The following is a 72,089-nucleotide window of genomic DNA, read 5'->3' on the forward strand; positions in this document are numbered from 1 at the left end:
GGTTACAGCCATTTTGCCTGCTCTTGCTTACGTCTAGCATGTTACACAATCGCTTCTTCTTGTGTGTGTGTGTGTGTGTGTGTGTGTGTGTGTGTGTGTGTGTGTGTGTTGTGTGTGTGTGTGTGCGTGCGTGTGTGTAGTTACGACGTTTCGTATACGAATACCTCTATGTAAACAATGCGATCGATGATTTTTATAAAACAAGCAATGTGTGTATATGCATATTTCGGGAGTTATTACTTTATCATCAGCACCACATTCCAGCAATTAATATATGTACGTATTACTTGCCAGAAATGCGCTCAATACATACATACATACATACATACATACATGCATACATACATGCATACATACATGTGTATGTCTGTGTGTGTTTGTGTGTAATGATGATCTCTTGATTCCGAGAAAGGCACGGTTCTGCAATTTCTTGCTTAGTGACCTGCACAAATAATTTGTTTATAGCGATTAAATTTTCCTGCAGCACGTTAGCTCATTCCCTCCATCAAATCAACATTCCTCCCACTAGGGCAAGACATTACGGATCTGTGGAGCGTGAAGAATTAGATTTTTCACGACAACAAAATACCTTCACCGAGGTCTCCTCACTCGTGAGTTTCCCACCAAGAACAACATAGTATCGCTTCCACATCCACCCTGTTTGCAAGATTTGGCACTTGCGGACTTCCATCTTTTCCTAAAGATGAAAAGAGAGCTCAAAGGTCATCATTTTAACAACCGTTGTTGAGATCAAGAGCAAATTGCAGGATGTCCTCGACTCGCTTGCGAAAAACAACTTCCAGGACACATTCCAAAAGTAGCAGGAACGCTGGGAGTGGTGTATTGCTGCGCAAGGTGACTAATTCGAAGTGTATGTGTTGTGTAGCCCCTTTTCAACTCCAATGGAGAACACCAGTTAGGTAAACTATCACCATGTTTTATACATTTGTGTTTAAACTAAAAGAGATAAGACCGACATTTGTGCAAAATGTGCCATGGGTTGAATATCTTGAACATGATCGCAACACAATGCACATAGAAGAGGTGTGAACCTTTAACTTTCAGTCACCTCCATCCCGCCGTCTAATACCTAATCAAAAACGCCACTGAAAATCTGGTTTTACCTGTATAGATAGTGATAAACAAATGAAATTAATGTCGCGCTAACCTTTGTCTGTTTGGATTCGGTATTCGTTACTCAGTCATGTTTACCTTTTGTTCTCAGCTCTAGGACTTGTAGCAGCAACATTCAAAGATGATTATCGCCGGGGAAATGTAATAGGCTATGCGTTTAGTGGATTGTCCATTGGAATTATCGGTAAATATTAGCGCTGTTTTGATTCATATTCCTTTACAATATCATTCTTAACTAATTCAATTAGATCAGTGGTTCTCAACCATTTTTCACCAGTGGACCCCTTTAATACCAATTTTATTCGGGTTGTGAACTCTCAGAGCCATTTGATATTTAATAAAATCTTATTGCATTTTTCATAATTAAATATTATTAGGAATTCTTTAAAAGTATTGTTAAAATATTTTGTGTTTGTAGATGTAAACCAGTTTATTGCAGATAAATTTTAGCAGCAAAATCTCTTTATGAACCCCTTCTCTAGCTGAGAACCACTAAGTTAGATGTTTCAAATTATTTATGTTCAGTTTATGAGTTCTTCTTCTATTTACAGCTGGTCCCGTGTATGGAAGTCTTCTGTTTGAATTTGTCAACCCTGCTTTTCCTTTCATTCTTCTATCTGGTATCATGAGCTTCGCTATATGTAAGTATTTCGTTTAACGTCGGAGATCATTATTTCGCTATTACATTCAATTTCTCTGACAAGTGAGAACATTTTTAAAGATTAGAGGCTTGTCGTTAAACCATTAAACTGCTAATGTTAAAACACGAGTGATATTGGTGAAATTAATACAGCATTAAGATGCAGAGATAATGACGGTTACAGATTTAGACACAGAGTTAACAACTTTAAGCGGCGTTAATCAATACCAACGACCGAAGTACTTGACTGCTTCTTTACTTTATCGACATCTGAAAGGATGAAAGACAAAGCTGACCTCGGCAGGATTTGAGCATTAGCATTGGCCGTGAGCTCGTAAAAAAACGAACTGTGAACGAAGACTTTTACTGCAGACTAGTTATTGAACTAGTCTGCAGAAAAGGCACTTTCGTTAAGGCAAAATACCGCAAAGCATTTTCAGGCGCTCTCATGATTCTTCCACTCAACTTCCTAATTGGTTTGTTCTTTAGGCATAAGGTCAGCCATATAAGGAGAAAGGATCATCCTAAACCATCGACTTCTGTACTAAACCATCGTTTTTTTGCTTGTTTGTTCCTTCTCGAGTCACGACTGGCTCATAAGGGCCGGTTTCCCGGTTTCCTTCGCGTATAGGTTCCCCACCTGGACGGGATGCCGGTCCGTCTCAGTTGAGCTGCAAGATGCAGGAGGAAAGAGTGAGAGAAAGTTGTAGCGAAAGTCAACAGAAGTTCGCCATTATCTTCTGCTGGAGCCACGTGGAGCTTAGGAGTTTCGCTCATAAACACACACATCGCCCGGCCTGAGATTCGAACCCGCGATCCCTCGACCGCGAGTCCGCTGCTCTAACCACTGGGCCATGTGCCTCCACACTAAACCATTGATTGGTACTTTATTTTATCGACCTCAACGTGGAGGTGGAGGAAAGGCGTCGCTGACCTCAGTGGGATTTTAAATCAGAGCGTAAACCTCAAAAGAAATACCGCAAGGCATTTTGTGCAAGGCATTTTGTGCAACGCACACACCTTTCTGCCAGCTCACCACCTTTAATTTCTAATTTAAGGACAAGGCTAACAATTTTGAGATGAGTGGAAAAACTGATGTCATCGACCACAGTATATGACTGGTACATCATTTTAGCGAACCGCAAGAATGAAAAGCAAAGTTGGCCTCGGACGAATTTGAACCCAGAACATTGAGTTGGAAGGAAAAATACAGTGAGATATTTGGTCCGATGCCCTAGTGATTCTGCCAAACCATGTTCCTGATTGAGTAGTGGTTTCAAATTCGAGAAACTGGAACAGGAAGAGACATGATGATGATGATGATGATGATGATGATGATGATGATGAGAGTGATGATGAAGATGATGTCTGTGACGAAAGCATAGAAACGGAACAGTTTTGCTAATACAAACCCTCGAAATCGACTCCAAATCTAACCTCTCTTTCTGTTATTACATGTTAAAGCTGTTTTGTTTTTGCTTTTGCTTTTGTTTTTTCTAACAATTTAATGTTTCTGGGTTTTTTTTTTTTTTCAGTTCTTCAGTTATTAACAATGAAGAGAGAATCCTCGGTGAAGGTAAGCAAAAATAAAACATTTCAAGTTTCAAGTAGCAAATGATAAATATGTTATACAGGGTTTTCAAAAAGTGTCTCCGCAGTGAATTTTTTTTTTTTTTTTTTGAGGACACCATCAACACCGAGAGATATTGCTCAAATATTGTCCGTCCATTTGTAGGCCAACTCACAGTAAATGAAATTAATAATGCATACTTTCAGCAAGATGGAGCTACACAGCACACTCCAAGAGTTTTTCGATGAACGGATTATTTCGAAGGGACTTCGGCCACCAAGATCACATGATTTAACACCACTAGACTTTTCTTCTGGGGAGCAAGTAAAGGATCAGTATACAAGAATCGCCCGAAAACCATTAATGAGCTAAAAGACACAATCATAACCTTCACACGGTCCATGGCGCGTCAGACTCTCCAAGATGTTTTTCAAAACATGTGTAGAAGAGTCAATTCATGTATTGAAAATGAAGGACGACACTTTCAACACCGCTTACAAAGTTTTTTAAAGTCTTGTAAAGTCTCATATATTCTTTTGTAGTCTTATACCCGTGAAGGTGCCTGGCTCAGTGGTTAGAGCGTCGAGCTTACGATCGTGAGGTTGTGAGTTCGATTCCTAGACCGGGCTGCGTGTTGTGTTCTTGAGCAAGACACTTTATTTCACGTTGCTCCAGTTCACTCAGCTGTAGAAATGAGTTGCGACGTCACTGGTGCCAAGCTATATCAGCCTTTGCCTTTCCCTTGGATAACATCAGTGGTGTGGAGAGGGGAGGCTGGTATGCATAGGCGACTGCTGGTCTTCCATAAACAACCTTGTCTCGGAGGGTAATTTTCTAGGTGCAATCCCATGGTCATTCATGACCGAAGGGGGTCTCCTCAGTCTTATACCAACTTATAAATATTTATCTTGCAATAAACAACCTATATATTATAAATACATACAGGGCCATCATCGCCAGGCAAAGAAAGGAAAGTAGACGAAAGTTATAGATTCTAAACATGCTACTGCTGTCACAAATTAAAACTAAATTCTATCAGGAATATCTAAAATGCCTAAAAGCTCAATGCTTTCTCTCTAAGAGCAAGTCTTTTAATCTGTGATTCGGGTACGAATTGCGCACACACACACAACAAACACATGCAGAGAATTTGTAACATTCAATTCTTCTTTTATTGTTACTTACACATATACCCTCATGCATACACGTGCGCACACACACATACTATCACGCACTCCTCTTTCACTGTCTTGTTTCACTATCTCTCACACTTCCGGTTAGTCAAAGGTCGATCATGGGAACTTAATACACGTGGGGTTTTTTCCTGACTCTTTTCTTTCTTTTCTTAAATCCTTTCTTCTATTCCTTGTCTCTGCCTGGACTTTCCTTTAGAATCCGACGAAGAACCTAAATCCGAAACGTTTACTTTTACTCTATAATTTTTATTCCTTTTTTGAGCATCAAAATGGCGGTGCCCCAGCATGGCCACAGCTCATGAGCTGAAACTAGAATCAATCAATCAATCAACCTAAACATATCAACTATGAATTTTCATTTGACTTTTGTTGTTCTTTCTTATTTATTTTTTATTTGATTTGCTCTGTGTATGTGTGTATGTGTGTGTCGTTACTAATTCATGCAAATAGTAATGTTTAAGAAATAAACGAAGTTTAAAATGCACAAAGGGTATATATGAAGATTTATTTAAATTTAAATTAATGCACTTAACTGGTTTCAAGGGCACATATGCTGAAAATACAATTAATCGTCAATAACCATATAATTTCTCACTATAAGCACGCGTCTTGAAAGCAAACCGACAGAAATTTCTTTAAAAATTCGTTATTATTGAATCGGTCCCGATTTCTGAGTTAATTCATTTAGAATTTTCTCGTCATCAGCGATAAATACGATAAGAAAATAAATTAGATACTTACTTGTACTCATGGAAGAAATAAACATTAAGTTATGAGTACATTTATATATATATATATATATATATATATATATATAATATATATATATATATATATATATATATATATATATATATATATACGTATGTATTATGTATGTATGTATGTATATATGTATGTATGTATGTATGTATGTATGTATGTATGTATGTATGTATGTATGTATGTATGTATGTATGTATGTATTATGTATGTATGTATATATTATGTATGTATATTCTTTTTTGTATTATGATTTCTTTCCTCTTCATATCTATTTCTACAGCACCTACATGGCTCCCTCTGTACATTACTCAAAGATCCCTACATCATCATTGTCGCATGTAAGTGCTGCTTTTTATATCACTTACTTTTCTTGTCAGTCGTCTTTCCAAATGCTTTTAAGAACTAAAAATTTTCAAACGAATATTCTATGAACGTTAGGCAACATAATTAACGATGGCTGTTTTCTATATTTCAATTCATATCGATTTTACGGATTCTTTTCAATTGGTGGGGAGTAAAAGCACTCAAATTCGTAGATTATATTCTTCATTATCTTATAAATGGTTTAAAATATTTTGGCGTTTATATTCGTTCATAAATATACAGCTAGGACAGGGGGAAATTGAGAGCAATGCTTTGCATGCGATGGACGTACTAAGTAAATAGAGTTTGTTATATTTGTATAGTTTGGTGAAACACGCTAATTTATATTTAATTTTATGAAACAAGCTAATTTATATTTAATTTTATGGTTTTTTTAATGCTTGCATGTAACTGGACAGGTTGGTTTCAGCAAGTGTGTCTGTACAACTCAGCACCATATGACTTTCAGTTTTGTGGGTGTGTAGGACACGTCCATCTCATCAGATGTTAGTGGCAGGTACTTTAAGTCGTGAATCAAACTGTTATTAAAAGAACATATGTAACTCCTATTAAACGTGTTGCGATGAAAGATCAAGAAGTCTGAAATCCCAAATACAAATTATTTATTTATCGATAACAAAATAGGCGCAGGAGTGGCTGTGTGGTAAGTAGCTTGCTTACCAAGCACATGGTTCCGGGTTCATTCCCACTGCGTGGCACCTTGGGCAAGTGTCTTCTACTATAGCCTCGGGCCGACCAAAGCCTTGTGAGTGGATTTGGTAGACGGAAACTGAAAGAAACCCATCGTATATATGTATACATATGTATGTGTGTGTGTATGTTTGTGCGTCTGTGTTTGTCCCCCAACATCGTTTGGCAACCGATGCTGGTGTGTTTATATCCCCGTAACCTAGCGGTTCCGCAAGAGAGACCGATAGAATAAGTACTAGGCTTACAAAGAATAAGTCCTGGGGTCGATTTGCTCGACTAACGGCGGTGCTCCAGCATGGCCGCAGTCAAATGACTGAAACAAGTAAAAGAATAAAAGAATAAAAGATTAAAACAATGTGTCGTTATGACATACGACAGAAAAGATATTTAAACCAAGTGAAGCGGTTCAGCAGTTTGTATGAGATGTGTGTCTGTGTCAGCAACGACAACAGCCATGAGTGGACTGAATTCATCGTCGTCGTTATCATTTGTCGTCGTCGTTCGTCGTCGTTCGTCGCGGCTATATTTTGTAACTGTCGTCAAGTACTGTAAATTCTTGCATTCGTTACTTTGATGTCCACTGGCCAGTTAGTAGAAATACAAGTAGAAATATAACTAATGCATTTCAAAGAAAAGCCACCAAAAACAAACGTTTTAATGACAATCCATATCTTGTTCGACCAAAACAATGCTTGTTTATAACACTGGGATTTAATGAGTTAAGCATCTGTTGGATCCATTGTATTTTTTGCTGGTCAGCTAGCTACTGAGAAAAACAAGTTCATGATGTTTCTTCAAGAGATGTGAGTGGTCAGTTCTTAGCTGATGTCATTAATCCTGTTGTTTAGACATTTTTGACTGAACACAGTGATTTGCATTCGATTCCTCGGCAGTAAGTGTTTGAGACAGCCAAAAAAATTCCTGCTACAATAATATAGTACTATACCAGTAAGTCGGAATAAAAGACAGGGATCATCACAAATAAAACACCTTTGATCATAGTTCCTCTCAAATAGGATAGATCCAAAACTAAACAGACATAACAACATCATCCGTTCGATACAGGAACATTTATTTATTTATTATTATTTATCTGTTTTTTTTTTATTATTTGTTCATTTTCTAATTTCTTACATTTTTCAGTAAATATTTTTTTGCTGAATCTCGATGTCTCAATTGTATTGGCGTTCTTACCGATAAGACTTCTTGAACTGATAAATGCTTCCACTTGGCAACTTGGTAAGTAGGATTAAATATTACCATTTCAGCTTAAACCGTATGTTGTTAAAGAGTTTGCTTTGTAACGACGTAGCTATGGGATCGATTCTCACTGCTTCTCCGCCTTGGGTAATTAATTATAACTCAATAACAGTCTCGGATTAACCAAATATCTTCTGAATGGAACTTGGTAAATGACAACTAAGCAGAAGCACGTAGTATGCAGACAGACAGATGAACTGACAGACGGACAGACAGAGGGATGGATGGCTGACAGATCGGTAAATTTATCAATGGAGATAACAAGTGACGAAGTAAAAAACAAAATTGATTATAAGATAGATAGATAGATAGATAGATAGATAGATAGATAGATAGATAGATAGATAGATAGATAGATAGATAGATAGATACAGACAGACAGACAGACAGAGACAGACAGACAGGCAGACGGGTGGACGAACGGATAACAAGAATGCCCAGGTAAAAACCAAGAGCGTAATGTAGATTTACACGTTGGGAAAGATATGAAAGAAGTGTTCTTGATATTTCGAGCTTTAGCACTTCTTCAAAAAAGACAGAGAGTTGGAAATTATTAAAACAAGAATAAACGGGAATTAGAGAGAAATACGTTTTAGTCTGCGTTAAGCTATGTTAGAAGTACCTTAAGGTGACCACAAATTAGAGAAGGGAAGAGGTTTCATACGTACGAGAGCAAATGAGAGACTGACCGTGAGCGGTCTATGAATATTTTGCGTGTGTGCAAGTGTAAGATTGTATGTTTCTTTCAGTGTTAGTGTATGCGTTGTGATTCTCGTAGGTGTATTTGTATGTTTGTGTGTATATGCGTGTGTCAGTTGTACCAATGTGTACATTATTTGGACGTATGTGTGTGTGTGTGTGTACTGGTTCTTTCTTTGGAGCTGTAAGAGTTTCCCTTTGGCGAATTAGTGTTGGGTATGTATATGAGCCACTTCTTCACTACCTCCACACTCGCCAGATTTAGCGCCTTCAGATTATCATCTCTTCAGCGTCACAAAAGAGTTTGAGAGGCAAACATTATTCCAGTGAGAGGAAGTGAAAACTGTAGTGAAAAAATGGCTCAAAGAACAGTCAACAGAATTTTAGGGGGCAGGGATACATGCTCTCATTTGAAGGTGATACATGCTCTCATTGAGAGAAACGGTGACTATGTTGAAAAGTAGGGATGCGGTCCACAGAGGACCAGCTTCATTTTGATGTATGATACATGTTCCTGTGTTGGTAATTATACTTGTCCTAAACAAAATGGCACTACTTTTTTGACTCACCCTCGTATATATATGTATGTGTATGTATGTAGGCATATATGTGTGCGTGTGTATGCGTGTGTGTGTGTGTGTGTGTGTGTGTGTGTGTGTGTGTGTGTGTGCGCGTGTGTGAAGTATATTTGCCACTTAAATGTGGCTAACCAGTAAGGGTGGATGCTACTGTAGCTTGTAGCCCCTGGAGAACATCTTCTCCAGCTGGCTATTGACACACTTTCTGTGCCCTATCAGTATTTGCAAAGGGAAGCCATCCTTCCCACTTCAGGTCGACGATGGGAAGGATGACTTCCCTTTGCACATACCGATAGGACACAGAAAGTGTGTCAATAGCCAGCTGGAGAAGATGTTCTCCTGGGGCTACAAGCTACAGTAGCATCCACCCTTAGTGGTTAGCCACATTTAAGTGGCAAATATACTTCACATTGTCGTGCAGCTACTGTTCATACCTCGTTCAGAGATTTATTATTGCTTATATATATATTCGTTATTCGTTTTCTTTAGGAATCGTTGTTCTACCGACATCTGTTGGATACTTGGCTGCTGGTTTAATATTTCCTCGTCTCGTCAGATGGTTTCCTAGGTATGTAAATATATACATTTCCAACATCAAACTTTTCTTTCATTCTCTCTCTCTCCCCATACTTCTGAACTTTCTCTTCAACATGTTGTCCCTAGTAAAATTCTGCCTTTGACATTCGGGCGAATTCCGTAATTTTTACTAAGATTTCTGAAACCACAAATCAAAGTTAAAATTTAAGCAGAAACTTAAATGGAGGCTGATTAGTTAACCTCCTCTTCCAGTGAACTTATATTTTCATATTTGAACCTATGGCGGCGTCAAGCTGGTAGAATCTTTAGCACACCGGGCTTAGCGGCACTTCGGTTTGTCTTTATGTTTTGAGTTCAAATTCCGTCGAGGTTCACTTTGCCTTTCATCCTATTGGGGTCGATAAAGAAAGTACCAGTTGAGTACTGGGATCGATGTAATCGACTTACACCTTACCCCGAAACTGATGACTTTGTACCAAAATTATTATTATCATCATCATCATCATCATCATCATCATCATCATCATCATCATCATCATCATTATTATTATTATTATTATTATTATTATTACTATTTAACTCATGTATTGTTGCTTTAATCAAACAAAATCACTCCCCGTGTTTTATTGTAGAATTAATTCGTTAATTAATCCATTATATATTCATAATTTTTAGGTGGATTCAAGGTCTCGTTGGTTTGTTCTTCAGTTCCCTGTGTCTTATGGCGGTAAGTTTTATTCACATTTTTCTTCCTTTTCTGTCTGTCTTTTCCATCAATAATTACTTCACCTATCTATTCACGAATTTGTAAACAGCCGAAGAATTCCTTCGAAATCTTTTGCCCAACGCTCCAACTGTTCTGTCATTTCACTGACTTGTCTATGTTGATAACAATTGTTAACAAATGTATTTGTTTTGTCGCGAGAAATTTGCTGTCGTTTGGTTTGAACTGGTCAATGAAGATATATTTCAATGGCTGTGTGAATAATAACTGAAGCAAACATACGAACATTAACTAATATTTATTGCCAGACATAAAGACATTTTGTGTTGGCGAATTGCAATGAATGATATAAGTAATTGCTGAATGAGAGGAAAGGAAAACTGTTCTGAAAATATATAAGGCTATCTGTGTGACAACATGCGGTAGGTCCATAATTTAAACGGAATCATCTGCGCAATTCTCCGAGGCAATTTGTGGCATCAGCAGTCCGTTGGACATCTACATGACAAGGGTATAGGTACCTGAGTCAGTCAGCTGCCTTCAACACTCTGCAATTGAACACAAAAATATTTTTACAGGGGATATTCGAGAAAACCATATCACGCCACAGCCTCAGGCTGATTGGTCGATTTATAGACCAATCATGTGAAACTACGGTGGCTCACACATGGTGACTGACCGATTAGGTTTCGAATCTTTGCTGCAGTTTATTTGACTTGTTGGATTTATTTTTGTTGTTTTTTATTTCTTTTCTTCTTGTAGTCATTCTATTATTGTTCTTTCAATTCTTCCAGCTAGCCTATTCCATAACGTTTACGATGATGTTGGTGGTAACAGGATTCCTCGGTCTCGCAGTTGGTAAGTTATTGCAAAAACTTTCACCCACGTCCCCTCCTCCTCCTCCTCCTCCTCCCCTTTTAACGATTGCATTTGTAATCCTACCACCACCACCGCTACCACCACTACTATGCCTTATTTAGTTCTCGCCGTCAACGTTAGTTACAAGATGGGCCAAGTATTTGTAATATGACCCCCTATGCTGTTTTATAATATTCGATGGTGATGTTTTCCATATATATAAATGTCTTCTCAAATAGAATTGCAATTCATTTTTTAAGCTCAGACGAAGCTTTAGGGTGATGCACAAACACTCAACTATGAGTGCATAGCATCATATATCAGAAACTGCTGTAACCTAATGAAGTTCATTACATAATGTCTTGGTTCCTTGTCATACTGAGGAGAGCAGTAATATGTAATTAAATAATTTAATTTAATTTATAATTAATCTACCATGTCACTTACATGCTAATATTGCTGTTCGAAACGATCGAATGCATGTACTAAAATTCATCTTTTAAAATTTTAACATCTCTTCTCCATCTTTAATAGTCTGTTGCGTTTCTATGGGATACCTTTCCTTATTTCTTTATTGCCCACAAGGGGCTAAACATGGAGGGGACAAACAAGGACAGACAAACGGATTAAGCCGATTACATCGACCCCAGTGCGTAACTGATACTTATTTAAATGACCCCGAAAGGATGGAAGGCAAAATCGGCCTCGGCGGAATTTGAACTCAGAACGTAGCGGCAGACGAAATACCGCTAAGCATTTCGTCCGGCGTGCTAACGTTTCTGCCAGCTCGCCGCCTCCTTCATCGGATACCTTTCCATAAATTCTCATCTCATACCTTATACATATAATAATTTCATTTTCGCAAAAATCTTACGCCAATAAGCTACCAACGAAGTATGAAGAATCTTTGTTTGAAATCTCCCCTTTGGAACCCTCCAAAATAAAGGATAAATGGAACTTTACCGTTTCACACACACACACACACACACACACACACACACGTTATAACTGCAGTTGTGTTTTATTTCAAATCTTTATAGGTTTGATCAGTACATCCATGCAGCCAATATTTGCGCTTGTGGTTGACAAGCGTCACAGTGAGGTTTATGGTAACGTCTATGCTATATCTGACATGGCCGTGTGTTTATCAATGAGTTTGGGTAAGTACCACTGGAACATTCCTCCCCACGCATTCCTTTGTTTCACTACTTTACTTCTGTTTCTCTTTTCTCTTTCAAACTGATGCTTATAATATTTACATTGAGGATTTTAACAGACAATTCAATCAAAATTTCTTTGTTTATACATATAAGAGTGTGTGTGTATGTGTACAAGTGTGTGTGTTTATATATGTATTTATATATGAATATATATGTATATGTGTTTGAATACATATATTCATTGTATTTGTGTGTTGCGTGTATGTGTGTTTATATATATATATATATATATAATATATATATATATAATATATATATATATATATCTATATATATATATATATATATATATATAGCATACAAATGTATTACTTTCCAGTAAAATAAAGCCCCATAAGGGTAGAATTATTTTTCATTGTAAACTCCTTCACTGTTCTCGGTTCTGTTAACGGTTAGGCGTTCAGGCGAGTATACTGGCACTGATGTGGCAACATTTGAAATATTATCTAGGTAAATGCAACTGATGACGACTGATCAAACTTACGTTGTCAAACGTATTTGAGAGAGTCAGAAACCGGTCCTGCATTATCCGATTCTAGGTTGTCTATTTATCGAATGTTCTTCCGAGAGGTAAGACAAATTTTTCGTGTTTGTTGCACACACACGTCTTTGCTAGTAAATATGCAGTGAAGCTTTACAATAGTGTCGAATTTGTATCGATTGCTATTTTCCAGTAAATATTGGTGTCTTGTTGTACCACTCATCTGTTTTTATATGTGTATATATATATATATATATATATATATATATATGTATGTATGTATTATGTATTCATGTATACACACACACACACACACACACATATATATACATATATATCTTCGAAATGTTTCGCATAAATTTAAATGATGTGTGTATATATAGATAGATACATACATAGATACATACATACATGCACGCATACGTGTGTTTGTGTGTTGCACGCGCATGTGTGTGGATGCATATGTGTGTTTGTGTCTGTGTGTGAGAGAGCAAACGTGTATGTGTGTGTAGTGATAATCAAAGCAGAACCTGGAAACAGTTATGGAAAATGACAAATTAATCATGGAACACCTCTCATCAGCCATGGAGTCCAGAATTCGCGTAGTATCGGTGCAGTTAAATTCCACATCTTTAAATTCCATGGTGTTCCTCCTCTAGTTGCACCAGTAAGGTGATGGACTGACAAAGAAAAGCATTTGGAGTATAGAGAACAGCAACACACAAGCGAGAAATAAGTATACAGATGGACACATTTCATACTATCCTATATGTGTGTTTGTACAGGAGTGTGGGGGGTGATGTGTGTGTAGGAACAGGTATAGGTTCAGTAGCTGAGAAGCTTGCTTCCCACCCATGTGATTTGGGGTTCAGCCTTACTGCATGGTAGCGCGGGCAAGTGTTTTCAACTATGACGTGTTGCCCAAGCCTTATTCGACCTAAAATGTTTGGTCACGCAATCGCTGGCAAGACGACTGTTCAGTGTGCAGTCAAGCAGAAAGGTACCACGACGAGCATGGAAGCTATGAGCACGGACCCGGTCGAAGCTGCCTGTGAGTGCAATACAGATACCCTTTTACTCTTTTACTTGTTTCAGTCATTTGACTGTGGCCATGCTGGAGCACCGCCTTTAGTCGAGCAAATCGCCCCCAGGACTTATCATTTGTAAGCTTAATACTTATTCTATCGGTCGCTTTTGCCGAACCGCTAGATTACGGGTACGTAAACACACCAGCATTGGTTGTCAAGCACTGTTGGTGGGACAAAAACAGACACATACACACGCACACACACACACGCACGCACACACACACACACACACACACACCACACACACATACACACATATATATATATATATTTTTTTTTTTTTTTTAATTTATTATATAGAAGGAGCTTCTACAGGACTAGAACTGTTTCATTCAAGGGAAATCTTCAGGAAGCTAGTTAACAAGAATTGTATTGGCATTTATACATTTAGGCAGGTTTATAGGGGTGGTGGTGGGGGACTTTTTGGGGTAGGCATAGCGCAAAAAATCATACTTGGGGAGTGGTCAAGGAGTCAGTGGTAAATTAGATAGAAGAATAAATAAAAGAATAAAAAAAAGAATAAAAAATAAAAAAATATATAGAAGAATAGAGTTTTAGGTAAATGGAAATTCTCACTTATACCTATACACATATGTATACATATATACACACACACACACACATAATACATACACACATACATACACACACACCCATAATATATATATATATATATATATACAACATACATACATACATATATCTACACAATATATATATTATATATATATATATATATATACATATACATGTCATACATACACACATACATGCATATCCATATAACCACACACATGTATATATACACACACACGACCACACATACACATACACACAAAAATATATACATACCACACAACACATACACACATACACACACACATATCCACATCACACATGCACACACAACCACATATATGTGTGTATGTATTATGAGATATAGGGACTTGTGTTTTGTGTGTGCACGCGCGCATGTGTGTATGTGGATATGTGTGTGTATGTGTGTATGTGTATGTGTGTGTATGTATATATTTTTTGTGTGTATGTGTATGTGTGGTCGTGTGTGTGTATATATACATGTGTGGTGTATATTGTATATGCATGTATGTGTGTATGTATGTACATGTATATGTATTATATATATATATATATATATATATATATATATATATATATATATATATATATATATATTTGTGTGTGATATATGTATGTATATGTATGTGTGTGTATATATATATATATATATATATTATGGGTGTGTGTGTATGTATGTGTGTATGTATATATGTGTGGTGTGTTGTGTGTATATATGTATACCATGTGTATAGTATAAGTGAGAATTTCCTTATTTACCTAAAACTCTATTCTTCTATATATTTTTTTATTTTTTATTCTTTTTTTATTCTTTTATTTATTCTTCTATCTATTTACCACTGACTCCTTGACCACTCCCCCAAGTATGATTTTTTTGCGCTATGCCTACCCCCAAAAAGTCCCCCACCACCACCCCTATAAACCTGCCTAAATGTTAAATGCCAATACAATTCTTGTTAACTAGCTTCCTGAAAATTTCTCTTGAATGACAGTTCTAGTCCTGTAGAAGCTCCTTCTATATAATAAATTAATTTTACTCTGCTATGTATTGAGTACCTTATTTACTGTGGTTAACCCCGAATCAACCGGGACCTACATATATATATATATATATATATATATATATATATATATATATATATATACGACGGGCTTCTTCAGTTCCGTCTACCAAATCCACTCACTTTGGTCGGCCCGAGGCTATAGTAGAAGACACTTGCCCAAGGTGCCACGCAGTGGGACTGAACCCGGAACCATGTGGTTCGTAAGCAAGTTACTTACCACACAGCCACTCTTGCATGGGCAATGGTCAGTAATAGTCTTCCTCGGTCACAAGCGAATAGTTGTCGTGTGTGTGTGTGTAATTACACAAGCACTCACGCAAACTCTCTCATACACGCATGCACCAAATGTTTTACTGAGTATTGTTATCACTTTGGTTTTTTTCCAGGTCCGTTAGTTGGCGGTCCACTTGTTTATGCTTATGGATTCCAGAGGTAAATATATTTACTTTTATACTATTACAATTATTTGAATGGTAGAATTAATCCGTCACAGTTTAACACCAACACCAGGCCCCGTGATGTTCTTAGGAGAGTCCACAGTTTAGCAGAGTCCACTCTATTCTAATCATTTAAACCAGTTCTCTGATTTGAGAATCGATTCCTCCATTCCTTCCACTAATCTTGGTAGCCCTAAACGTAATCATAGAAATTGCCCTTGATCAGAAATTCTTCATCTCCTTCATGCACCATTCCTATGTGCATTTTACAATTATGGGCTGATCTCCATCTCCTCCCGTCTCTCAGACAACTGGGTCAGTCATTATCTATGACCATTGAGTATCTTCTTTATCTGTCTGACTCAGTTTCTTCTTCTTGTCTATTTCACGTTTATCACCAATGATAAAACACACCTTAACATGATCCCTAAATACATTTATATTCCCCTTAATGATTTTATAAGTCAATACAGTGTTCTACTGTGTTAGCAGTGCTATTAAATCACTTGTTGAGGTTATCCCTACAGACAGTGCTGGCTATAATTTCTATAGAACATTAGTAGAGACAACGAGTTATTTTACCATATTCATTGACAGAAAAGATGTATGGACATATAAGATGCACCCTTATTTTGGCAGCACATATTCAGGAAAAATGTTTGTAAAGCCCTAAAGCCTAGAGGAAATTTAACTTTGCATATAGGACCCATGGAGGTTGTTTACGACATTTTTGAGGAGAGAATAAGTACTTCCTATATGCCTTGGAATATGGTACCTACTTTATCTTGACTACTTCAACACATTTAATGCATTTAACTTTGTATTTTTTCTCTCAATCTACTCTTTTACTTTTACTCTTTTGCTTGTTTCAGTCATTTGACTGTGGCCATGCTGGAGCAGCGCCTTTAGTCGAGCAAATTGACCCTTGGAATTATTCTTTGTAAGCCTAGTACTTACTCTATCGGTCTCTTTTGCTGAACCGCTAAGTTACGGGGACGTAAACACTCCAGATCCGGTTGTCAGGCAATGTTGGAGGAACAAATCTGCTAAAGATCTTACAGCCTCTATTGTTCACTCGTCGTTGGCATCAAGGATGTAATATTGAGTTCTTGGCTTTTTGAGATTGTAGTTTTGGCCAATGCCAGTGTCGCATAACTGGCCCTTTAAAATCACCCTTCAGTTGTTGGGCGACATGCTGTGCTTGTGAAGCCCTGTCGAATCGAGTGAAATCGTAGCCAGTAGTATGTAAAAAGCACCATTTGAGAGCGTTGGGCCTCATGAAGGCAAACAGGTGACCAAGACCTTTGGCTATATACTGTGCTTGTGTTGACCTGTCAAGCTAAGTGAGACCATAGTCGTGGTCAATGCCAGTATCAGGTCAATGGCACTCGTGCCAGTGGCACATAAAAGCACCCACTACACTCTCGGAGTGGTTGGCATTAGGAAGGGCACCTAGCTGTAGAAACCTTGCCAAATCAGATTGGAGCCTGGTGCTGCCTCTTAGCTTGCCAGTCTTCAGTCAAACCGGCCAACCCATGCCAGCATGGAAAACGGACGTTAAACGATGATGATGATGGTGGTGGTGGTGTGGTGGTGGTGGTGGTGGTGGTGGTGGTGGTGGTGGAGGCGGTGGTGATAATAATGATGATGATGATGATGGTGGTGGTGGAGCTGGTGGTGCTGGTGGTGCTGGTGCTGGTGCTGGTGATGATGATGAGGATGATGATGATGAGGATGTCGCAGTGCAACTTTACATTCTCACTAATTACACTGAAATGTGTTGTGATCGAGATAATTGCACCAGAAATCCTTGTTTCTTCACCCATCTGTTCAGCACATTTGAGAATGCATGGCCAAGTGGTTCAAGTGTTGCACTCACGATTGCAAGACCATGGTTTCGATTCCTGGACCATGCAGTGCATTGTGTCCTTGAGCAAAACACTTTGTTTCACTTTGCTCTCCATTCACTTCCACATCTGACATGTGGCACACGGTGTACTTGTGCAGACAATGTTGAGATTTGATGGATGGGGGGGGGAGCTAAAAATACCAGATAGGCATTTGATCATTATAAACAGATCATGTGTTCAGGTTGTTCAACCAGGTCACTGACAACAAGAGAATCCATCACATTTGAAATTATAACACAAAGACCAATAGCCATCCATCATGTTTAAATAAAGGAATATTTTTAACCCTTTACCATTCAGATTTCTTTATTAAATGTAATCCATGTTTATTCACCTTGTTTGGAACTAATCGTGAATTATCTTGTAGCTTTGAAACTTCGAAGATATCATTTTTTTATTCAGTTATCCCAAAAGTTTGTGCTAATTTATAGTAGCTTACCTTTCGACTTATTTTAGAACGTAGTTGAGTCCATAAAATAGGATTTGACTACACATCCATTTAGAGCACAGTTTAAGCTATCTTTTCGTGGAAGGTGGTCTATGTTCTTATAATCTGTGTTAATTTTGTAACGCTTTAAAATGGAAGATAAGAAAGTTCATTTTTGGCAGTTGATGCTTTGGGAACCAGACAAAAATTGCTGCAGCTCAGCTGAGATGTGTTACCCCGCCATCCATATTCACCAGATATTGCTCCTTCAGATTTCCACTTATTCAGGTCTCTGCAGAATAGTCTTAATGGTAAAAATTTCGATTCCTTGGGTGACGTAGCAAGATACCTTGATGAATTATTTGCTATGAAACCACCTCAATACTGGGAAGAGGGTATTTTCAAGTTAAAGGAAAGCTGGAGACGCATTGTGCAACAAAATGGTTCATATTTGGTTGATTAAGAATGTAATGGAATCCATATTTATTGACCTTTTTTTTTCCTTTAAAAATCGGCACGAACTTTCCGGACAACCCAATATTTTTAGCATGATACTGTAGGTCATGTGTGAAAGGCCAGATCTGGCCTTTGAACATTAAAACAGGTTGAATATTTGTGTTGGATATGACTGGTTTAAATACTAAATAGTTAAAACTATGCTATGCTGTACTACGAAATATACAGTACGGTTAGATATCACTTATGAATGAGTATGACCCAGAAGCATGCACTATGCTTTTGCTAATTGTTTTAGGGACCTAAATAATTATAAGCAGATGTTGACATCCCTTCTTGGCACCCACCACTCACTTTTGATCGGTAGATCACTCAGGCTTGGACAGCTAGATGGAAGATAGGAAGAAGGGCAAGCTAACCCAGCAATTGACTGATACTTACTTTAGTGGAGCAGAGTGAAGCAACATGAAATAAGATAACATACTGTCAGATCCACAAATTGAACTCACAGTTTAATACCCTTATCTGGTTCCCGGGGGGCTTTCAGCAGAACCCACTTTGTTCTAATCTTTCAAGCCTGTTCACTGATTTGAGAAACTAGAAACACATTAATTGCAAGTTGACAGCTGTGAGCCATGTTTGGATGCTGGTTGTCAACCCGCAAGTGCTGAAGGGGAAAATCAACCATATTGATCTGACTGTTCTTGAAAGGTCTATGACAGCCATGGGCCATATGGGTCCAACTTGTTTCTACAAAGCAAAACATTTACAAAAGAAAGCATAAAAATGTAGTTTGTTGCATGATATTCCCGAAAAAAAAAAAAACAAGGCAGGATGGTCATGGGTGAAACATCTTCGATCATAGGACTGCTCAATCAGGCCTGGATTGGGGCTAAACAACAAAAATAAACAAACACTTTGAAAGATTATGAACTGCTGTTGTTTATATTTCTGTCTTTTCTTTGTTTGTAGTTTGGTCTATGGCGCTGCAATACTGGATATGGTGTGTACACCGATAACCATATTTCTCAGAGACATTCCAGGAAAGAAAAAGGTGAGTTCAAGATGACTTGCTTCATTTATTTACATTGTTGTTGTTGTTGTTACTATCATTATTATTATTATTATTATTATTATTATCATCATCATTCAGTAGTTTTATTTTTATATCGTGCTTTCACTTCACTGCCGAGCACAGCTCTGTGTGCCTTGGGTATGTGCTGTGATTTGTTGTGATGTTCTGATGGTTACTGTATGGAAAGTGTTCTGTGTAGGATGTGTGCAGTGCCTAGTAGTGCAATTTTCTGTATGTTATATGTGTTTGTAAGTCCTGGTGTTTTGTTTATGTATTTGTCTGGATATTTTTTTATCATGCCTAATGCACCTACTATGATAGGAATTGTTTCTGCTTTTAGATTCCACATTCTAGTTACCTCTATTTCCAGGTCTTTGTATTTTGAAAGTTTCTCCATTTCTTTTAGAGACACGTTTTCATCAGCTGGTATTGATACATCAATTAGAAAGCATTTTTTTTCTTCATGATCTCTGACAACTATATCTGGTCTGTTGGCCTTAATTTCTCTATCTGTGTGTATTGGTATATCCCAGAGTATGGTTGCTTTCTCGTTTTCTGTGACCTTTTCTGGTGTGTGTCTATACCATCTTTTTTCTGTTGTTATTCCATAATGTTGGCATAGCTTCCAGTGTATGTAGCTCCCAACTCAGTCGTGTCTGTGAATATATTCCTTCTTAGCCAGGACTGGGCTATAATGATATTATAATAATAATAATAATAATAATAATATAATAATAATAATATAATAATATTATTATTATTATTATTATTATCATCATCATTCAGTAGTTTTATTTTTATATCGTGCTTTCACTTCACTGCCGAGCACAGCTCTGTGTGCCTTGGGTATGTGCTGTGATTTGTTGTGATGTTCTGATGGTTATTGTATGGAAAGTGTTCTGTGTAGGATGTGTGCAGTGCCTAGTAGTGCAATTTTCTGTATGTTATATGTGTTTATAAGTCCTGGTGTTTTGTTTATGTATTTGTCTGGATATTTTTTTATCATGCCTAATGCACCTACTATGATAGGAATTGTTTCTGCTTTTAGATTCCACATTCTAGTTACCTCTATTTCCAGGTCTTTGTATTTTGAAAGTTTCTCCATTTCTTTTAGAGACACGTTGTCATCAGCTGGTATTGATACATCAATTAGAAAGCATTTTTTTCTTCATGATCTCTGACAACTATATCTGGTCTGTTGGCCTTAATTTCTCTATCTGTGTGTATTGGTATATCCCAGAGTATGGTTGCTTTCTCGTTTTCTGTGACCTTTTCTGGTGTGTGTCTATACCATCTTTTTTCTGTTGTTATTCCATAATGTTGGCATAGCTTCCAGTGTATGTAGCTCCCAACTCAGTCGTGTCTGTGAATATATTCCTTCTTAGCCAGGACTGGGCTATAATGATATTATAATAATAATAATAATAATAATAATAATAATAATAATATTATTATTATTATTATTATTATTATTATTATTATTGAATGAGAGAGCAGTGCATTGGGGTAAAATATACCTGTCTGATAAGGGTACACCAGGCACATGCATCACAACAACTACATGTGTGTGACATGGGTATCACATGTCAAGATAAGCAGTTCATGACCACACACACACACACACACACACATACATACACACACATACACACACATACACACACACACACACCACACACACACACACACACACACATACATACATGCATTGCATAGCACAGGCATGGTTGTGTGGTTGTGAAGTTTGCTTCCCAACCCTGTGGCTTCAAGTTCAGTCTCACTCCATAGCACCTTGAGCAAATATCAGCTAATGTAGACCTGAGACAAGCAAGAACTTTTCAGTGGATTTGGTAGACAGTAACTGAACAATACACACACACACACACACACACATTTATACATACATGTACATCATCATCATCATCATCATCATCGTTTAGCGTCCGTTTTCCATGCTAGCATGGGTTGGACGGTTCTACTGGGGTCTGTGAAGCCAGAAGGCTTCATCAGGCCCAGTCAAATCTGGCAGTGTTTCTACGGCTGGATGCCCTTCCTATATATATACATATGCATATATATATATAAATATGTATGTATATATGTATTTATGTATGTCTTCCATTTTTTTAATATTATAAATCTTCCACTGAGGAGGTAGCTGGTTTCCAACAAAGATACACGGTTTCATCTTTGGGAGACAAATTCACATTTGGAACTTGAGAAAGTCTTGCATATTTTTACTGTTCCACTCACAGATTGCACTTGTAATGTACAAATTAGCTGATCGATTTCTCTTTCTGAAAGTATGTCTGTATTTTTCTATGTATGGGGCTGCTTTTCTATCTACTGAAGTCACTCACAAGACATTATTTGGCTGTGGGTTGTAGCCATGTGCCTTTGAGTCTAAACTCAAAAGCACATGGCTGAGAAATGAACTTTTCAAACATTATGTGCTATGACTGCACAACATATATACATATATATATATATATATATATATATATATATATACACGAGTGTGAGGCAAAAAGTAATGCCATTTTGTTTAGGACAGGTAAAATATACCAACGCAGGAACATGTATCATGCATCAAAATGAAGCTGGTCCTCTGTGGATCGCATCCCTACTTCTCAACATTGTCACCGTTTCTCTCAATAGCAATGTTCCATATGAACACTTGTTTAGAGCTCCATGGCCAACACTTTGAACATTTGTAATGGATTACCTACTTCATTGCTAATAAAGCATACTTGATATCTCCCTTGGTGCGTGACATCGTGGCCACCCTGTTGATATCTATTAGCACTATCATCATTTTTGTTATCATTATTGTTATCATTATTGTTATATCATATTATCATTATTGCTATCATTATTATTATCATTATTGTTACCATTATTGTTGTTATATTGTTATCATCGTCATTGTCATCATCATTGTTGTTGTCATCGTTATTGTTGTTATTATTTCAGTGATTATGTCATTTTCTTTTAACCAGATCGACAACGAAAAGGCTCCATTATTGAAGGACAACGACAGTTCAGCAGGAAATCCCTCAGCATAATCTTGTGAATGCTAATAATTCTTCAAATACAGCATTTGGACCTTATATGGCAACAGAAACAAAAAAATTATGACATTATTCCAAAGACTCAAATTTTGTCTTTTGTAAATTTGAAAGAATGAAACATTCCCGATGATTGCTTAATTAATATTCTTTAATAAAGAAAATCAAGGATTTGTATATAGTAACATGTAATTTTACAACATGCCACAATCATATTCTTGAAACTGAATCTGTATACTTTCACAACATTCCTATAAACTTTGAAGAAACTTGCAAAGACAAATTCTTCTGCTGTGATAGTATTTGGCTCAAGGAACAAGTTAATTATTGGAAAGTAAAAGAACATTGAAGAGAACAAGATGGTAAACCCTTTTGATGCCAACCTGCTTGAGACTGTACCTGATTCTAATGACGGAAACTTCCTGTTTCAATCCTTTTGGTACCAAGTTGCACAAGATCACCTCGGATTATATGATACAAACTTCTTGTTTAAAAGTGATCAAAGAACCTTCCATCGAAATTTCATCCTTATTTAAGTTCCAAACACCAGCATAATAATAGCAAAGCTATTTTATCAAATTCTTTGTTATTTTCAAAATTAATTGAAATAAAAGAATTGTATTTTAGCAGGAAAATGGTAATAAAGGGGTTAAATGATCTAATCTAAAATCTTCCATCAAAATTTCATATTAAAATATGTTCCAAATACCAGCTTAATAATGACAATGTTATTTTTGTAAATTCTTCACTGTTTTGAAAATTATTTGGAACAAAGGCAGTATATTTCATTAGAAATATGGTAACGAAAGGGCTAAATCCATTGTTTTTTTGTCTGTGAAGTGTCTTCACTATTGTGAAGTTGTTTGAGTGGACAAATGTTATTGTTGGCCCTGCCATGGCAGCAGTAATTCCAGACATTATTATCAATGCAATACTCCTCCCTATTTTCCACTTTGATTTTTACTTTAATATCATCATTTCTTAACTTTTAAATCTTGGATGAATTTTTACTTTTTATTCTACCAAAAATGGTTAAAGCATTGAAATAAGCTTTTCAAGTCAGAGTTTCATCTTCACAATCTGATCCAGGAAACTGAAATGTTGTCGAGTTCATCCATTTTGAGAAGATATCGAAATAAATCCAACCATAGCTACCTATTTGATCACAAACATCACAATTAAAATATGGCAGTTTGCTATGCAAAATCCCTAAACGTGTTTTATTTTTTGATTGTAAGAAAAGGGACATTTTTTCCCCCCAATTTGCATCTTATTTGAGTGATTTCAAAAAAATACATGTGTGGTAAAGAAATAAAATGGAATGCTGATAATAAAAATGTACAAAGATGGGTTATTATAAGAATTAAGAAACATTGAAAGAACGTGAAATAATTTGTTTTTAATGAACTCCAAGTAGATAAAACTATAAATGAAAACCTATAAATATTTTTCAGTCCAAAGGGATATTTTTAAACCAATATTTATACATTATTATTTATAGCTGTATCTGCTTCAAGTTCAACCATTAAAAATGATTTTATTTCACAAAGATGAGAAATAAAATTTTAAATAATTTTTGCTTTTCCTTCCAAAAATTGTATAAACGTTTTCCATACTTTCTGCCAAATCGATTCTGAAATGAAGATATTTATCAAAGAACAAACTCAATGTCGACAAATATTTTATAAAGTCAAACGAAATTTCATCTAAATTAAATTTATACAACATAAAAGTTTTCAATTAACACATTTGTTAGTGTTGATATTGTTCATATTTTTAAACTATTTCAAAATAAAACGAAAGAAATTTCAAACAAATTTATTTTCTTAATATTTTGCAAGTATTTATATGAATGCACCAACACCGACATCACCACTTCCTACAACAAAAACAACAGCAACATCAGTGAGTTTCTCAACTTAATGTGGGGGCAAAAACAATGTTAAAACCTGCCTTGTGGTATGACATTAATAAACTACAGCTAATGCATAAAGAAACATGGTTACTTCATGATTCTCCAGCATTTAATATCTACGTTAAGACTCATTCCTCTTTAGGGCACCAATAAAAACACTATTAATAAATTGTTAACGTTTTAAGTTGAGTTTTATTTGGAATCTATAATGAATATATAACTGCACAGACTAAGTCCATGGAGAGATTGTATACAACACTGTCGCATGTATTTAATTCAGTTTAATTTACAGATGCAGTGTTGGGTGAAGTCTTCAATTTATTCTACAATACATCGTTACAGCGTCAAAACAAACCACTTCTTCAGGCATCAGGAAACTATTAATTGAAGTAGCTACTGAAAATGAATTATTTATGAAACCTCTGTTGTCATCAGCCTAGCAGAAATACAGCTCTTCACATGGCCTTCTTCTAGCTGTATACGTACATACACACACACACACACACACACACACACACACATAAATACATACATATATACTTACATACATAAATACGTACATTATTGGGGCCCTGGGATATGTAACACACTGCCTAAATACCAATCTTGAGAAATTAGGCTTCTCAAAACCAGAAAGGAGAAAGCTAATTCGAAGACTACAGATCCAATCCAGCACTGGAACTATAAAAATCTGTAAAACTTTCCAGAAGTTTACCATTTAAGTGTATTTGAGCATGTCAAGATATGCAAGTATATGCATGAGAATACATACATAAAACAAAACATATAAATCTGTACATATACATACATACAAACAAAAATACCCTGTTGTTGTTGTTGAAATTCCAATGAAGGAGCCTTAGATCTAGGTTAGGTACCAGCTCTTTCTCTATTGGCAAGAAATATTGAAATAAAACTGAATAATGACATACATACATATATACATCATGAGATAGTGGTTTCAATTCCCAGACTGGCTACATGTTCTGTTCATTACACATCCTACCAGTGAACTCAGCTGTAAATAGCTAACCCTGTAAGGGACTAGCCTTCAGATCTAGATCAGGTGCAATATTGGCCTGCTTATCTATCCAGCAAGGTTACATCATTCAAAAACTAAACTGATGCAAAGTGCATTGTGACCAGCAATGTATAACAATATCTGATAATCTGGTCGATCACATAATATATATACATCTGTGCCGGTGACACGTAAAAAGCACCAACCGATTGTGACTGTTTGCCAGCCTCCTCTAGCCCCTGTACCAGTGGCACATAAAAGGCACCCACTACACTCACAAAGTGGTTGGTGTTAGGAAGAGCATCCAGCTGTAGAAACACTGCCAGATCAGACTGGTGCCTGGTGCAGCCTCTTGGCTTCCTAGACCCCAGTCAAACCGTCCAACCCATGCTAGCATGGAAAACAGACGTTAAACGATGATGATGATGATGATGATGCTGGTCTGATCAATAAGTATCCAGACTATTGCCACAGTAACAAAGCTAAAGCAAGTAGAATGGAGCTGCTTGGCACAGATTGACCTTGAACTCTGCCGTGCATGCACATAAAGTTTTAGTGTTCTGGCTCACTTCTGCTGTTTACAGCAGTGCTTGAAAGGAAGGTGTGTAGCATGTTATCGTCACATTGACCATGACAGAGAAAGTTGAGCAGAGAATCTGCATCAAATTTTTCCCAAAGCTTGACAATACCTGCTCAGCGGTCTATGCAAAGTTTTCAAAAAGTTTTCATCATTCTCCACACAATCAAGGAAATTTTGTGCAACCCGAGTGTCTTCTTGGTCAGCTGAAAGCAGTTTTGGCACAAACTTGGCAGACACGTGTCTCATCTCCAAATTTTCAGTGATAATGGACTGAACTGAACCAAAACTAATCTGCACATCCTCTGATAACTCTCAGATAGTGATTCAACAGTTTTCCCTCACAGCTGCACACACACCTGCGATGTTTTTTTTCAGTTCTGCTAGTTGTGGCTCTCCCAGAATGTTCGTCAATATCAACATTTTTTTTTTGCCATCTTGGAAACATCTGAACCACTCTTACACTTCTGCGTGGCTCATACACTCCTCTATGTACACTTTCTGCAACTTTGCATCGGCTTCAGAGCAGGTATCACCATGACAACTTTCTTTGTCATAGTCAATGCAATGATCACATGCTACACACCTTCCTTCCAAGCACTGCTATAAACAGCGGAAGTGAGCTAGATTGTTAAAACTTAGTGGTATACACAACAGAGTTCAAGGACAATCTGAAATTTTCCCAAGATACCTAATGAAGGCTGGACGGTATATCAGCCGAAATGTGTTAACAACAAACAAAACGAGGACAAATATCCATCAATTGTAAATAATGTAAATAATGTCTATATATATATATATATATATATACTGGCCCCCATGCCAGTGGAACATAAAAAGCACCCACTACACTCTTGGAGTTGTTGGTGTTAGGAAGGGCATCCAGCAGTAGAAACTCTGCCAAATCAAGACTGGAGCCTGGTGCAGCCATCTGGTTCGCCAGCCCTCAGTCAAAATCGTCCAACCCATGCTAGCATGGAAAGCAGACGTTAAACAATGATGATGATAATGATGATATACACGGATTGTGCTCTTAGCACTCCACTGCCATGGGTATATATATATGTATATATATATATGTACGTATGTATAGGTATATATACAAATACACAATAGGCTTTCCCCCTCTCAGTTTCCATCTACCAAATTTACTCAAGGCAGTTGGCCTGGGTCTATAGTATGAGATACAGCCATGTGGTTGCAAAGAAAGTTTCTTTACCACACAGGCATGCCTTAATATTGTAGATCTAGCCAACCCATTACAACATAAACTGATTTATCCATTAATTAGTAACTAACGATTGTCATTGTTGTTGTTTAATCTCAAGTCAGTTCTGACAGAATAGACTTACAATAAAAGATCTTTTCGTTCATAACTATATTGTGTCCTTTCCTTTTTGTAAGACAGTAATGAGTGATTTAAGAGAATTTAACTGCTATTTCCAGCAGGACATTGTCAGGAATGGTGACTTTGTTCACTTGAAGCAGTTAAAGGTATTTTCATGTTTCTTGTTTTGCTGCAAAATCTGCTCAGACAGAGCAGGTCCAATAATTAAAGACAATCCAGCTATGACCATCCTATCTACTCTTAAATGCATTATCTAATATGTCCTTCATCTGGGGCTGACCAAGGCTTTGTGAGTGAATTTGATAGATGGAAACTGGAAGAAGCTTCTCATGTGTGTGTGTTTGTGTTACTGCCTCCAGGTCTTGATATTGACAGCCAGGTGACCGTGTACCTCCTCTACAGCAAGACACCTGTTTCTGTCTCACTATAACCTTTCATCATCTGACACAAGATCACCTCCTCCAATGCCCATACCCTTCTCGAAAGAGTTTTTTGTCTTGCAAGGTACTTGGTGACCCTGCCAGTGTAGATGCCACTTAAAAAGCACCCAGTTCACACTGTAAAGTGGTTGGTGTTCAGAATGGCATTCAGCTGTAAAAACCTTGCCAAAACTGACCTTACCTGTGCATGTGCCATGTAAAAAGCACTAAGTCCACTCTGCTGGGTTGGATGGTGTTAGAAAGGGCATCCAGCTGTAAAAATCCTGCCAAAACAGTCGTAGAACTCTGGTGCATGCTTCTGCCTGGCCAGCTCCTTTCAAACCGTCCCACCCATGCCAACATGGAAGGCAGATGTTAAACGATGATGATGATAATTGTAAACGAGTGTCACCAGCATACAAGCAGTGTCATTCATTTCCATTCTTCCACAAAACATGTCCGGTCGCAGGGAAATATTACCTTGCTTAGAAACAGTTGATGGGTGATGACAAGACGGGCATCCAGCCACAGAAAATCCATCTCAACAAACTTCATCTGACATCATCATCATCATCGGTACTAGCAACGACCTCGCTCGAATCTTTTACACATGCCACCGGCACAGGTGTCAGTAAGGCGATGCTGGTAACTATTCCACTCGAATGGTGCCTTTTACATGCCACCGGCACGGAGGTCAGGTAGCCGCTCTGGCAACGATCACGCTCGGATGGTGCTCTTTGCACCCCACTAGCACAGATGCCAGTCATCGAATTTGATTTTGATTTCACTTGCCTCAACAGGTCTTTGCAAGCAGAGTTTTAGTGTCCAAAGAAGGAAAAGGTATGCATAAGTGGGTTGGTTACGCCCTTGGCATAGGCCATGAGGTTATGGTCTCATTTGGCTTGCCGGGTCTTCTCAAGCACAGCATATTTCCAAAAGTCTCAGTCACTAGTCATTTCCTTGGTGAGGCCTAAAGTTCGAAGGTCTTGCTTCACCACTTCATCCCAGGTCTTCTTGGGTCTACCTCTTCCACAACAGACTTCCACACAGTTTCCATCTATCAAATCCACTCATAAGGCTTTGCTCATCCTGGGACTGTGGCAGAAGACACTCTCCCAAAGCATGACACAGTGGGACTAAATCTGAAACTATATGTGGTCAAAAAGTGAATCTCTTAATCACACAACCTTTTCTGTGCCTACAAACCAGGATTTGTTAATTAATATAGGGGCAAGCATGGCTGTGTGGGAAGAGGCTTGCTTCCCAGCCACATGGTTCCAAGTTCAATCTCATTGCATGACACCTTTGGTCGACCAAAGCCTTGTGAGTAGATTTGGTAGATGGAAACTGGAAGAAGCCTGTCATATATGCATGTGCGTGTGTATGTGTGTGTGTTTGCGTTTGTCCCCCCACCATCGCTTGACAACTAATGTTGGTGTATTTACGTCTCCCCATAACTTAACACTTCAGCAAAAGAGACCAATAGAATAAGTACTAGGCTTACAAAGAATAAGTCCTGGGCTCAATTTGTTCGACTAACGGCGGTGCTCCAGCATGGCCGCAGTCAAATGACTGAAACAAGTAAAAGAAAGTCCAACAGCTGTTCCAAATAATAGAATAGCAAAATAAACAAAAACAAAGATATATAAAAGTTGATGAAATGACTGAAGAGGGGAGAGCTTTCTTCTTCTAAATCGTAAGGGAGATAATTCTGGTAAGTTTTCTAAAAAGATTGTCAGTTCTGGGTATAGTGTTTACTCTTTTACCTGTTTCAGTCATTTGACTACGGCCATGCTGGAGCACCGCCTTTAGTCGAGCAAATCGACCCCAGTACTTATTCTTTGTAAGCCTAGTACTTATTCTATTGGTGACTTTTACAGAACCGCTAAGTTACTGGGATATAAACACACCAGCATCGGTTGTTAAGCGATGTTGGGGGGGGGGACACAAATACAGACACATAGCATATACATATATACGACGGGCTTCTTTCAGTTTCCGTCTACCGAATCCACTCACAAGGCTTTGGTCGGCCTGAGGCAATAGTAGAAGACAGTTGCCCAAGGTGCCACACAGTGGGACTGAACCCAGAACCATGTAGTTCATAAGCAAGCTACTTACCACACAGCTACTCATGCGCCTATTGCAGTGTTAGGATAAATTTGACAATTTGTTTTATCTCCTTTTTACAGAAACAGCTTGATGGATTAACAGTTAATGCCAGCGTTGGAGAGCATAAAGCTTAAAATTATTGTTGGGAAAAAGTTAGCAGACACAAAAAACTGGAAGCCATTTGAATATTGGAAAAGAGTTACTTGTATCAGGATTTGCACTTGGTGTCAAAATGCTGACATCATTATCATCGATTAATTTCCGTTTTCCTTGCTAACATGGTTTGGACGGTTCAACTGGGGTCTGGGAAGCCAGAAGGCTGCACCAGGCCCAGTATGATCTGGCAGTGTTTCTACAGCTGGATGCCCTTCCTAACGCCAACCACTCCGTGATTGTAGTGGGTGCTTTTTACGTGCCACTGGCACAGTGGCCAGGGGAGGCTGGCAACAGCCATGATTGGTTGATGCTGTTTACATGCCACCAGCAGAGAAGCCAGTCAAGGTGGTGCTAGCATCGGCCACCTTCGGATGGTGATTTTTATATGCCACCAGCACAGGTATCACAACTACAATTTCCATTTGATTTTTATTTTGATGTTGATGTACTTGACTCAATAGGTCTCCTCAAACACAGCAGGTCGCTCTACAATCCAAGGTAAGCACAGCAGGCTGTCCTGCAATCCAAGATACTTTGAATGGGCTGTCATGACTTGTGCCATGTTCTGTGAACATTGTAAAGTCTGTATGATATAACAGAGGCAGCTGCAATGGAGACTATGAAGCCATAGGCAACAGGAAGGGACACAAGCATTCCGACTGTGTCTGCACACTGGAATTCATTGAACAACTGATAAACAGGGCCTTAAACTCAATTCAGAGAACTATGTGAAGCTGCTGGAGACTTGGTCAATCCTTGGCTGAAGAGGACTACTGTTGGAAGGCCATATGAATGGCACCTGGATTCAGTTCTTTGCCATACCTCAGGAAAGAGTCACAAGTGGTTGTCATAGAATTTCTATAACTTCACCAGTCCCAATGCCTGACCATCTAATTCCCCAAATTGTAATCTCATGGATTACTATGTGTGGGACACAGTTAAGAAAGGCACCAACCGTTCTGGCTGCAACACCAAGGCCAAGCTGGTGGCCAAGATGAAGGAGGTATTTGAAGATCTTCCCAGGGACACAGTGAAGAATGCATTGGCCATGTTCCAGAACTGCGCCATCTTGCAGCCGTGGTGGAAGCTGAGGGCAACTTCTTTGAGCAAACTGTTAGCTCACAGCCAAAATCTTGATATTTTCTAATTCTTAAAATACTTTTATTCTTGGTTAGGATATTGTATTTTCTTTTCCTTGTATGCAAACTCAAATTTAGCCCAAACTCCGTGTAGTAGCTTGCTTACAAACCACATGGTTCCAGGTTCAGTCCCACTGCGTGGCACCTTGGACAAATGTCTTCTACTATAGCCTCAGGCTGACCAAAGCCTTGTGAATGGATTTGGTAGACGGAAACTGAAAGAAGCCCGTCGTGTGTGTGTGTGTGTATGTTTGTGTGTCTGTGTTTGTCCACCCAACATCACTTGACAACCGATGCTGGTGTGTTTACATCCCCATAACTTAGTGGTTTGGCATAAGAGACCAATAGCGTAAGTACTAGGCTTACAAAGAATAAGTCCTGGGGCCGATTTACTCAACTAAAGGCGGTGCTCAAGCATGGCCACAGTCAAATGACTGAAACAAGTAAAAGAGTATAGGCCAAATCTTTGGAAATGTTTTTGTAGGAGAGTAGAGGAGAGATTCTTAATCAAAAACTGAATTACAAATAGAATAAAACAATGAAGAGAAATGGTTGAAATTTTGATTGTTTTTTGTAGTATATTTTATTTATGTTTTTCAGATTTCAGAAAATAAATGAGAGTATGGGTATGTGTATGTGTGTGTGTGTATGTCTGTATGCGTGCGCATGTGTGTGTTTGTTTGAGGTAATGGGTTAACATGTATAGAGAGGGGAGGAGAGACAGAGAGAGAGGAAGAGAGGATGATGAAAGATGATAAATATATGAAGTATTGATTGCCTATTGATGTATTGATTGCCTATTGATGTAGATGAAGGATGTTTTTTTAATAATAAAAAAAAAAAAATAGCTGCACATAATGTAAAAACATGCAGTTAGACTGATGTTATATCTTGAGGCTTGCTCAGGCAGATGGCATTAATCATGCACCAGGTTGCACATTAAGACATGCACCTTACTGCACATTAAGTCCAACAAGTCCATTTTTTTTGCTATAATTTCAATTACCCTTTTTTTTTTGTCTTTCATTGGATTTTCTTTTTTTTGTTTTTCTTTCCATCTGTTCTTCTTGTGGTCTCTTCATTTTATTCGCCTTCCTCAATGTTCCAAATGAGGCCGGATGTTATGGGATTGAATACTTAACCGATTGAATCCCCAAACTTCAAAACTCTTGTTCTTCGGCAAGATCATACTGTCGAAATTTGTCAAGGTTATAAAAACTGGCTTTGACGACACGTCCACCAAAATATCGACCATTCAAGTCAACAACAGCTGAAAACAGAGAGAAAAACAATATTAAACACTAAAATTTCGTCTGTCTTTACATTCTGAGTTCAAATTCCACCAAAGTCAACTTTGCCTTTCATCCTTTTAGGGTCAATAAATTAAGTACCAGTTGCATACTGGAGTCAATCTAATCGACTGGGCCCCATCCCAAAAATTTTAGCTTCCAGATTATTGTCCAATGTAATGTTTATTTATCCACAATGTTTTGAATTAATCATGCATTATTTTGTACTTTTGAGATTTCAATGATGTGATTGTTCATTTTAAAAATAACATTGTATGATAGGTATGAGAGGCCAGATTTGGCCAGTCTGCACATAAATGGGACCAGACCTGGAATATTTGGACCAGATCTGGAATATTTGGACCAGACCTGGAATATTGAACAAGACCTGGAATATTTGGACCAGACCTGGAATATTTGGACCAGATCTGGAATATTTGGACCAGATCTGGAATATTTGGAGCAAATCTGGAATATTTGGACCAGACCTGGAATATTGGACAAGACCTGGAATATTTGGACCAGACCTGGAATATTTGGACCAGATCTGGAATATTTGGAGCAAATCTGGAATATTTGGACCAGATCTTGAATATGTGGACCAGATCTGGATGGTTCAAACATTAAAAAGTTAAAACAGGCCTTGACCTCTAGTCAATTTCACATTCTACAAGTCTTCAGGATAAATCAAAAAGTAAAGGTGTTAATCCCTACCAAAAGACAGATGTCTGCTATGGTCGTGTGTCTATTCAACTAACCTTTACCCGCAATTCCATTCCACACCTAACACAATCCAATCAGCTCCACCCTTAAACAGTTCGAATGTCCCCCACTAACATCAAACAAACATACAATACCTTTTATGGCTGACTCGACTCTTTCGAATTCAACAAATATACGAACTGCTTCTTCATCATCACACCCGGGTATCTTTAAAATAGAAATAACAACAACGACAGCTGTTAAAATACTTGCAACTGAATCTGAAACAGGTTTATTTACCACAAGGAAGAAATAAGCAAAAGGGAATTAAATTTTACAGGATCATCATTTTAACATCAGTTTTCCATGCTGGCATGGATCAGATGGTTTGACAGGAGCTGGCGTGTTGGGGTGGATGGGGGGGGCTTATCAGGCTCCAATTGTCTGTTTTGACATGGTTTTTACAGCTGGATGCCCTTCCTAATGCCAACCACTTTACAGAATGCACTGGGTACTTCTTATATGGCACCAGATCCAGTGCATGTGGTACGAGAAACGACAAGGACACCGAATAGCTTGCAAAACAAAAAAACCCTCAGCTGAGAGGAGGAAGTAGTAGTGAAGTGGGTGGGGCTTTGTGCCATTTAAGAGGGATTAGAAGTATAGAGGGACAGAGATATGTGTCCAGCTGTAGAGTAGATACATGAATACTCCAGTCGAAAAAGAAGGGAGCATGGATTAGAGTAACATAAAGAGAACAGGCAAGTCATTGAGTATCAGTGAGTATATGTAAATAAAAAACATTAATAAAGTGAACGGGGAGATGGGGGTGGATTTTATGAAATTTAAGAACATCATCATCATAATTGTTTAATGTCCGTCTTCCATATTGGCATGGGTGGGATGGTTCTGTGACTGTTTTGGCAGGATTCTTACAGCTGGATGCCCTTCCTAACACCACCCACCCAGCAGAGTGGACTGAATGCTTTTTACGTGGCACAAGCACAGGCGAGGTCAGTTTTAGCAAGATTTTTACAGTTGGATGCCCTTCCAAACATCAACCACTTTACAGTGTGGATTGGGTGCTTTTTAAGTGGCACCTGCACTGACAGGGTCACCAGGTAACCTGCAAGACAACAAAATCTTTTGGGAGAGGAGAGGGCATTGGAGGTGGTGATCTTGTGTCAGATGACGAAAGGTTATAGTGAAACAGAGAGACAGAAACAGGTGTCTTGCTGTAGAAGAGGTACAAGGTACCCTGCTGGGGAGAGAGAGAGAGAGAGAGAGAGAGAGAGAATGAAGACAGAAACAGGTGTGTTGTCACAAAGGAAATACATGGTAACCCAACCTGATGGGAGCACAGGAGGAGACAGCAGGATAGAGATGGCAGTAAAGTGCAGGACATACACACAAGGGATGGGGATCAGAATATAAATGGGATGGTTGAGTAAAGGAAGAGAGAGATATAGATGGTGGAAAGTGCCAGGGCATACCCCGGAGGGTCAAATGCCATAATATAAGTGGCAGGATATTGCGAAAGAAGTGGGATTAAAGAATGTGGAGTGGAGAGTGAGTGGTGAAAACCTGGGTATATATAGAGGGGGGGAGGCTACCGGATAGGAATGATACAGAGAAACAGGGCCCGTGAGGACAGGATTGGGGAGTGAGAGGTAGACATAATGCATGAAGGAGGAGATGTAGAGGTATAGATTGGTTTGTTGGAGTGGGGTGTGTGGAAAGTTTTATTGTTACATAGGGGTGCAACACACAGGTCAAGGGCTAGCAGATAGCAATGATACAATGAGACAGGACCGAGAGGACAGGATTGAAGTAAATCTAACAGATTGGGGGTGGAGGTAAGCATAGTGCATGAAAGAGGAAATGTGAGGAAGAGAAGAGATGTAGTTTGGTTTGTTGGAATGGGGTGTGTAAAAAGTTTTATTGTTACATGGTGGGGTGGAAGACACAGGGCTTCTAGAACTCAGTTTTGCTAAAGTGGGCAGATCTCAAGAATCTCATATCACTAGATATCTTGGTCCATTGTCATTTCCTCCATGAGGCCCAGCATCCTGAGTTCAGTCCTCACCTCTTCATCCCATGTCTTCCTGGGTTTCCCTCTTCCACAGATGCCATCCACTTTCAGTGATCGGTACTTATTTATACACACAGGCCGGGAGTCAGCAGATAGCAATGATACAATGAGACAGGGCCCCAAGAGGACAGGATTGGGAGGTAAGCATAGTGCATGGAATGGAAAAGCAAGGAAGAGAAGAGATGTAAAATATCAAATAAACTTACCTCAAATATCAAGCATTTGACCACTTTACCATATTTGGCACATTCCTCAGCAGTTTCTGGCTCTAAATCATCGTCAACTTCACCAGACCCAACCATATTCTGAAAACAAATCGGCATTGTTAGCATTTACATATCATCATCATTATTGAAAGTCTGTTTACCATGCTGTCATGGGTTGGATGGTTTGACAGGAGCTGGCAAGGTGGAGAGCTGCACCAGGCTCTGGTTATTTGTTCTGGCATGGACCCAGCATGCACCATCAAGCAAGAATACAAAGCAGAAGCAAAAGAAGCAAGCAAGCAGCATATATATATACATATATATACATATATGATATGAGATGCAGCACGAATATTTGTCAGTGAACAGGTCGTGGTCTCAAAGTGACGAAAATATTTTGCCAAATTAAATTTAAATGTTGAAGTAAATCTAACAGATTTTGTGTGTTTCTTAAATGGCTTATAAACACCTTCCACGCTGCAATTGTTCATAATTGTTCGATGATTTATATATATATATATATATATAGAGAGAGAGAGAGAGAGAGAGAGAAAGAGAGAGAGATATAGCCACAGCCTCAGGGCTAAAACACATAGAAGAATATATATATATATATATATATATATATATGTATGTATGTATGTAAATATACACACACATATATGTTATATGTCATCATCGTCACCATCATTTAACATCTGTCTTCCATGTTGGCATGGGTTGGATGGTTTGTCAGGAGCTGGCAAGCCAGAGGACTGCACCAAGCTCTACTGTCTCTTTTGGCATGGATTCTATGATTGGACGCTCTTCCTATCACCAATCACTTTACAGAGGAGCCTGGGTGCTTTTCGCATGGCACCAGCACTGGCGAAGTCTGTTTTGTGATGGTTATTTTATGGCTGGATGCCCTTCTTAGTGCCAACCACTTTGCAGAGTGTGCTGGGCGCTTTTTATGTGGCACCATCACCAGCAGTGCCATATAAAAAGCACTGGTGCTGGAACCTTGTAAAAAGAAAAGTGTGTGTGTGTTCGTGCACCCCCTCCCATATTTTGATTATTATGTGACGGTTGTAAACAAGCATCACCATTGAGCAAGCTGTGTTCATTGTTTCTAGTGTTCTATGGAAACATATCCAGCCATGAGGAAATATTACCTTCCTTGGAAACAGGTGAGGCTTGGAAGCAGGGAGGGCATCCAGCTGAACAAAATATGCCTCAACGAATTCCTCCTAACCCATGCAAGCATAGAAAAGTGGACGTTAAATGATGACAATGGTGATTGTGTGTTTATTTGAGCGTTGAATGAAGGGAGATAACTTTGCTACACCTATGACTCGTTGAAATGAGAAGCAGGAAATGATTGCCAACAGATACACTTCTATGGACATTAACAGCTCTCTCTCTTAAGGGAGTCTTTATAGAACTTTCCTCAAATGCCATCCCATAACCCTTTGAGAAGGGAGAACACTTTTCTTCTTTATCATTTGCCTTTCAGTCACTGGATTGCGTCCATGCTTTGAAGGATCTTTAGTCAAACAAACAGAACCCGTTACTTATTTTTAAAAACTGGTACCTATTCTATCAGTTTCTTTTACCAAACTGCACAGTTATGGGAATATAAACAAACCAACACCAGTCACCAATTGGTGGTGGGGGCAGATATAAACACAAAGACAAACACATATACAACAGGCTTCTTTCAGTTTCCGTCAACAAAATCTACTCACATGGCTTTGGTCAGCACAAGGCTATAATAGAAGACATTTGCCCAAGGTGCCATGCAGTGGGATTGAACTCAAAACCATGTGGTTGGGAAGCAAATTTCTTACCACAAAGCCACTCTTGGATAGAAATGCCAAAACACAGTTTATGTTGTATTTCACAAGGTTAACATCATCATCATCGTTTAACATCCGTTTTCTATGCTAGCATGTATTGGACGGTTTGACTGAGGTCTGGCAAGCCAGGAGGCTGCACATGGCTCCAGTCTGATCTGGCACTGTTTCTACAGCTGGAGGCCCTTCCTAACGCCAACCACTCTGAGAATGTAGTGGATGCTTTTTACGTGCCAGTGACACAGGAGCCAGTAAGGCAGGCCTGGCATCGACCACATTCAGATGGTGCTTTTTACATGTCACCGGCATGAGAGCCAGTGAGGGGGCACTGGCCACAGCTACAATATTGGTTTTACTTGACTCAACAGGTCTTCTCAAGCATATCATATTGCACGATGCATCAGGAGTACTCTTAACTGGGCTGGACACACATGGCTGTGATCTCATTTTAGTTGCCGGGTTTTCTCCATCACAGCATATCTCCAAAGGTCCCGGTCTCCTGTCATTACCTCTGTGAGGCCCTATGCTCAAAGGTCATGCTTCACCACCTCATCTCAAATCTTCCTGAGTCTACCTCTTCCACAGGTTCCTTCAACAGTTAGGGAGTAGCAGTTCCTCACGCAGCTGTCTTCATTCATACATAACACATGGCCATACCTGCACAGTCGTCTCTCTTGCACATCACATCTGATGCTTCTTACGTCCAACTTTTCTCTCAGGGCACTTACACTCTATCGTGTATGCACACTGACATTACACATCCAGCAGATCATACTGGCTTCATTTCTTTCAAGCCTATACATGTCCTCAGCAGTCATGGCCCATGTTTCACTGCCATGTAGCATAGCAGTTTGCACCCACTCACCATACAGTCTACTTTCACCCTGAGTTAACAACCTATGAAGGAAACACTGCAAGTGAGAAATAGCAGCCACTAACTCTGTTAGACAGATACCTCCACTCCACAATCATCATATCACTCGAAACAATACTTATCTTTTATAGTAACAGAAATACAAAGAATCTTCACTTACCCGCAACAATATCACTTTTGATGGGTGTTTCAGTAAGTTGGAATTGGTAACTGTCATATCCCGAGGTGGATCTTAAAGAAAAACGCAGAAAAAAAATTTTAAGAAATTTTTCATTAAATAGCTATATATTAAAAATAAGCATAGGAGTGGTTGTGTGGTAAGCACCTTGCTTACGAACCACATCGTTCTGGGTTCAGTCCCACTGCATGGCACCTTGGGCAAGTATTATCTACAATAGCCTCAGGCCAACCAATAGCTTGTGAGTGGATTTGATAGACGGTAACTGAAAGAAGACCGTCATATATATATATATATATATATATATATATATATATATACATGTATGTGTGTGTATATGTTTGTCCCCCCAACATCGCTTGACAACCGATGCTGGTGTGTTTATGTCCCCGTAACTTAGCGGTTCGGTAAAAGAGACCAATAGAATAAGTCCTGGGGTCGATTTCTTCGACTAAAGGCGGTGCTCCAGCATGGCCACAGTCAAATGACTGAAACAAGTAAAAGAGTAAAAATAGAGTTTCTATCATAAGCCCACTTCCGGAAATTTAGAGAAAGGGTTAGTCAACTTAACTATATAAGCTCCCAGTATTTGACTGATTCTCTTTTTATCAACCCCAGAAGAATGAACAAAGTTGACCTCCACAGAATTTGAACTCAGAACACTACCATCACTACCAACTTATTTTCTTCCCAGTGACTCACCCACCCTTATATAATGCAGGGTAGCTATGTATCTTCTCAATATATATCAGAATACCTCTGCTTGTCCTTAGCATAACGTTAGTGCTCCCACTCGCAAATATTTCTTCAGGCAGCACTGGCATCAGTCACACTTGAATAGTGCTTTTAGTATGCCACTAGCACAAGTGCCAATCAGGTGGCAATGGCATTGGCCACAGTCGAGTGGTGTTTTTAGCATGCCACTGGCACAAGTGCCAATCATGCAGCACTGGCATCGGCCATGCTTGAATGGAACTTTTTATGTGCTACTGGCATGGGAGCCAGTCAGGTGGCACTGGCAATGGCCACGATCAAATGGTGATTTTTACACGCCACCAGCATATATAAATCTGTTATAAAAACTTTCTACCTACCTTTCTGCATGTCCTTTTCATGAATGATTTTACCACCACGTTTGCTGGTTTTCTCCACAAACAAGGCCGTGCTCATACCTTGTTCTTGTTTACCTAAGCCTTGTCCTTCTTTATAACCGTATTTAGCCATAATCTTGGAAGCAACAGAACCACTAAAATCAATGAAACACAACAAAAAGGAACAAAGTTGAAAGGTTATGCATAAAAATATATTTTGTAGCATGGAATACAATTATTATTTATTATTATTATTATTATTATTCAGGTCATTGCCTGGAATTGAACTCGGAATCTTGGGGTTAATAGCCCGCGCTCTTAACCATTCGCCCATATGCCAGTGGGCTCCTTATGACATACAATGTTTAGAACTGGATTAACATATAAAACAGAAAATGCAAGGTTTTAGAAGACATTATGCAACTCTGAATTTAGAATATGATCATGGAGATCAAGAAAAATAACCTTTATATATATATATATATATATATATATATATATATATATATACTCTGTTACTTGTTTCAGTCATTTGACGTGGCCATACTGGAGCACTGCCTTTAAAAAGCTAATGCCTGCATCGGCCGGGAGTCGAACCCGAATCGACTGCTTGGAAGGCAACCATGCTAACCGTTACATATATATATATATCATCCTCATCATCATCATCGTTTAACGTCCGCTTTCCATGCTGGCATGGGTTGGACAGTTTAACTGAAGGCTGGCGAACCAGATGGCTGCACCAGGCTCCAATCTTGATTTGGCAGAGTTTCTACAGCTGGATGCCCTTCCTAATGCCAACCACTCCAAGAGTGTAGTGGGTGCTTTTACGTGCCACCGGCATGGGAACTAGTCAGGTGACACTAGCACTGACCACACTCGAATGGCGCTTATTACATGCCACCGGCACAGGAGCCAGTTAGGTGGCACTGACATTGACCATGCTCAAATGGTGCTTTTCATGTGCCACCAGCGCAGGAGCTAGTCAGGTGGCACTGGCTTCAACCATGCTTGAATGGTGCTCTTTACATACCAGTGAAGCAGCTCTGGTTCCAATCAGGCGGCACTGGTAATATCATTTAATATACAGAGGCACTGTGCCTAAAAGATTGTGTAGAGATATGTGGCATTTATTGCATCTCTGAAGCATGAAACTATTAGTAGCTCTTTTGGTTTTTTTTTTTGTTTATTTGTTTTAGTCATTTGACTGTGGCCATGCTGGAGCACCGCCTTTAGTTGAGCAAATCAACCCCAGGACTTATTCTTTGTAAGCCTAGTACTTGTTTTATCAGTCTCTTTTGCAGAACCACTAAGTTAGGGGGATGTAAACACACCAGCATCGGTTGTCAAGCGATGTTGGGAGGACAAACACAGATACACAAACACACACACACAGACGCATGCACACACACACACATACGACGCGCTTCTTTCAGTTTCCGTCTACCAAATCCACTCACAAGGCTTTGCCCAAGATGCCATGTTGTGGGACTGAACCCAGAACCATGTGGTTGGTAAGCAAACTACTTACCACACAGCTACTCCTGCACATATTTGTTTATAATCTATGACTTAGCAGTTCATCAAAAAAACCAACAGAATAAGCACTAGGTTTCAAAGCAAAAATAAATATTGGTGTTGATTAGTTTAACTAAAATTCTTCAATGCAATGCTCCAGTATGGCCATAGTCTTATGACTGAAACAAACAAAAGAAAAAAACTTCTCTCAACTCTTTTTAGAGCCCCACTTACAACAGATCCCCTTCTGTTATGACCACACCATCAAAGAGAACAACCAGTTCTCTCTGTAATCGTTTGTTACAACAACCACAAGGTATTACTAGTGGCAATACAGACTTACCCAAGTCCTATGCTGAATCCTAATGGTGGCGGTGATGACGCTCTCTCACTGTTTGGTGTGGCTTCTGGCGTTTCTACAAAAGAGTAACGGAATACAACTGAATAAAATTCGGAAAAAGGAATAAAGAAAAAAAATGGGAAAAAAAGAATGACAGGAAAACAAACAACAAAATTAAAAAATTGAAATACAAGAAGTGTCGCCTTACTGGCACTTGTGTCAGTGGTACGAGAAAAAAACATTCAAGCGAGGTCATTGCCAGTGCCACTGGACTGGCTCCTGTGCAGGTGGCACATAAAAAACAACCATTTGAGCATGGCCGTTTCCACTACCGCCTGACTGGCCCTTGTGCTGGTGGCACATAAAAGCACCCACTACACTCTCGGAGTGGTTGGCGTTAGGAAGGGCATCCAGCTGTAGAAACTCTTGCCAGATCAAGATTGGAGCTTGGTGCAGCCATCTGGTTCGCCAGTCCTCAGTCAAATCGTCCAACCCATGCCAGCATGGAAAGCGGACGTTTAAACAATGATAATGATGAAGAAAGAGACAGGAAGGGGGAAAAAATGCAGATGTGGAATACTTCAATTTTCTCTCATTTTTCGACTTGTTTCAGTCATAGAACTGTGGCCCTGCTGGGGCACCTCATTGAAGGATTTAGTCAAACAAATCCACACTAATCATAATCCTCATCATCATCATTTAGTGTCCATTGTTCATGCTGGCATGGGTTGGATGGTATGACCAGGGCTGGCAAGCTGGAATGCTGCCCCAGACTCCAGTCTGATTTGGCATAATTTATACAGCCGAATGCCCTTCCTAACGCCAACCACTCCGAGAGTGTAATGGGTGCTTTTACATGCCACTAGCATGGGTGATTTTACATGCTACTAGCATGGGTGCCACTTGCATGACACCAGTATTTTCCACGACTGCGATTTTACTTGGCTTCCTGGGTCTTCTTCTCAAGTACAACATAATGCCAAAGGTCTGTCATTCATCATTGCCTCCATGGAGCCAACACTCAAAAGGAACTCAGCCATTTTGCCTCCATGAGGCCCAACGCTCAAAAGGCACTTTTTACATGCTACCAGCACAGGTGCCAGTTATGTGACACCAGCATCAGCCACGGCTTATCAGTGCTTGGTCTCAGACTTTGAGGTATTTTCTTCTATGTTTATTTTTTAATCATATCAACCTCAGTTCCAGTCGTTATTTTACCAATCTCTGTCAGGTGACTAAATCTACTTTGGCATGAAGGGACATAATTTGAACTAAACACAGGATATTTTGGTTAACACAGATATGACCATCACTCACCAATATTTAGCACACATAGAGAGGCATGACTGTGTAGTTAAGAAGTTTGCCTCCCAAACACATAGTTTCAGGTTCTGTCCCACCGAATGGCACCTTGGACAAGCATCATCTATTATAGCCACAAGCCAACTAAAGCCTTGTAAATGAATTTGCTAGTTAGAAACTGTAAGAAGCTAATCATACACACACACTGTAAAAAGCACCATTCAAGCATGGTCATTGCCAGTGCCCCCTGACTGGCTCCTGAGCAGGTGGCACATAAAAAGCACCATTTGAGCATGGTCATTGCCAGTGCCCCCTGACTGGCTCCTGGTCGGTGGAACGTAAAAAGCACCATTTGAGCATGGTCGATGCCAGTGCCGCCTGACTGGCTCCCATGCTGGTGGCACGTAAAAAGCACCCACTACACTCTTGGAGTGATTTGGCATTAGGAAGGGCATCCAGCTGTAGGAACCTTGCCAAATCAAATTGGAGCCAGGTGCAGCCTCCCGGCTTACGAGTACTCTGTCAAACCATCCAACATTAAACGATGATGATGTGTATGCATGTGTGTGGGGGTGCATGTGTGCATGGAGGTGTATGTTTCTGTCACTTGTTTTGACATCACATCACATGATAATTGTAAATGAATATTGCTGTTGCACAAGTGGTATCCATTATTTCCAATCTTCCATGAAAACATGTCTGGCCATAAGGAAATATTTCCAGCAGCAGAAATATTTGCCTCAATGTATCCCATTCTGGCCCACACCAGCATGGGAATGTAGATATTAAAACAATGCTGGAACATGATGATAAACACACACACACATAGGTGTCAATACATGCACACAGCATAATCATTCAATGTCCACTTTTCCATGGGTCACACGGAATTTGCTGAGGCAGATTTTCTACAGCTTCATGCTCTTTTTGCTACCGATCTTCATCTGTTTCCAGCTGAGGTAATATTTCCCCACAGCAGCCCAGGGCTGCCGATTCTGCAGAATCGTCAGCACGCTGAGCAAAATGCTTAGAGGCATTTCATTTGTCTTTATGTTCCGAGTTCAAATTCCATTGAGGTCAACTTCCCCTTTCACTTTTTCAGGGTCGATAAATTAAGTACCAGTTGAGCATTGGGTGGGGCTCGATGTAATTGACTTAGTACCCTTGCCTGAAATTGCTGGCCTTGTGCCAAAATTTAAAACTAATATTTCTCCATAGCCAGGCATGTAGTTTTTTTTTTGTTACAGAAGATGGAAAATGAATGACACTGCTTGTATGACAGTGACACTCATTTACGACTATCAAGCAGTGTCAGAACGAGGGGACACAGACATACATGCACTCACATCTGGGTACACAAGTACAAAAAAAGTACTTAATGCATGCAGGGGCAGTTATGTCACTAGAGCAAACACAAATAAGAAATACACACACACATTCATATTCATCCTTGATCTCTCTCTCTCTCTCTCTGGCCAGGTAACCTTGAACCTCCAAGAAACCTGTTTCTCTCTTTCTGTCTCACTATAACCTTTCATCATCTGACACAAGATCACCTCCTCCAATGCCCCCTTTTTGTCTTGCAAGGTACTTGGTGACACTGTCAGTGCAGGTGCCACTTAAAAAGCACCCAGTCCACACTGTAAAGTGGTTGGTGTTAAGAAGGGCAACCAGTCATAAAAACCTTGCCAAAACTGACTTCGCCTGTGCTTGTGTCACGTAAAAATCACTAAGTCCACTCTGCTGGGTGGATGGGGTTACGAAGGGTATCCAGCTGTAAGAATCTTGCCAAAACAGTCACAGAAGTCTGGTGCAGGCTTCTGCCTGGCTGGCTCCAGTCAAACCGCCCCACCCACGCCAGCATGGAAGGCACACGTTAAACAGTGACAATGATTCATACACGCAGGAGTGGCTGTATGGTAAGCAGGTACAGGAGTCGCTGTGTGGTAAGTAGCTTGCTTACAAACCACATGGTTCAAGGTTCAGTCCCACTGTGTGGCACATTGGGCAAGTGTCTTCTACTATAGACTCGGGCCAACCAAAGCCTTGTGAGGGGATTTGGTAGACGGAAACTGAAAGAAGCCCGTCATATATATGTATATGTATATATATGTGTGTGTGTGTGTGTGTTTGTCCCCCCAACAGCGCTTGACAACCAATGCTAGTGTGTTTACATCCCCGTGACTTAGCGGTTCAGCAAAAGAGACTGATAGAATAAGTACTAGGATTACAAAGAATAAGTCCTGGGGTCAATTTGCTTGGCTAAAGGCGGTGCACCAGCATGGCCACAGTCAAATGACTGAAACAAGTAAAAGAGTATACACACACACATACATATATTTATACTCTGACACACACACACATATATATAACGTGGCAGTAACAGATTGAATACTTGAAGAGGAGTCAGAGAAAGAACATATATATGCAGCCACTCAGGCTACTAGAAATAGAAGCCAAAAGCCTCTCAAAACACATCCTAACATCCTGTCTATAAGATACACTGAAACAATGTAATCCTTGAAATTAAAAAAAAACAGGATGGGCATGGCTGGAATAGCTCTGATCATAGGCTTGCTCAGGTCTAAACAACAACACTAACAACAACTAGTAAACCTCATTGTAAAACAGAACAAAATATTTTGGTCACTCACCTTCTGGATTAGCTACTGTGTCTTCTTCAATAAGGGATATGGGTGGAGGTATGGCCACTCCAGAGGCAGCTGGTTATAAAGACAAACAAGAAAATACATATAACATGTTGTATTAACAGAAATAGTAGCAATTTAGAAATCATGTACAACACCTCAACATCTTTCATTCCATAAACAAATGTCAAACAACACTAACCGATTGCATTTACTCGTGTATACATTGCATTATTGTATAATTTGTTTTCGTTGGGAAGACAGTGCTGTAACTGATATACAGGGCGAGTTTGAATGTATGAAGAGCGAGAAATTTTGAGATCCCCCATTGAATATCTATGTGAAATAACTAAGCATTGGCTCCCGTGTTGGTGGCAAGTAAAAAGCACCGTCCGAATATGGCTGATGCCTGTACCTGTCCAACTCATGCCAGCATGGAAAACAGACGTTAAACAATGACAATGATGATCTTTAGGGTTTTAAATTTCCTTATAATTTTTTTAATTGCACCATTGAGTATATTGGAATAGTGGAGGTGCAATGGCCCAGTGGTTAGAGCAGCAAACTCGTGGTCGTAGGATTGAGGTTTCGATTCCCAGACCAGGTGTTGTGAGTGCTTATTGAACGAAAACACCTAAAAGCTCCACGAGATTCCAGCAGGGGGTGGTGGTGAACCCTGCTGTAATCTTTCACCACAACTTTCTCTCACTCCCTCTTCTTGTTTCTGTTGTACCTGTATTTCAAAGGGGGCAGCCTTGTCACACTCTGTGTCATGCTGAATCTCCCCGAGAACAATGTCAAGGGTACTCGTGTTTGTGGATTGCTCAGCCACTTGCATGTTAATTTCACAAGCAGGCTGTTCTATTGATCGGATCAACTGGAACCCTCATTGTCATAACTGACAGAGCACCATGAATATTGGAATAATTAAAGGTGCAACTTATACACAAGTAAATACCATACTTTAAATACATAAATTTTTACACAGAAAAATATTCAATTAAAGCCTATCCAGTGACTTCTTTTTTTTATATAATTAATCAACCATTGTCTTACCATATTTCTTTTGTAAAATACTGATGTTGTTAAAATTTAATTATTTAAATAATGAAGAATTTAGCAAAATAATTTGTACCATTATTAAGTTGAGGTTTGGAATATAAATTAATTAGGAATTTTAATGGAAAAGTTTGAATTTGGATCATTTTAAAAGAGGAAGTTTGTATCGTAGAACCAGGTTGGTATCAAAATATCAGACTAGATCTAAAAATGGTGAGATTTTAAAAGCAAGATTATGAGAACAAGGCACAGACAAGGAAAAGAAAAGTGATGATCATAAAGGTGGTGGTGGTGGTGGTGGTAGAAGTAACAATAATGACAGTAGAGGTGGAGGGGTGAAGATGACAGCAGTAATAGGAGGAGAGGGTGATGAGAGCAGTGGCAGTGTGATGATGGTGGTGGTGGTGGTGGTGGCAAGTGAGAAGCTGGTAATAAAGAAACATGTTCCAGCCCGTTAACATCAGTACTCTTCAGTATCAAAGCTAGGAGCATCATCAGTGCAAAAGAATCCTCCAAAATCCTCCGTTTCTGAGCATTAGGATTGAACCCAAAACAACATAGTTGTGAAACGAACTTCTTAATGAGACAGCCATGATCTCATCATCATCATCAAGGTGCTACTGGAGATATGATGAAGATGATGAGAATAACAATGATGAAAATGGTCAATGCTAGCAATGATGATGATGATGATGACAATGGTGGTGGTGGTGGTGTTGGAGGGTGGGGCAGTGATGATGAAAAGACAGAGTGCCGTGTAAATAAAATGGCTTCTGTTTTTTTATATTTAAATAAAGGCAACTTACGACGTTTGGGTTTTTCATATTCCTCTTCTTCCTCGTTCTCCTCCTCTCGTCTCCTTCCCCGCTCCATTTCACTGGTTGGTTCTGGTGTGTTAACAATAGGAGGCGGAGGTGGTGGTGGAGGTTCTGGCCAGGTTGGTGTTCCTCGGCTTGGCAAAGTAACACTGTAATCATTATTGAAAGAGATCCATAAGTATTTATAAACACCACACACACACACACACATGCATACAACGGGCTACTTTGCGTTTCCATCTTCTAATTTCACTCACAGAGCTTTGGCCCAGGTTTAGAATTGAAAACACTTGCTCAAGGTATCACACAATGGGACATAACCAGCACTTTGGATAGTTCATCATCATCATCGTTTAATGTCTGTTTTCCATGCTAGCATGGGTTGGATGTTTTGACTAAGGACTGGCAAACCAGATGGCTGCACTAGGCTCCAATCTGATCTGACAGGGTTTCTACAGCCAGATGCCCTTCCTATTGCCAACCACTCTGAGAGTGTAGTGAGTGCTTTTACATGCCACTGGCAATAAACACAATTTCACGGTGGCATTAAAATGAAGGGTACTCAATTAACGATGAATGTGTAACAAACTAAAAACTGCATTGTCCAGCTGATCTCCCTTACATGACAGGGCCGGGCAAAATGCTTAGTGGTATTTCATCTGTCTTTACGTTCTGAGTTCAAATTGCACCAAGATCGACTTTGCCTTTCGTCCTTTCAGGATCAATAAATTAAGTACCAGTTGCATACTGGGGTCAATCTAATCGACTGGCTCCCTTCCCCAAAAATTTTAGGCCTTGTGCCTACAGCAGAAAAAAATATTTATTATTGAAAGGTGGTGAGCACACACACATACATACACATAAATATACACATGCCCATATATAGACACATACCTTTCATCACGGTCTTTATCTTTCTTTATTTTTTCTTCCTCACGCTCCTTCTGTCTCTGTTCCCTTCTCTTTTTCACAATTTCTTCATATTCGTTGGGTCTTAAAGGATCATACTCGTCTGTGACCCCTGTTAGTGATGGAACAGGTTCTGATGCTATAAACGGTGAGCTCCCCAAGGAAGCAGGAGGGCCTCGTTCTAACTGAAAAGAAAATGAAATGAAATACATCACTTTAATTCCCCCATCACAGACAAACCAATAATCTTTGCAATACGAAAATTATAGCTATTTTATCTTTTATTACTTGGTCTGCGGCCATACTGGAGCACTGCCTTGAAGAATTATTAGTCAAACAAATTGACCCCTGTACTTCTTTTATTTAAGCCCAGTACTTATTCTATTAACCCTTTTGTTACTGTATTTATTTTGAGATGTGCTGTGTTTCTTTAAATTACCTTAAATATAACAAATAATTTAGTAAAGTAACTTAGTTATCATTAAGCTAGTGTTAGGAACATAAATTGTGACTAAGGTTTGGTGGAAGATTTTAATTCAAAACTTATGAAAATAAGACATTTGTACTCAGAGCCAGAGCCGGTTTCAGCCGGGTTGGTAACGAAAGGGTTAATGTCTTTAGCCGAACTGCTAAGTTACAGAGATATAAACACACCAACATCGGTTGTCAAGCAGTGGTGGGGGACACATCACAATATCGACCAGACTATCGGATGCTGTTATACACCACTGATTACAATGCACTTCCTTAACTTGTTCCAGCCTTCAAATAATATCACCCTGCTAGCTAGGCAGGCAGGCAGGCCAATTTATATATATGTGTGTGTGTGTATATATATATATATATATATATATATATATATGGTGGTTGTCTACTCCTTAAACAAGGAATTAAATAATGATGCACAAAGCAAGCAGCAGTAAGACTTCTATGAGTAAGATAGGCCACAGTCATTGTAACTCTGTCTCTCTCTCTCACTCTGTCTGTGTGTGTGTGTGTGTATGTATGTGTGTGTAGAAGCAGGATTGAATTTGGCGCAGTCAAGATAGGTAGACAGGATAATGATAGAACAATTTGAGGCGTTAGGATTCCTTTGCTTATTAACATCATTAACAAAGAAGAATAAATTAATTAGGGGGACATGAAAAGCTGCACATTTAATTGGTGCACCATCATTGGGGGAGCCCAGTGTTTCTTCATCAGTTTTAAGTGAGTTCATGGCTCGCAGGACAGCCTGCTGTGCTTATCTTGGATCGTAGGGTGACCTGCTGTGCTTGAGGAGACCTATTGAGTCAAGCATATCAACATCAAAATAAAAATCAAATGGAAATTGTAGTTGTGATACCACACAGCCATACATTCACCATCCAAACGTGGCTGATGCCAGTGCCACCTTGACTGGCGTCCGTGCCGGTGGCACATAAAAAGCACCAACTGATCGTGGACATAGCCAGCTTCCTCTGGCCTGTGCCAGTGGCATGTAAAAAGCACCCACTACATTCATGGAGTGGTTGGCGTTATGAAGGGGATTCAGCTGTAGAAACACAGCCAGATCAGACTGGAGCCTGGTGCAGCCTTCGGGCTTCCCAGACCCCGGTCGAACCGTCCAACCCATGATAGCATGGAAAACGGATGTTAAACGATGATGTAATACTTACGCGACCAGTCTGTTGGTTAAAATGTAGAGGTTGATCAGTAAGGTCAGCGTGTCTTTTTAGGTCCACAACAGGTGCCATAGTCGGTGTCTGTTTCTGTCGCTGTAAACAATAATATAATTATGAACAGAAAAATAGCAATAACTTGGGGAAAAAAAAGGAACATAAGATGAAATATCCAACAAACATGAAATGGAAACTAACTTGGATTCCTTTTTAAATCTCAATATTTTCTTTCAATATTTACTCTTTTACTTGTTTTAGTGATTTGACTGTGGCCATGCTGGAGCACTGCCTTTAGTCAAGCAAATCGACCCCAGGACTTATTCTTTGTAAACCTAGTACTTACTCTATCAGTCTCTTTTGCCGAACTGCTAAGTTACAGGGACGTAACCACACCAGCATCAGTTGTCAAGTGATGTTAGGAGGACAAATACAGACACACATACATATATATATATATATATACATATATATGACAGGCTTCTTTCAGTTTCCGTCTACCAAATCCACTCACAAGGCTTTAGTCGGCCCAAGGCTATAGTAGAAGACACTTGCCCAAGGTGCCACGCAGTGGGGCTGAACCTGGAACCAATTGGTTGGTAAGCCTAATATTAGAACACGCACACACACACTCATACATACTTTCCCATCCTTGCATATGTTGGAAGGAGTTTATTGAGATAGTTACCTGAATGCTTTTCCTGTTCCTAACCCTCACCTGTTTCCAATCAAAGTAACTACTTCCTCAGGGCCAGACATTTCTAGACACAATATTGAATATGAAAGGCACAGCGTGTATGACAATCACAATCATTTACAACTACCATACAATGTCAAGACAAGGAGACACAAACATTCACAAACATACACGAGAGGCTTCTTTCAGTTTCCTTCCATCTGCCAAATCCATTCACAAGGCTATAGTAGAAGACACTTGTCCAAGGTTCGATGCAGTAGGACTAAACCCAGGACCATGTGGTTGGGAAGCAAACTTCTTAACCATATAGCCATACATTCACCTATGTATTAAACCAATAACTTAGCCATATTTTTCAGTGAGCAGGCATATGTTCAAAGGCATTCCAACCATGACCACCACAACTTTTCAGGGACATCTAGAACTACATTATCTAATGTACCCTTTGTTTTTCCAAGACAGTTAAGATGTGATCTGGAACAGATTTGACTGCTATTTCTTGTAAATCAATCAACCACATAGTGGCCACCTTCAAGGGTGAGTAAGTAACTAATAAAGACAAAACTAGTTATCTAACAGACATAAAACGATGGTGACAATGATGATGATGATGATGATGATGATGATGATGAACCAAGAAGTATAGGGGTGACCCAAACAGAAATGTTTATAATAATCATAATACAAACCTTGTTTTGAAGAGAGGCTACTTTCTTAGCTTGTAACTGAGAATGTAATAATTTGTAGGCAGAAGACCAACCAGCTGCAAAAACACAAGAGGAAGATATATCACTTACATATATATATATATTGATAAAAACGGTAAGATAACAAATGAAAGAAAGAGACCTCAATATTATGTAAATAGAGGAATTTATCTGTAAATGTAATATGTGACAATTATTCGGTAGCCAAGATAAAACTTTTTCTGATGGCCGGATAACTGAAGAGATGGTGGCGTGAATTTCCACCTGAGCATCCGAAACTCAGAGTTTTAACTTGGCTACCGAATAATCGTCACATATTACATTTACAGATATATATATATATATATATATATATAGGGAGAATTCACAAAAAAACAAAAGACAAAGACAGGTGGTGTAGACAACAAATATTAGTATAATGCTCAGGAAGTGAAAAAGTCTTTAATGTTTCGAGCCTATGCTCTTCCACAGAAAGGAACACAGAAAGAAACAAGGAGAGAAAATAAAGAATGTGTAGTGGCTAGCGAACTATATATATATATTTATATTCTTTTATTTGTTTCAGTCATTTTACTGCAGCCATGCTGGAGCACCGCCTTTAGTCAAACAAATCAACCCGACAACTTATACTTTGTAAGCTTAGTACTTATTTCATCAGTCTCTTTTGCCAAACTGCTAATTTACAGAGATGTAAACACACCAGCATCAGTTGTCAAGTGATATAGTGAGAGAACAAACACAAACGCACAAATACATATATATATATGACGGGCTTCTTTCAGTTTCTGTTTACCAAATCTACTCACAAGGCTTTCATCAGCACAAGACTATAACAGAACACACCTACCCAAGGTGTCACACAGTTGGACTGAATCCAAAACCATTTGGTTGGGAAGCAAGCTTCTTACCACACAGCCACTCCCGCACCTATTAAGCCACTCCCATATATATATCTATATCAGCCAGTATCTATATATATATATATGTGACTGTGTTTGTCCCCCCACCCCCACCATCACTTGACAACCGATGTTGGGATATTTACGTAACCAAGGGATAAGTCCTGCTTTCCTGAGAATTACTGGGTACAGTGTATATATATATATATATATATATATATATATATATATACTGGGTACAGTCTATATATATTACTGGGTGCAGTATATATATATATATATATATATATATATATATATATATATATAATATATATATATATATATATATATATATATATATTGATAAAATATATATATATAGACTGTACCCAGTAATTCTCAGGAAAGCAGGGCTTATCCCTTGTTACGTAAATATCTCAACATCAGTTGTCAAGTGATGGTGGGAGGGGACAAACACAGTCACACAAATACACATATATATATATAATACATGTATATAAATTAGAGAAGAACCAGCATGAAGCAATTCAACAATGATATACTTAAATCACACCATATAGAAAAAAATTAAAGATACGATAAAACATTTACCTAAAACTAAATAAAGTACTAAATAACCATATGGAACCATATGGTTGGCAGGCAAGCTTCCTACCACACAGACACGCCTGTATATATATATATGTGTGTAATCAACCCATGCCAGCATGGAAAATGGATGTTAAATGATGATGAAGTATTCATATACATTCTTTTAGTTGTAAAGTTACATAAGTAACTCGTGAACATAGAGTTTTGTGTATTGCAATTATCAACCCATACACACACATACATACATACATGATGGGCTTTCAAAAAGCTTCCATCTTCCAATTTCACTCACAAAGCATCAGTCAAGACAAGACTTATAGCAGAAACCATTTACCCATGACGCCATACTGTGAGATCAAACTCAAAGTCACATGACTGTGAAGTGAACTTAGTCACCCAATCATGTCTGAACTAGCATAATGATATAAATTTGAATTACTGCAATAACTTGTAGCAGGGATTTGAAAACTCAACTGCTAGATAATTGGTCAGACACCACAAGTGAACCACTATAGTTTCACATCATCATCATCAATTAATATTTGCTTTCCATGCTGGCATGGGTTGGATGGTTTGACTGAGGACTTGCAAACCAGATGGCTGCACCAGGCTCCAATCCGATCTGGCAAAGTTTCTAAAGCTGGATGCCCTTCCTAATGCCAACCACTCTGGGAGTGTAGTGGGTGCTTTTTACGTGCCACCAGCACGAGGGCCAGTCAGGCAGCACTGGCCTCGACCACACTCGGATTGTGCTTTGGGGCTAGCCAGGCAGCACTGGTATCAACCACACTCGAATGGTGCTTTAGGCGCCAGTCAGGCAACACTGGTATCGACCATGCTTGAATAGTACTTTTCATGTGTCACCGGAACGGGTGCCAGTCAGGCAGCACTGGAATCATCCATGATCAGTCTGTTAATTGACTAATCAGCATCAGGCTGTGGAATGATTTGGTTTTCTCAAATGTTCTTCTTTCACCCTTTAAAAGACCATTTTGTCTTTTAATTAATCACAGAATGTGACTGAGTGACATGCACCACCATTCTTTCCACACTGACGGTTCTAGACATTTGCACAGACAGCCAAGAATCATTGTCACCACAGACATTTGTACAGTTGATGTCGTATATTTTTGGACCAACCGCATCTTGTAACATAGAAAGTTATCTATAATTTTAGAGCAGTCTGCCTCTCTGTCTCTCAGTCAGTAAACATTTATGTTGTTCATTGTAAATAGCTAACACTTAATATCTTTATGTCAGGCAATAAATATTTCAGTTAAATATTCACGAGTATACTTCAATTATTATTCATGCAGCCAAATATATCTTCATTTATTAGCTCCACACTGCACCAACCAAGCCACCATCACAACAAACTTGTTTAAGAAATCTAAGACATGTCATGCACCACCATTAAGGAACCAATAATAATAATAATAATAATCATGTACATTGATTTGTCTTGGTATAAAAGATGGGTTACAGCAAATATTCTGCTCAATACCACAGTTTTGCTTGTCAGTTGTTTGACCATAACCAGTTGAGCATGTCCCTTAGTGGCTGACGATATCTGCATCTCTGATCACGAGCAGAAGTAGTGGGGGAGCATCATAGACATGTGTTGAGAAGGATTCTTTGGGGTTTGAATAATTCACCTCTGGAAAAATGAGTGATTCATTCAACATCCTTAAACAACCCTTATTCAGGGACCTTTTGAGCGGGATGGGTTACTTGACCAGATAAAAATTCTAATTGGGCCCCACTTGCAAGGTCATGTGCTATTTATCTTGATATGAGATCACCATGTCGTGCACATATGGTTGTAATGCATGTGCCTGGTGTACCCTTATCAGACGGGTAGTCATGATGGGTATACTGGGCTTCGTATATTTTACCCCAGTGTCACTTTGATGGCACGCACTGCTCTCTCACTCAATAATAATAATAATAATAATAATAATAAATGGCAGAAATTCAAAAGATAGTGCTCATGGGAACTGCTGATATCCTACGCAAAATACTTTCTATGTAATCTCAAGTTTTAAAACAAACATAATTTTCTTATGGTTTCTTGAACATTCCCTAGAACAACACTATGTACAAAACCAAATATATGGCACCCTAGGCATAACACCAACATGAACTTCCAACTTGTTGTCTCTTGAGGTCTCTGGGTGAGACTTGGAACCAACTTGTACAAATGTAAAGCAAAAGTCAAACATAAAATAATAATAATATCGACATAGCAGTGCAAAGAGATAAACATATTATCATGAAAGAAAGAGAAAATGTTGATAAATATGGAGACCTGAGAATTGAGATCGCTAAGATGTTGCAGCTACGCGAGTCAAACATAAAGGTTATCCCTATTGTCATCGGAGCATTGGGTTCAATACCACCCAATCTGAAAAAACATCTGAAGACCTTAGAAATACCCTACAATCTAGATGTACTGCAAAAGTTGGCATTACTTGGAACTGCAAGCATATTACATAAAGCACTGTCTGTCTGAGGTCCTTGTTGTGACTTGACAAACAGTGCAAACCCCCAGTAGACACAATATCTTCAACCAACAACCCCACGATATTGTATACTGTGCGATGTCTATAATAATAATAATAATAATAACAATAATAATAATAATGATAATAATAATCAACTTACAGACAACGTCTGCAGCAGTATCTCCACCTTCTTTGTTGTCAATTCCATCATACAGGGACATTGTGGAAACACATTGATAGACTGAAATGAAAAAAGAGAAAGAAGCTAGCATGAAAAGTTACCAATTTGGTTTTAACCCTTTAGAATTTAAACCAGCCATATCCTCCCAAAATATTCTTGTTTTATGTTCCCAACAGCCAGATCTGGCCTCTCACACCTACTCTACAATGCAAACAATCACATATTTGAAATCTCAAAACAAGATAATACTGCATGGGTAATTAAAAACATGGGCCTTCACGGAGGCAATGACCAAGACCTTTGGCATTATGTTGAGTTTGAGAAGAAGATCCATCATGCCAAGCAAATCGCAGCTGTGGCAGATATCAGTGTCACGCGAATGGCACCTGAACCAGTGGCACGTAAAAGCACCCAACGACTCTCAGAGTCGTTGGCATTAGGAAGGGCATACATCCATAGAAAACCATGCCAAATCACACTGGAGTCTGGTGCAGCCTTCCAGCCCTGGTCAAACAGTCCAACCCATGCCAGCATGGGCAACGGACATTAAATGATGATGATGATGATTTGACAGTAATCCGAGCACTAAAAGGTTAAATCCCAATAGCTAAATCTCAAGGCTGTTTAATCCTCAGTGAAAGTAGCCTCAATTTATTTTATATAATAAAGGTCCACAAAGATGCTTTGTCATTGCTATTTTTATTTCTTTCCCACCCCACACCAATCATGACCCTTCCCTCTCTTCTAAAATGTAAGTTACCATGTAGCTCCTCCACAAGAAGAAATCATTTCTATTCTAACCCCTTCTTAATTCTTTACTGCCCACAAGGGGCTACACATAGAGGGGACAAACAAGGACAGACAAAGGGATTAAGTTAATTACAATGACCCCAGTGTGTAACTGGTACTTAATTTATCAACTCCGAAAGGATGAAAGGTAAAGTCAACCTCGGCGGAACTTCAACTCAGAACATAACAGCAGATGAAATACCTATTTCTTTACTACCCACAAGGGGCTAAACACAAAGAGGACAAATGGATTAAGGTGATTTAGTCGACCCCAGTGCATAACTGGTACTTAATTTATCGACCCCGAAAGGATGAAAAGCAAAGTCGACCTCGGCGGAATTTGAACTTAGAACGTAGCGGCAGACGAAATACCGCTAAGCATTTTGCCCGGCGTGCTAACGTTTCTGCCAGCTAGCCCCTTCTATCATACCTGAACCCTCGTTTCCTAGCATAAAGCTGCCTCTCTCGGGGTTCATTGTCTTGCAAGCTGTATGGTGACCTCACTAATGCTGGAGACACCAAAACAGCACCCAGTGCATGCTGTTGAGTGATTGGTGTTAGAAAAGACATCCAGTCATAGAAACAAAGCCAAAGTAGGCAGTAGAGTATGATGCAACCCTTGACTTCATTGGATCCTGTCAAACCGTCCAACCCATGGAACAATGTGGCTGATGAATATTACAATAGGCACAGTGTAACAACTTACCAGACCTTCAAAGCCCTAAAATTAGAGTAAACGAGGGCCATGAACAAAACGTGCTTCCCTTAGTGCTCAGATGTAATGATACCATCTGGGTTTAATTAAAAAATGAATTAATTTTTGTTACTTCTTAATTAAGTTGTTAAATGTTATACATACATGCATAAACGTATAGACAGATAGATAGATATCGTTTTTATAAACTTGGGCTGTTTATATAAATGTTTACAAATAATTATACATATATGTCCTTTCAATATCATATAATTTTAACCCTTCAACAACTCAAAGGAATGTTCTGACGTGATAATTGTTCTAAATAATTATTTTTTTAAATACAACAAATTTTAGCGTATTTCTAATTCTCGGCAACAAAATCTCTCTGAAGTTTCCCAAATATTCAAGGTTCTAAAATAGATTTTAATTAAAAAGAATGCGATGAGATGATGATGTAAAATGAAAATGTGATCGAAGGTTTTGCCAAACATGACAAGACATTCACTCAAAGAAGCCGGTCGAATCGATCTTTTAACTTGCATTTTTAATAAATCGGATCTATTATAACATTTATATTTATAAACAGTTTTTCACATATATGCCAAATATTGGTTATTTATGATAGAAAGAGTAAATAAACCAAATAAACATGTTTCAAAAAATAAATCCCAACTCACGGACAAGTGTTCACTTCCCAGAGCACCGGTTATACCGGAAGTCACTTAATAATTACGGAGTAAATGTTAATCGCCGTGAACGAAAATAATATATTTAATATTTTTCGTGTTTTTCCACAGAAATACCTTAATTATTTCAAAATAATAATTCGTAAATTAAGCGTTTATTGTTTCGGGTTTTATTCAATTATCATTAAATTCAAGAACTTTTAAACCAACTTAAATTTTCTGCGTTGTTCATTTATCTACAATCTGAAAAGAAAAAAAGTTTCATAAAATAATTTGTGTCAAATAAGTTAATATTTAAACATTTAACTTGGTTATTCTAACGAACGAATACCAGCATTTAAAGTGTCTGAGGGTTTGCTTAATAGTAAAGTGTGGAATTATTTGCTTTAAAATATATAATTCAATGCCTAATTTTTCAAATATTGTCAAATATAATCGATATTTCTTTTAATTCATTGTATTGAGGAAGCACCAGCAAAATATTCTTTTCTAATCTAGGCACAAGAAATTTTGGGGGAGGGGGCCAGTTGATTAAATTGACCCCAGTACGCAACCAGTACTTAATTTATCGTCCTCGAAAAGATGAAAGGCAAAGTCGACCTCGGCGGAATTTGAACTCAGAACGTAAAGAAGCACCAGTAAAATATTGTAGCGATTTGTTTGTGTGCGCATATGTGGGGGGTGGGGGGAGAAAGAGAGAGGGGGTGATTTTTCGGCCTAAATCCAGTTACATGGCTTTGTTCAGCTCAAAGATTTGGTAAAAGATGTTTACCCAAGACGATGAGGATGATAATGTATCCTTTATCTTCATTTAAGAAAAGCCTGCTCTTGAGCAGCTCCTTTAGAAAAGCAATAACCCAGCATAACCTCTTTAATTCAACCACTATATCAAAATTAATGCAGACAATCAATCTACTTTAACACATAATGCACGACAGGCCATGATCATGGCCGTCAAGCACAGATTGACAGGCCCCAATCATGGCCCAGATGGATGCATTTAATTTATGGGCGTTTGTTGGGGTCTAATGTCATTCAAACTCTCCAATACCCCTCAGAATGCAAGAGGACTAATAGTTCAACTAATGACTTTTCAGATGATGTAAAACTTGCCACCATTAATATACTAAGAAGATATTTTAACTATTTTTTTGTTTTTTATGTGTGCATGGTAGTCTCATCATTATCATCGTTTAACATCTGCTTTCCATGCTAGCATGGGTTGGACGATTTTGACTGAGGGCTGGCAAACCAGATGGCTGCAGCAGGCTCCAATCTTGATCTGGCAGAGTTTCTACAGCTGGGTGCCCTTCTTAACGCCAACCACTCCAAGAGTGTAGTGGGTGCTTTTTATGTGCCACCGGCACAGGGGCCAGTCAGGCGGTACTGGCAATGACCTCGCTTGAATCTTTTTACACATGCCACTGGCACAGGTGCCAGTAAGATGACGTTGGTAACAACATTTTCATAAAATGTCCTAAGCAGTCCATGCTGTGTGAGTGCAAATTCCAGCACTTTATGGGTTAAACCTTGAAAAGGAAATTGTGAAGATCTGGAAATATAGGTTTCAAATTTTGGCACAAGTCCAGCAATTTCAGGGAGTGAGGTGAGTCAATTGCGTTGACCCCAGTGTTTCACTGGAACTTATTTTATCAACCCTGAAAGGATGAAAGGCAAAATCAACCTCAGTGGAATTTGAACTCAAAACATAAAAATGGAAGAAATGCTGCGAAGTGTTTTGCCCAGTATGTTACCGATTCTGCCTGCTCACTGCCTTAAGGTTTGGAAATATTGAATGTGGATTCAAGAACTTTATTGTTCCAAACTTACTGTAAGAGACTGATATAAAAATATGAAGAATATGGAATAACAAAGATAGTACTGGAACACAGTCATGTATTTAATGAAACATGCATAAAAAAACCTGTTTCCCGAATTTGTATCTTTTATCTTTTATCTTTTACTTGTTTCAGTCATTTGACTGTGGCCATGCTGGAGCACCGCCTTTAGTCGAGCAAATCGACCCCAGGACTTATTCTTTGTAAGCCTTGTACTTATTCTATCGATCTCTTTTGCCGAGCCGCTAAGTGACGGGGACGTAAACACACCAGCATCGGTTGTCAAGCAATGCTAGGGGGACAAACACAGACACAAACATATACATACATACATATATATATATATATATATATATAATATATATATATATATATATATATATATATATATATATATATATATATATATATACGACGGGCTTCTTTCAGTTTCCGTCTACCAAATCCACTCACAAGGCTTTGATATACATATCATCATCATCATCATCGTTTAACGTCCGTTTTCCATGCTAGCATGGGTTGGACAGTTCGACCGGTGTCTGGGATGCCAGGAGGCTACACCAGGCTCCAATCTTATCTGGCAGTGTTTCTACAGCTGGATGCCCTTCCTAATGCCAACCACTACATCAGTGTAGTGGATGCTTTTTACGTGCCACTGGCACAGGGGCTAGAGGATGCTGGCAACAATCACAATCAGATGGTGCTTTTTACGTGCCACCCGCATGGATGCCAGTCAAGGCGTCGCTGGCATTGGCCACATTTGGATGGTGCTTTTTACGTGCCACCAGCATGGGTATCACAACTACAATTTCCATTTGATTTTTATTTTGATGTTGATGTACTTGACTCAATAGGTCTCCTCAAGCACAGCAGGTCACCCTACGATCCAAGGTAAGCACAGCAGGTTGTCCTGCAAGCCACAAACTCACTATATATATATATAATATATATATATATACACTGTCTGGTTTAAAAAGCCACATCAGATGCCAAGTGGTGGTCAGACTCTGCATAAGGAGTAGACAACCACCATGTATGGTGTGTTTGTGTGTGTGTGTGTGTGTATGTGCGTATATATCTTTATATATATATATATATCATCATCATCGTTTAACGTCCATTCTCCATATATATATATATAAATATAAGAGTTCGGTTAAAGGTTAAATACCTCCTTAAGGGATAATAAAATTCAACAAATATACCGGTTTTATTACCCATTATTATTCATCATCATCGTTTAACGTCCGCTTTCCATGCTAGCATGGAATATTGATTATTATATTCAATATTAAATATTGGATATTATATATTGAGTATAATATTGAATACTTTTACATATTAAATATTAGGTGCAGAAGTGGCTGTGTGGTAAGTAGCTTGCTTACCATCCACATGGTTCTGGGTTCAGTCCCACTGCGTGGCACCTTGGGCAAGTGTCTCCTTGAGCCAACCAATGCCTTGTGAGTGAATTTGGTAAACGGAACTGAAAGAAGCCTGTCGTATATATATATATATATATATATACATATATATATATATATATATATATATATATATATATAATATATATACGCACTTCCTAACGCCAACCACTCTGCGAGTGCACCCACTACACTCGAGGAGTGGTTGGCGTTAGGAAGGCCATCCAGCCGTAGAAACACTGCCAGATCAGACTGGGCCTGATGCAGCCTTCTGGCTTCACAGACCCCAGTTGAACCGTCCAACCCATGCTAGCATGGAAAACGGACGCTAAATGATGATGATGATGATGATGATGATATATATATATATATATATACATGTCTGTGTGGGTGTGGGTGGGGGGTGAGTGTGTGTCTGTATTTGTTCCCCCAACATTGCTTGACAACCGATGCTGGTATGTTTACATTCCCATAACTTAGCAGCTTAGCAAAAGAGACTGATAGAATAAGTACTAGGCTTACAATGAATAAGTCCTGGAGTTGATTTGCTCGACTAAAGGTAGTGCTCCAGCATGGCTACAGTCAAATGACAGAAACAAGTAAAAGAAAAAATATAAGAATATATATATAGAGATATATAGTTAATCCAAACATGAACAAAGAGAAAACACAACAACGCGAGGACGTGGAACAAGTATAGTGTTATTGGACGCTCAGGAAAGGAAAGAAACAAGGAGGATCTAACATTTCAAGCGGAGCTCTTCGTCAGAAACATAGAAAATGGAAAGATCCAAGGAAGGGAAAACAGAAGAAGAAAATCGCCAACGGTACACACGTGGCCACATATATATATATATATATATATATACTGTTTATATATATATATATATATACTGTGACGTCTGGGGAGAGTAATTCTCTTTTAGTGCCTTATTATTTAACACACTCACCGGTAAAATTTCCACTTATTTCTTATTTTTATTTTCCTATTGCGAGTCAAGACTATTGAAAAGGTTGCAAGATGGAACGAAAATTGTAGGAAAATAAAAATAAGAAATAAGTGGAAATTTTACCGGTGAGTGTGTTAAGTAATAAGGCACTAAAAGAGAATGACTCTCCCCAGACACAACAGAATATGCTTCAACACACGAACTCATATAAAGAACCTTGCAAACCAAATCAAAAAACGAAATGGCACCTGTGTCGGTGGCACATAAAATCAGCCACTACACTCTCGGAGTGGTTGGCGTTAGGAAGGGCATCCAGCTGTAGAAACACTGCCAGATCTGACTGGCCTGGTGCAGCCTTCGGGCTTGCCAGACCCCAGTTGAACCGTCCAACCCATGCTAGCATGGAAAGCGGACGTTAAACGATGATGATGATGATGATGATATATATATATATATATATGATGGTCCAAAGAGGCTAGAAAATATGAGTATTTCCAATGTAGCACTCAACCTGGGTAGACCTCAAAGCTATCTGCTCTCTTGTATTGGAATCTCAAAGAAGATTAAAATTCTACAAGCGAAAAAATTCAGATATGACACTGGTAAATCCAATGTGTGGGTCTAGTGAAGAGTAAAATATAATCCAAATAAGAAAACAAATAAAGAGCTTAACACATCTTTAATGGCTATTTACAAATGTTTCAGTACCATGTGAAAAAGTTGCATAATATTTTCTCTTAAACATTAGAATAGCGCTTCTTCAGACCTGCCTCAAACTTACTGTTATTTGCTCTTACATTGTGGGTATGTGCCTGAAGATTGCACTGAGACACCAGACGTGTTAAAAAGTACTGTCTGGCATGCTTTCATTTCATGAAGCTAATAGTAGCACTTAAAAACATATATTGTGCTTACTAAATAATATTTATCTCTCACCTGGTGGAGTATTTTTTAGTTTCACAAGAGCTGGCCAGACAGAAGCCTGCACCAGACTTCTGTAACTGTTTTGGCAGGATTTTTATAGCTGGATGCCCCTTCTAACACCAACCACTCAACAGATATACATATATCATACACGCCAGCTCAATTTGATTCATTCACAATCGGATGACACCTGTTATTATATTCTTGTTTGTATTTGTAATTGTGTACCATGTTCTCCGTTTTTTTGTCTTTGTTGCTGCACACATTCGCTAGCTTTCTTACAAAAAAAATCTAATGCTCTTAGCTTAGACTTTTTCGGGGCCAACGAGATCGAACTGTCTCAAGAGTAACTGCCCGAAACAGTAAGGACTTCTGGTAACTTGACTGAGGAAAGAAGGCGACGAATGACCTGTTTTTTTTTTGGCTTTCCTTCTAATTGTTCCTTCTCCTGTCTGCCTTTGTGTCGCCTATCTGTCCGAATGTTTTGTTGTCCTCTATTGCATTTTTGTTCCATTATATATATATATATATAAAGATATCACTTAAACATCACAATACTAGGAACCTGGTGTTAGCACTTAATGTACATATGCTTCAGGTGAAATATTAGCAAGTTTAGAGCATCACCATCATCAACATCATTTAACTTCTAATTTCTATGCTGGCATGGATTGGATGATTTAACAGGAGCTGGCTAGCCAGAGGACTGTGCCAGACAATCCAGTCTGCTTTGGCGTGGTTTGTACAGCTGGATGCCCTTCTTAATACCATCCACTTTACAGAGTGTACTAAGTGCTTCATATATGGCACCAGCACCAGTGAGGTCACCGGGTAATATACAAGATAAAGACCCCTCACATGAGGAAGGAGTAGTAACAAGTGAGGGGGAATTGTGCCAGGTGATGAGAGGTTAAAGTTTGACAAAAAGATGCCAACAGGTATTTTGCTGTAGAGGAGAGGCATAGCTACTCCAGTTAGAGGAGAGCAAGAGAGAAAATGGTAGTGAAGATGTACTAGGGTGCACCCTCAGGGCACAGAGAGGTGAATGCAAGTGGGAGTGGTAGAGAGGACTGGACAGAGTGAGAGTATAACTAGATCGTGAGACTGTAAAAGGGGAGTAGGAAATAAAGGGAAGGGGAGGAGGTATGTAGTGAGAAGTAAACATGGATATATATATATGTTTCTTTATTGCCCACAAGGAGCTAAACACAGAGAGGACAAACAAGGACAGACAAACAGGTTAAGTCGATTACATCAACCCCAGTGCATAACTGGTGCTTCATTTATCGACCCTGAAAGGATGAAAGGCAAAGTCGACCTCGGCGAAATTTGAACTCAGAACGTAACGGCAGACGAAATACGGCTATCCATTTCGCCTGGCGTGCTAACAATTCTGCCAGCTCGCCGCCTTAGAAGTAAACATGGATATAAAGGGAGCAGCAGGATAGCAATGATATAGCTGGTGGGGATGGGGGGACAAGAGAGAGAGAGAGCGTAGTGCATAATGAGATGGAGTTTGGTTCACTGGGAGAAGTGGGTAGATGAATTTAATATATTAGTGGAGAGCACATGACTCACAGCACCTCCAGATCTCTGTTTCATTGAGGTGGGTATGTATTCTGAAGACCCTCATATTGCCAGGCAACTCAATCCATTGTCATCTCCTCCATGTGGCTTTAACATCTTCAGAATATAATATGAAATTAAATAAATGACAATGGAGTGGGAATTCCTTAATACACTTCATTGGCTTACAGTTGTTTCTGTTACAAGATGGATGCAGTGTATGCAGAGCTGAGCATTTCTGCATCACTTTGTAGCTTCATTGGAACTTTGAAAAAGTAAATGAATAAATAAAAGCATTAGGAAGGGCATCCAGCGAGATCAGATAGGGGCCTGGTGCAGTCTTCTGGCTCGCCAGCCCTCAAACTGTCCAACCCATGCTAGCATGGAAAGCAGACATTAAAAGATGATGATGATGATGTTGATGAAAAGCTCTGAGGAAGCTATAAGGTGATGCACAAGCACACAATGCTAAGTGTACAGCATAGTGGAAACAGCTGTAAGCTAACGAAATTGGTGACATAATTTCTGTTCCTTTTCATATATATATATATATTATATATATATATACATATATATATATACATATATATATATATATATACATACATATATATTATATATATATATATATATATATTATATATATATATATATATATAATATATATATATATTATATATATATACATCCCATGGGTGTCGCCCCTGTCAGCAGCTGACTGGATACTCTGACAGATTTCCTGCCAATACCTATTTGCACAGCATCTGGCTGTCAGTTGGGTTTTATTTCGTGCCTTTCTGAGTTCTTCGAGTGACTTTGTAGAAGAGTCACTCTTGTATTGCACCAGAGCTGCACGCTTTGCTTCGATAACTGGCTCCAGCTCTGAGAGCCCAGCATTGAACCAATCTGGGTTTTGCCTTTCTCTCATGCCGAAAGTATCCAATGATGTCGTATACAAGGCTTCCCTGATATAGTCCCACCTACTTTCAGCAGAGGAGGTTGGGCAGCTACTGAGGGCAACCTTGATAGAAGCAGCAAAACATTTTCGCAGTGTAGGGTCCGAGGTTCTGGCGGTGTTGATGCGTGGTCGGCCCACTTTCTTGGAGCGATGGACTTTTTTAGGGAGAATCCTCACCCTGCTTCTAATTAGTGAGTGGTCTGTGTCACAATCCGCACTGTGGTAACTGCGGGTCAATAGAGTGGAACTCAGAAAGGATCTCCGTGTAATGATGAGATCCAGCTGATGCCAGTGATGAGATCTTGGATGTCTCCAGGATGCCTTGTGGGATGGCTTGCTGGTGAAGAATGTGTTTGTGATGCACAGGTTGTGGTATGTGCAGAATTCGAGTAGTCTCTGACCATTGTCATTCATGTTGCCAATACCAAAGTGTCCAACACAAATGGGCCACGAATCATGGTCAGATCCCACGCGAGCGTTAAAATCCCCTAGAAGGTAGATATTTTCAGTCGTTGGTATATTTTCTAGGACACAGTTGAGATCTTTGTAGAACTGGTCCTTGGTCTCCTCTGAGCTGTAGAGAGTGGGAGCATAGATGCTGAGTAGATGTACTGAGCCAGAAGAAGTCGAGAGGCGCAGTGAGAGGATACACTCAGTGCCTCCCGATGGTGGTTCTATTGAGGAGAGTAGTGAGTTTCTCACTGCAAAGCCAACGCCATGTTGATGAGGTTCTTCTGGATCTCTTCCCTGCCAAAAGAAGGTGAAGTCCTGCTCTTTGAGTCTGCCGTTTGAGGAAGTCTTGTCTCCTGCAGCCCAGCAATATCTATGTTGAGCCTCTTTAGTTCACGGTCAATGATGGCCGTTTTCCTTGTGTCTTCAATACTGAGAAGATCGTCAGATATTCCAGGACACATGGTCCTGACATTCCAGCTTGCCAACTGCAGAACTGGTGTTTTCTTGAATTTTAGTTGCTTGCCTGGTGCAGAGGTTGCAGGCCGCTTTTCGAGTCGTACTCTTAGCTCCAAGCACCCAATGGAACAGGCGGCTTGTGGCGGGTCAGCACCTTATTAACTGGGGGCTGCCCAGCTTGAGGTGGGCAGTAGCTAACCAATAGGACATGGAAGTCCCTCCCACCGGCAGAGGTAACCCGTAGCGTCCATATTTTACGCCAATCTGAATGGACTTATCACTCGTAACTGTTACCTCCCGTGTTGTTTCTGCAGCTTTTTACAGCAGCACTGAAGTGTCCTCTCCAGTTTTGCGCAGGCCTGGGCTATAGATAAGAAAGTCCTGGGTAGCCCAATCGCCAGGTTTCCTCTCTCGACCTTGCTGATGTAGTCCAGTGGAGTGCAGTGCATTACGTTTGGCACCAGCTTGGTTGCAGGAGCTGCCGGAAGAGTGTCGAATCGAACACTAGACCGCCTTCGGGGCTCCACTCCGGATTTCATTGAAGGTTGTCTCCTTTCCGTAACCCTGGATAGGGGCCCATACCGGGTACTGTCAGCCGGAGCCAGCTGAGCCCGGAACTCGTGTCAGGCAGGGTCGTCACTCCCTGAAGTAGTGAAGAAGTTCGCTACCCACTACCTTTTCAAGTAATGTTAAATTATTATTACGTTTTTTTTTTTTTTTTTTTCCCTATGTTAAATTTCAACCACTAATATTCACCATCATCATCAGCAGCAGCAGTTGTAGTAGAAGCAGCAATATCACTAGGAGGGAAGTGGGAAGGGGAGAGAATAGAGAGATATCCGGTATTGGTGGTGGGGGTGGGGGTGGGTTTGGGCGGGCACACAGCGAACAGGTCAGCCGGAATTTAGGGAGAATTAACGAAATTCTAATAGGTTGTTAGCGATGAGATCATTTAAAACTGTCAGTCCTAACGTAGTAGAGATGGAGAAAAAAGAAAAAAGGAGCAAAAATATTCTTAGCTTTGCGTATCGTCATCGTGTGGCAGAATGAAAATAAAAATGACCAGCGAACAGGTCAGCCGGAATTTAGGGAGAATTAACGAAATTCTAATAGGTTGTTAGCAATGAGATCATTTAAAACTGTCAGTCCTAACGTAGTAGAGATGGAGAAAAAAGAAAAAAGGAGCAAAAATATTCTTAGCTTTGCGTATCGTCATCGTGTGGCAGAATGAAAATAAAAATGACCAGCGAACAGGTCAGCCGGAATTTAGGGAGAATTAACGAAATTCTAATAGGTTGTTAGCGATGAGATCATTTAAAACTGTCAGCATACAGGATGTATGCTGGTTTGAAGAAGGCCCTCGGTCCATCCGCAACCAAGTCAGCCCCTCTGAAATCAACTACTGGAGATCTCATCAGGGATCAAGGCAAGCAAATGGATAGATGGGTGGAGCACTACCAGGATCTCTACTCACGGGAGACCACAGTGGCTGAGGCTGCAGTCGAGAGTGTCAAGATCTTGCCAGTCATGTGCGAACTTGACAGTCTGCCATCTATAGCAGAGCTCACCAAGGCTGTTGACTCCCTAGCAAGAAATAAGGCTCCGGGAAAAGACGGCATCCCCTCAGAGATCATCAAAACCGGCAAAAACACCATCCTGCTTCGGCACCTTCATGAGCTTCTGTGTCAGTGCTGGGAAGAGGGTACAGTCCCTCAGGATATGCGGGATGCCAACATCATTATGCTCTACAAAAACAAAGGTGACCGTGGTGATTGTAACAATTACCGTGGTATATCCCTTCTAAGCACTGTTGGAAAGACCTTTGCCCGCGTTATCCTGGCCAGGCTACAACTACTTGCTTCTCGAATCTATCCGGAATCGCAGTGTGGCTTTAGAAGAAGCAGATCAACTATCGATATGATATTCTCCATACGCCAACTTCAGGAGAAGTCCAGAGAGCAGAAAATGCCATTATATATGGCCTTCATTGATCTAACAAAGGCTTTTGACTCGGTAAGCAGAACAGGCCTCTTCCTCCTGCTCCAAAAAATCGGATGTCCACCAAAGCTGCTGAGGATCATCAAGTCTTTCCATGATGACATGCAAGGCACCATACAGCACAACGGTTCAACATCAGCCGCCTTCCAAATAAAAAACGGGTAAGCAAGGCTGTGTCCTCGCTCCTACATTGTTTGGCATCTTCTTCTCACTCTTGCTGTCACATGCCTTTCAGACATCAGATGATGGAGTGTTTCTGCACAGTAGAAGTGACGGGAAACTGTTCAATCTCTCGCGCCTGCGTGCCAAGACCAAAATCAGAAACGTCCTGATCAAGGAGATGTTATTTGCTGATGATGCCGCTCTGGTAACACACACAGAAGAAGCCCTCCAAAGGCTCATTAACTGTTTTGAGCAAGCATGTAACGACTTTGGCTTAGCTATCAGCCTTAAGAAGACCAACATCATGGGCCAGGCTACATCGGACATCCCAAACATACATATTGGAGACCACAGATTACAAGAGGTGGAGAAGTTTACCTATCTGGGCTCTACCGTCACCTACAACCTATCCCTTGACGCTGAGCTCAATATACGCATTGGCAAGGCAGCTGCTGCGATGGCCCAACTCTCCAAACGGGCTTGGGACAACAATAAGCTGACCAAGACTACAAAAATGAAGATCTACCAGGCATGTGTACTCAGCACTCTACTGTATGGAAGCGAGACCTGGACGCTATACACACGCCAAGAGCGTCGCCTAAACATCTTTCACCTGCGCTGCCTCCGAAAAATCCTCCACATCAAATAGCAGAATCATATCCCCAACAAAGATGTCCTCAGGCAAGCAGGAATACCAAGCATGTTTGCACTCCTCACACAAAGACGTATGAGATGGCTTGGGCATGTTAGCCGTATGAAAGATGGCAGAATCCCCAAGGACATACTCTACGGAGAGCTTGCTAGGGGTACTAGGTCTGTGGGTAGACCGATCTTGCGTTACAAGGATGTTTGCAAAAGGGATATGAAGGCCTGCAACATCAACATTAGCGGTTGGGAGGCAGTCGCCGGCAACCGTGAGAATGGCGACGTACAGAAAAAGAGGGTATACAGAGGAGTGACAGAAAGAGAGAGGAGAAATGGAAAGAAAGGAAGAGACATAAACAAGAGACCATGGCACTACAATCAGCCAGGAACAATCTTCGCTACATTTGCAGTACCTGCCAGAGGGAGTGTTTTTCCAGGATAGGACTACACAGCCACAGCAAGAAATGTAACAGGAAATAAAATATAACAGCCGGACTAGACCTAGAAAAAAAAAAAAAAAAAAATGCGCAACTCCATTGTCTCCCCGAGACAGAAAGGATGCCAAACAATATATATATACATACATTCACACACACACATGTATACACACACACACACACACACACACACACACATATATATATATATATATATATATATATATATATAGCTACCCTAATTTAACATGATTAACTAACACTCTGATGCTCCCAACTAAATCAAAACCACATTAATCAAATTAAATAATCAATGGAATTAATTATAATTAATTCTAAAAATAGATAATAAAAACAGCAATTTGGAATTTAAAATAAATCATTTATTTTTAACTAAAACTCATCATAAACCTAATGAATAGTTTTATCGTTTTAAATCTCAACATATATTTTGCACTAACGAGCAATGTGGTTACCTCAACTTGGGTGAATGAACGTACTCCAGTTGACATGTTGGTATGTCATTTTTAAACTGAAGTAATTAAATATATATAGTGTAAATTGGGGATGGTTTCAATAAATTTAATTACAGTAATTAAAACTGCATTGATCAGATCAAGCCGTGTTCTTCAATATTGCATTAAGCAAGGGATACTTCTGCATATATGTGTGTGTGTGTGTGTGTGTGAATATATATATATATATATATATAATATATATATATATATAATATATATATATATAGCTACCCTAATTTAACATGATTAACTAACACTCTGATGCTCCCAACTAAATCAAAACCACATTAATCAAATTAAATAATCAATGGAATTAATTATAATTAATTCTAAAAATAGATAATAAAAACAGCAATTTGGAATTTAAAATAAATCATTTATTTTTTAACTAAAACTCATCATAAACCTAATGAATAGTTTTATCGTTTTAAATCTCAACATATATTTTGCACTAACGAGCAATGTGGTTACCTCAACTTGGGTGAATGAACGTACTCCAGTTGACATGTTGGTATGTCATTTTTAAACTGAAGTAATTAAATTATATATAGTGTAAATTGGGGATGGTTTCAATAAATTTAATTACAGTAATTAAAACTGCATTGATCAGATCAAGCCGTGTTCTTCAATATTGCATTAAGCAAGGGATACTTCTGCATATATGTGTGTGTGTGTGTGTGTGTGAATATATATATATATATATATATATTATATATATATACTAGCAGTATCGCCCAGTGTTGCTCAGGTTCATTTCAACCCTTTAGAATTGGAATTTTTGAAAAGTAAAAATTTTGCATTATATAGCTTGTTATTCTCTTTAAGTGAACATTTTCTGGTTGAAATACACTGGAAAATGATGATACAGCAGTCAAAGAATCGTAAAAAATAGGTATTTTCATAGAAAAAAGCACCTTTTTGATGTAAATAATTTTTGGTCTTAACATGGTCCGATTTGAGTCTTTTCTTCTACAGAAGGAAGAGCAAGCCTTCTTCTATGATACTCTCAATTTTGGTCAACTTGCGCCACAGGGTCTCGGAGGAGATTGTGTTAGTTGAAGGCTACCAAGCCTGCCATACACAGACAACTTCAGCTTTATATATATACTAGCTGACCCCGGTCAAACTGTCCAACCCGTGCTAGCACGGAAAACGGACGTTAAACGATGATGATGATGATGATGATTCTCCCTCCTTTCTCTCTCACTTTCCCACTCTGTTACTCTTCCTTTCTCTTGGACTCTCCCTCGCTTTCTCTTACTCTCTATCTTTATCTATCTCTCTCCCATTTATAAACAACAAAAGATCTTGAGTAAGTTGAGAAATAAAATATTCAGAAAGATCAATCATAAATATCAGGCAGTAACAACGGAAAGGTCTGCTTCAAGGCAGACAGCAAAACACTAACATTTAAAAGGGACAGACGAACTTGCGAGCTGAATAAAAATAATAAGATATTGGAAACCAAAGTTTGAAGGGATAGAATTCGAGGATAGTAGAGTCACCATTGCTGGCATTTCTTAACGACGGACAGCAACGTATTGACAGTTTAACGGCTGGCGTAAAATTTTGAACTTGCTGTAAAAGAAAATCCCTAAACACCAAGTTTTGAATTGATTCTTTCTCACGACAGTAGACTCACCATGGCAAGCATTCAAAACTTCTTCATCATGGACGGCAACCCATTGACGATTAAAAGGCTGGCGCAAATTTTTTAGCTTGATGTAACAGAGAATTGCTAAACACCTGCTCCTTTAAATTTTAATCCCCTTCAAGCCCCATTTAGACCCCTTTTCACATTTTGGTTAATATAACCCGATTTCATTCGGATCTACTGGGGCCACATTTTATAAGATGAGGAATTTTGTCCTAGAGGTCACGCCTTTCATTTGAGGAAAAAAATAGTTGTCAGGCAAACTTGCCAGCACTTTTAACATAGGTG

At 39.2% G+C, this 72,089-nt stretch overlaps 2 protein-coding genes across 2 annotated transcripts in view; one reads left to right on the forward strand and one right to left on the reverse strand.

Moving 5' to 3' along the window:
- The window catches only part of LOC115210195 (synaptic vesicular amine transporter-like), a 37,639-nt gene extending 14,052 nt beyond the window's left edge, over positions 1-23,587 (forward strand). The window contains exons 5-16 of the mRNA XM_029778662.2: positions 1,226-1,318; positions 1,686-1,775; positions 3,310-3,350; positions 5,586-5,643; positions 7,523-7,618; positions 9,406-9,484; positions 10,129-10,180; positions 10,972-11,035; positions 12,076-12,195; positions 15,872-15,917; positions 19,688-19,769; positions 22,790-23,587. Of these exons, the coding sequence (XP_029634522.2) occupies positions 1,226-1,318; positions 1,686-1,775; positions 3,310-3,350; positions 5,586-5,643; positions 7,523-7,618; positions 9,406-9,484; positions 10,129-10,180; positions 10,972-11,035; positions 12,076-12,195; positions 15,872-15,917; positions 19,688-19,769; positions 22,790-22,855 (887 nt within the window). The 3' untranslated portion in view covers positions 22,856-23,587. The remainder of the gene's footprint in view (positions 1-1,225; positions 1,319-1,685; positions 1,776-3,309; positions 3,351-5,585; positions 5,644-7,522; positions 7,619-9,405; positions 9,485-10,128; positions 10,181-10,971; positions 11,036-12,075; positions 12,196-15,871; positions 15,918-19,687; positions 19,770-22,789) is intronic.
- Positions 23,588-32,550: 8,963 nt separating this feature from the next.
- Positions 32,551-57,858, reverse strand: LOC115210634 (splicing factor 45). Its single transcript, XM_029779283.2, has 13 exons — positions 57,810-57,858; positions 55,626-55,706; positions 51,451-51,524; positions 50,065-50,163; positions 48,392-48,591; positions 47,486-47,646; positions 45,627-45,695; positions 41,674-41,746; positions 39,816-39,967; positions 38,704-38,774; positions 35,835-35,933; positions 33,692-33,764; positions 32,551-32,815 (listed from the first exon to the last, which is right to left on the reverse strand). The coding sequence occupies exons 2-13, from the start codon at positions 55,684-55,686 to the stop codon at positions 32,706-32,708; spliced, it is 1,242 nt and encodes a 413-aa protein (XP_029635143.1). The 5' UTR covers positions 55,687-55,706; positions 57,810-57,858; the 3' UTR covers positions 32,551-32,705.
- Between the last annotated feature and the right edge of the window lie 14,231 nt (positions 57,859-72,089).

The sequence above is a fragment of the Octopus sinensis genome, linkage group LG4, assembly GCF_006345805.1.
Source record: "Octopus sinensis linkage group LG4, ASM634580v1, whole genome shotgun sequence".
NCBI classification, from domain to species: domain Eukaryota; kingdom Metazoa; phylum Mollusca; class Cephalopoda; order Octopoda; family Octopodidae; genus Octopus; species Octopus sinensis.

What these genes read in the sequence shown, in the direction of transcription:
- LOC115210634 (XM_029779283.2), bottom strand. Translation starts at nt 55,686, where the DNA reads ATGTCCCTGTATGATGGAATTGACAACAAAGAAGGTGGAGATACTGCT. An exon ending in TACTGCTGCAGACGTTGTCT is followed by an intron (nt 51,525 to 55,625) that starts GTAAGTTGATTA and finishes GTGTTTTTGCAG; the next exon opens with CTGGTTGGTCTTCTGCCTAC. An exon ending in AGTCGAGTCAGCCATAAAAG is followed by an intron (nt 32,816 to 33,691) that starts GTATTGTATGTT and finishes CTCTGTTTTCAG; the next exon opens with CTGTTGTTGACTTGAATGGT.